Source organism: Stenella coeruleoalba (assembly GCF_951394435.1).
Source record: "Stenella coeruleoalba genome assembly, chromosome: 18".
Classification (NCBI taxonomy): domain Eukaryota; kingdom Metazoa; phylum Chordata; class Mammalia; order Artiodactyla; family Delphinidae; genus Stenella; species Stenella coeruleoalba.
In genome coordinates, this window is record NC_137164.1 from 55,773,864 (window position 1) to 55,845,952 (window position 72,089).

At 35.2% G+C, this 72,089-nt stretch overlaps 1 long non-coding RNA gene across 1 annotated transcript; it reads right to left on the bottom strand.

The window, feature by feature from the left end:
• Positions 1–30,970: 30,970 nt before the first annotated feature.
• On the bottom strand, positions 30,971–43,757 carry LOC307176732. The gene is made up of 3 exons (XR_013824874.1): positions 43,530–43,757; positions 42,425–42,515; positions 30,971–31,218 (listed from the first exon to the last, which is right to left on the bottom strand). It is a non-coding gene; the product is annotated as an uncharacterized lncRNA (long non-coding RNA).
• Positions 43,758–72,089: the final 28,332 nt, after the last annotated feature.

Below are 72,089 nucleotides of genomic sequence, written 5' to 3' on the forward strand. Positions count from 1 at the left end.
AAATGTTGACAAGGTGCAATGCAAAGTTAGAGAAGCCAAGAAAGAAGTGAATTGTGAAACAGTTGGCAATGCTGTCCTTTCCTATCAGTTCTGAGAAGACTGTTAGATTTTGACATGTAAACTTGCTTCCTAAGAGCATATAGGCCTTCTGGATCGTGCTATATACTATTTGATTCTTGCTAATCAGGCAGATGCCTAATTCCACCTTAGGGTGTATTAGTTATTGAAAGTCTGTTTCATGGGCACAGTCTATACCACTGTGACAACAGTCAGTGCATCTTGAAAATAATCCCTCTTGAAAATAGAAATAAATGTACAAACATATCTGGCTGAAATGTGCACAGTCTTCAATACTATCTATCAGTCTATTTAATTAAAATAGCTCAGGAAATCAGTAACCTACAAATGGTATATCTGGAAATTCAAAAGAAAATGGCCTGCATTTAATATTGATTACATGTCTGCATTCAATATTGATTACATGTCTGCATTCTCACATTTTCCTATATGTTAGGATTACCTAACTATGAAGGATGAACTAGAAACTGTAGATTACATTGACTATGTTTGTTCTGCACAGTGCTTAGCACACGGCAGTGGATAACAAGACACTTAGCATATGTTTTGATCAGATCTGATGACTCTGAAATATCCTTGTTTTTCTTCACATCATTTCATCTATAACAAAGCTAAAATTGCAATGGTCTTTATGAGTCTGTAATATTTATTTTGAAAGAGAATATTTCTATACCAAGAATAAAGATTTTAATATGGTTGTAAACTCAGTACACTTCATTAAATCTTATATTCCTCATGTAAACACTGGTGTTACTTAGTCTGTGGCAATCAACTACAGCACAATTTTACAATTATTTATAGAATTAAATAATTTTGCCATTATGCATATGATACTGTTCATATTTCATTTATGTATGCATATAAATATTCTAGGGAATTATATACATATCTGCTTAAAATAAAACTTATTAGTAAAACTTCTATATTGCCTACCATTTCAATAAACTGTGCCAAAATTTATAAATCAAATTAATATAACATGCATATTATTTCTAAATATTAATGATGTAAGGTCCTATTTTAATAAGTTTTCATACTTTATACAAATTTAATTTTGTAAACCAGTTAATATCCTAATTGCACTAGCCAACATGATATCTAAGTAATAATATAGCTAGTTCATGCAGTAAGCAGTAATCACCTGCCATTAATCATTTTGAGTGTCATTTTTATAAATCCAAATTTTCACTTTTGGAGTGAGTACTTTCAAACATACAACTACATAGCTATAATCAAATTATGAAATCATCGTAAAAATGAATTTAATCATTAGATAAAATGGGTTGAGTCAAAATTCTGTGCCTCCCATTTTAAAGATAGTATTCTTTAGTATTAACATTATTACTTCACCCATTTGACAGATTGCAAATCCAGGTAAAGAGAAGTAATGTAATTTGCCCACCACATAAAGGAAACATTCTGATTCAACCATCACCAGCAATGCTGAAGACTCCAGTTGCTGGGATTCATTTCAATTTTGCTATGTCAGATAAGAATGCTTATTTCTGACCTCCCTTATTTACAGAACAAATGAACAATGTAGGAAGCAAATAAAAGAGACTTATTGTAACAGACATATACATATATGAATCAAGATGTCTGATACAAGTATATCCCGAAGCACTTAAAAGTTCGATCAAAATAATTTACTCAAGGGTATTGGCAATTCTGATTCTGTGGATAAGAATGGACTGCTTACACTGTAGACACCAATCGCCCCTTTGAACCAAGCGAGGATATAAATCAGCAAGCAAAGTTTTCAAAGCTTATTCCAAACAGAACTTTACACCCAACAAAGCTGTAACAAGCAAGAACATTACATGGATCAGCCTACTGTGCTTCAAGCAGAGGAGGTAGCTTTGTTCATCCATGTCTTTTGCCAGAGCTGAACACATAGGCTATTAAAAATGACAGTGTTATATAGGTAAGAAGGACACATCATCTAGACATATGTGCATGCAAATATTTATGTAATTTCCAAACAATGTTGATATAGATATTCATTATAAATAATTACAAATGAATCTAATTTGTTACATTGTTATTTAAACTTTTTAAATAAATGTGAATTTTATGAAAAAGAACAGAATGTAGAAGCTGGAATATTTCTCAAGGAAATAATATCCCATTTTTAGAATTTGGAAGCAATATTTCAAAGTAATAATTGACACTGACATAATGGCATTGCATGTATACATATAGCATGAATTTGAAGCCAGTTCACTCACTTAACACTTTCTCACAAGCATCCTAATAGAAATCATCTATTAAGTCATATGTATATATATATATGATGATTATTTAACAGACTGAAGATGCAGGAAAAAGGAATATGTGTCAGTTTGAGGTCTTATTAAACTTTGAGACAAAGTCTTTGGTTTTCAGACTAAAGTCATTTATAAGAAAGAGAAATTCACATATCAGAATTTGGTTTGGTGACAGTATAACATGGCATTGTCTTTAATACTGGATCACAAAAATGGATATCTGTTCTTATGTTTTACAACCCCATAATTCCCCTTTTTTAGAAAAATCTCTGCTTCACAAATATTTAAATTGATTCATTGTTTTTGACTATAGTCTCCCTACTGAAAACCATCAATTGAACTGCCAGATAAAAACTTATGTTAATTGAATTTGCCATATTTACAATTTTGATTACTAAAATAACATTACACTACATTTATCTTCAAGGGATACTGCATCAAAACAAATAAATAACAGAGTACGATGCAGATGTACTGTTAAAAGTTTCTAAATATAAAATGATGCTGATGATTTATTAAATTATGAATCACAATTTGAAATGATGGACCACAAAAATAGTTATTTTAATTTTTGCAGATATTATTTGGAACTTTAATATATGAGAGATAATCCTCATTCAGAGTGTTGACTTCTACTGGAATGTTTGTGAGAGAATGTTAGATGAACTGGCTTCAAATTTGTTCTATATGTATACATGCAATGCTATTCACCTAATAGCATTCAATTACTTTGAAATATTTCTTCCAAATTCTAAAAGTGAGCTATTGTTGCCTTCAGAAATATTCAGTCTCCAACATTGTTCTTTTTCATAAAATTCACATTTATTTTAAATGTTTAAATAATGTAACAAATTAGATAAATTTGTAATTGTTTAAAATGAATTGATCAGCTTAAAGTTGGAATGATGTAGTAATCAAACCATTCCATCTGACAGATAAAAGCAGAATTTTAATTCTAGCAATAAAGTTATCTGTGACCTTTTTTTAAGACATTTTTTACTCTCTCTGCAGCTCAGAAAACAAAATAATCACATTCTACTCAATGATATCTAAAACATCTAAAACATTTAAAATTTGACTTTGCCATTGTTTAAAATGTATTTACCAGAAGCACAAAATTTTCACCCACTAGAATTGATTACACTAAACAATAAAAAGCTGCACTAAAGAGCTACATGGGTTGAGGTCAATTTTTCAAGTAAAATTGGCTCTTGGTCTTTCATAAACCTCTAAAGAATAGGAAATACAGGCTCATTTATGAGGAAAGATTTTCTCTACTTACCCAAATGTAAGCAGAGAAACTGCCCTTGAATGGCTTTGTTTATGCATTTTACTGAGTATTGAAATACTATTTTATGATACTCAGAAGCAGTACTACCTAAAGGTACAGAATTTTTTAGTTTATAGATTATACATGTGTGACCTTACTTTTATGAAGAGTGATATCATGTGCTTAATTTTCATTATCAGTGGTAGTAAAAAAGAGAACACCTTTTAAATAAAATTATATTTAAATATTTTCCTCATTCTGTGAATAAAACTTTTCTTCAGTTAAATTTAATAATAGAATTTATGCAAAAATGGGAAATATTTATAACATGGAGAAAAAATAGTACTTAGGTGAAAGCCAGCTGTTTGGTTTGACTATTGTGTGTGCCAGAAAAGCTAACTCTAAAGTAGATTAAAAACTTAAAGCATGGGCTTCCGTAGCGGCGCAGTGGTTGAGAGTCCGCCTGCCGATGCAGGGGACGCGGGTTCGTGCCCCGGTCCGGGAGGATCCCTCATGCCGCGGAGCGGCTGGGCCCGTGAGCCACGGCCGCTGAGCCTGCGCGTCCGGAGCCTGTGCTCTGCAACGGGAGAGGCCACGGCAGTGAGATGCCCGCGTACCGCAAAAAAAAAAACTTAAAGCATAATGTTAAACAATTTAATCTAGTTGATTGAAATATCTTCAGGAAGTCATGGTAGCATATAGGCCTTTAAAGTTATTTCTTAGCAAGATTCAAAGAGCATAAAGCACAAAGTAAAATTAATAAGTTTGACCACATTAAAATAAATAAATTCTCTAAGAATTTAAACGAAGTTTAAAGACAAGCCACACATTGTGGAAAAAAAGGTATATACAATCCATATAACTGAATGATGTCTGTAAGGAACTCTTAAAAATTATAAGCTATAAAAAAGATGCAGAATTTCTCTAATCATCAGGTAAATGTGAATTTAAAATAATTTGATGAAATTGTTCACTCAATATTTTTGCAAACATTTAAAAATCTGAAAATAATTTTAATTTTACTGGAGTTTTTTAAAAAATCTATTTTACAAGGCAATGATTTAATTTTGCTTATATTCAACTGTATACCCACTTATGCAGACATTTATTGATAATCACCATTTTGATTTTAATTAGTAATTACACCTCTGTCGTATCCCTTGGTCTCGCTCACTCATACACACACAAGCACACACATGCATGTACACATGCACAGACATGCACTTACACACAGAGAAATATCTTTTCAGATTTTCTAATCCATTGGTACATTGTTGCTATTCTCTCAACTCTACCACTTGTCCATTTTGTACTACATTTTTTGGGGGGGGGAATTTTTTATTCTCACAGGGCCAGCTTTATAATCTTCAAAATTTTTCAAAATGTTATGCTTATGAAAGAATAGTATAACCAAATTGTTAAGATTTGTGAACGATCTTACAGGAAATGTGACGAAAACTGCATGGACAGTGTTTCAGCATTTGTCTCGTTATCTGCAGCCTCACTAAGCTATAATTTAGCTACCTCAAAAATAAATAAAATCACATCAATAACAGAGTCCCCTTTAGCAATTAAGCTAATTCCCTTTATTTCTTTACTACAAAATCTTTGAAAGAGAAGTCCATAAATATTTTTTTTCTGTTCTATTTCTCTCTGGAACCACTCCAATAATCTGGTTGTACAAAGAAGTCGATTGAATGATATCTTATCAAAGGTAACAATCACCTGGAAATTATTATGTCTCATGATTAATTCTTACTTTTTGTATAGTTTCACCTATGAGCAGTATTTGTTATAGTTGATCACTCTTCGCTTCCTGAAACCGTATGTTTTTTCTAAAAGTTTCCAGGACATCATACTCTTTTTCTACCCCACTGTTTACCTCTTCCCAGTTTCCTTTGTTAGATTCTCCTCATATCAGTGCCCTCAAAATACTAAGGTATCTTAGAGCACACTTTTAGGATGTCTCCTTTTGTCTATCTTATCCAATCTCAAGGCTTTAAACACCATCCATAAGTTAACATTCTTCACTTTATATTTCTTCTAAATTCTTCCCTTGAACTCCAGACTCATCTATCAAAGAGCCTACTAGAATCTGTATTTGAATGTCTAATAAGCATCTCAGCTTAAATCTCTTTAATTCCTGATACAATGACCCCTGTGCCCAGAGAGATTCTCCTTCAATTTCATTCAACTCAAAAAATGGCAAATTCATATTTCTAGTTGTACAGATCTAGTCTATTTCTCTTCATCCCCATTGCAAATAATAACACTGACAAGTTTATTTTTATGGTCAGTTGGTTTGTGTCAGATAGCAGAAGATACCAATCTTTGAATCAGTGGAGGTCAGGAAATCTGATTATATTTTTTATATTTGTTTTTCTTGAAGATTCTCATATCTCCAGGCATCTGGAACACTAATGATTTATTTAATATTTTCCCAATTATTTAAAATAACCAATGCTTTTTATCTTGCACTTTGCATTCATTTTTGTTGGTCTTTTTCCCTGATGTTGTAAATTAAAAAAAAAAAATCTCCTTATAAAAGGAAAGTACTTAGCCTTTTATAATGTTCTTTTGTAACCTGTGGAAGCCATTTTTAAACATATGGAGATTATTGGACATGGACATTTGTCATTTGTGTGCACTACAGAAATATAAAATATAAACAAGTGAATACTGATACCGGATTAATCACAAAGAGCTCTAATTATTCTTTATAATACTTGTATAGTGAACATAAATAAAAGTTGAAATGGGAATGGAGATAGAATGGGAAGGGATGATTTCTGGCTTGTCTGTAGCTTTATGCCTCCTTTAAGTACTGGTGTGAGTTCTAAGAAATAAAGTTTCTCCTTGCTCTTAAGAAAATATTAGGGAATTTTCATAAAATGTACACAAAGGAGTCAAGTCCGTATCAAAGAAAATCTTCATATGTTGACCAAAGGTGATAATGTACATTAAAGTTAACCCTAACGCAACCCACAATAACTCTGGACATGTATTAAGAGAACATCACATAATGAAGTAGGGAAAACCCATCTATAAACTCCTGTAAGATTGTCTTGGTTGTTTGAAAGTTTAGTATTTCCCTCTATCGTGTGAATACAAAATATTTCCAGATAAACACATTGGTTATATCTTTGCTTATTTCTTGAAAAAAAAAAAAGGAATTTAGATTATAAAGTCTCTGAAACTTAAAAGACCTTCTATTTGCTTACAGAGATTAAAAAGCATTTAAGTAAATCTAAATAAAGGAATTCAACAATTTCCTACAATACATAAATTTAGCTCTAAATGCTATAAACAAGCTATCCCTTTAAAAAGTTTCAGACATTTACCTGAGCTGTAACCTTGAAAACAAATTTTTAAAAGGTTAGCAACGAGATAAAATCACTGTAATTCATAAAATAAGAAGCAAAGAAAGTCAGGTTAATAGCAAGCTGGCAAGGAGGTGAGGAAACATAACGTGATTCTAATATGTTTATGCTACATCTGAAGAGTTTAAAGCTATATACTAATTTGCATATAAATACAAATCACATAATAAGTTCAGGAAATATTTCTAATCAAGGCAAATCTCTGAGCAACTTTAATTTTTAATCATTTTTGTTTAAAAACACTTTTCTCTCTGATTTTATCACAGTATAAAAATTAAATGATTGAAGTCTGGGTCTACTTCTGCCCTCTGTTACAATGATCTATTTTTTTTTTTATTCTTATGCAAGTACCTCCCTGTCTTGATTATTGTAACTTTATAATCAGGTACTGGTGCTCCAACTTTGTTCTTTTTCAAGATTGCATTGGATAATCTACATCTTTCTCATTTCTGTATAAATTTTATAATTTGTCCATCATTTTCTACAACAAAGCCAACTAGAATCACAATACAGTTCCATTCAATCTGTAGAATAATTTTGGAGAACTGTCAACTTAACAATTTAGTCTTATATTCATAAACATGTTTATTTCCTTTTTTATTTAGGTCTTTTAAATTTTTGCTTAGCAAAATTTTATAGATTTTAGTATACCATTTATGTATCTTCTGTTGAATTTATTATTTTTTACATTTTCATGTTGTGGATAAACAAAATTAAGTGACACTCAGCAAACACCTTTTGGCGAAACTATTAAATATTTGCCAGGTTAATAATAGCCAGTATATGCTCCACTGCATTCCCTGGACGGGGCTCAGCACAGTCCTTACACTATATGTATTTTTACTGCAGGCCTCAAGCTATCACCATTCTCACCCTCTGACACTCTGCGAGCTCTTTTGCTGGTGGGTCATGCCCCTCTCCCAGGAATAACCTTGCTTTGCTTATGCCTGAGTGAAAAATAAACATGTAACATTTTTATAAATGCTTCTTTGATGTGGTGTGTTTTGACATCCAGTACCTTATAAAGGGGAGGAGGTCGTGCTCTAAGCCACAGTCCCAGCAAAGAGCTGGGTGATACTGTAACCTACATTATTGTAAATAAAATTATTCTTTTAAATTTCATTTTCCATTTGTTTGTCAAGTGTATATAAAAAATGGAATTAACTTTTGTATGGAACACCTTAACTTTGCTAAATCACATAATGTTCTAGTTGTTTCGTAGGTCTCTTAGGATTTTCTCTGTAAAGAATCATGTCTCGTGGGAAGACGGTTTTATTTCCTTCTTTCCAAATTTTCAGAATAAGCAGCCTTTCAGATTGGTTTCTTTCATTTAGTAATATGCATTTAAGGAGTGTGTACGTTATTCATGGCTTAATAGCTCATTTCCTTTCAGCCTGAAAAATATTCTATTGTCTGGATATATCATAGTTTATTCAGTTTATCTATTCAATAACTTAAGGACACGTAGTAGAATTTTTATAATTCATATACATATATTTTGGGGTTTTTTTTTAACATCTTTATAGGAGTATAATTGCTTTACAATGTTGTGTTAGTTTCTGCTGTATAACAAAGTGAATCAACTTTGTATATATATATATGTGTATATATATATATATACACATATATACACATATATCTATATCTATATCTATATACATATATATACACATATATCCCCATATCCTCTCAATTTGCGTCTCCCCCCAGCCAATACCACCTCTCTAAGTGGGCACAGAGCACCGAACTGAGCTCCCTGTGTTATGCAGCTGTTTCCCACTAGCTATCTATTTTACATTTGGTAGTATATATATGTTCATGCCACTCTCTCACTTCGTCCCAGCTTACCGTTCCCACTCCCCGTGTCCTCAACTCCATTTATCATGTCTGCGTCTTTATTCCTGTCCTGCCCCTAGGTTCATCAGAACTTTTTTTCTTTTTAGATTTCATATATATGGTTAGCATACAGTATTTGTTTTTCTCTTTCTGACTTACTTCACTCTGAATGACAGACTCTAGGTCCACCCACCTCACTACAAATAACTCAATTTCGATTCTTTTTATGGCTGAATAATATTCCATTGTATATATGTGCCACATCTTCTTTATCCATTCATCTATTGATGGACACTTAGGTTGCTTCCATGTCCTGGCTATTGTAGGTAGAGCTGCAATGAACATTGTGGGACAAGACTCTTTTTGAATTATGGTTTTCTCAGGGTATATGCCCAGTAGTGAGATTGCTGGGTCATAGTTCTATTTTTAGTTTTTTGAGGAACCTCCATACTGTTCTCCATAGTGGCTGTATCAATTTACATTCCCACCAGCAGTGCAAGAGTGTTCCCTTTTCACCACACCCTCTCCAGCATTTATTGTTTATAAACTTTTTGATGATGGCCATTCTAACTGGTGTGAGGTGATACCTTTTTGTGGTTTTGATTTGCATTTCTCTAATGATTAGTGATGTTGAGCATCCTTTCATGTGTTTGTTGGCAATCTGTATATCTTCTTGGGAAATGTCTATTTAGGTCTTCTGCCCATTTTTGCATTTTTTTTTTTGATATTGAGCTGCATGAGCTGCTTGTATATTTTGGAGATTAATCCTTTGTCAGTTGCTTCATTTGCAAATATTTCCTCCCATTCTGAGGGTTGTCTGTCTTGTTTATGGTTTACTTTGCTATGCAAAAGATTTTAAGTTTCATTAGGTTCCATTTGATCATTTTTGTATTTATTTTCATTTCTCTAGGAGATGGGTCAAAAAGGATATTGCTGTGATTTATGTCACAGCATAGGCAGAGTGTGCTGCCTATGTTTTCCACTAAGAGTTTTATAGTGGCTGGCCTTACATTTATGCCTTTAATACATTTTGAGTTTATTTTTGTGTATGGTGTTAGGAAGTGTAATTTCATTCTTTTTGTTGCTGTCCAGTTTTCCAGCACCATTTATTGAAGAGGCTGTCTTTTTCTCCACTGTATATTCTTGCTTCCTTTATCAAAGATAAGGAACCATATGTGTATGGGTTTATCTCTGGGCTTTCTATCCTCTTCCGCTGACCTATTATTTCTATTTTTGTGTCTACCATATTGTCTGGATTACTGTAGCTTGGTAGTATAGTCTGAAGTCAGGGAGTCTGACTCCTCCAGCTCCTTGTTTCTTTCTCAGGATTGGCTTGGCTATTCGGGGTGTTTTGTGTTTCCACACAAATTGTAAAATTTTTTGTCCTAGTTCTGTGAAAAATGCCATTGGTAATTTGATAGAGATTGCATTGAATCTGTAGATTGCTTTGGGTAGTATAGTCATTTTCACAATGTTGATTCTTCCAATCCAAGAACATGGTATATCTCTCCATCTATTTGTATCACTTTTAATTTCTTTCACCAGTGTCTTATAGTTCTCTGCATAGAGGTCTTTTGTCTCCTTAGGTAGGTTTATTCCTAGGTATTTTATTCTTTTTGTTGCAATGGTAAATGGGAGTGTTCCCTTAATTTCACTTTCAGATTTTTCATCATTAGTGTATAGGAATGCAAGAGATTTCTGTGCATTAATTTTGTATCCTGCTACTTTACCAGATTCATTGATTAGCTCTAGTAGTTTTCTGGTAGCATCTTTAGGATTATCTATGTATAGTATCATGTCATCTGCAAATAGTGACAGTTTTACTTCTTCTTTTCCAATTTGGATTCCTTTTATTTCTTTTTCTCCTCTGATTGCTGTGGCTAAAACTTCCAAAACTATGTTGAATAATAGCACTGAGAGTGTGAAACCTTGTCTTGTTCCTGATCTTAGAGGAAATGCTTTCAGTTTTTCACCACTGAGAACGATGTTGACTGTGGGTTTGTCATACACAGCCTTTATTATGTTAAGGTAGGTTCCCTCTATGACTACTTTCTGGAGGGCCTTTATCATAAATGGGTTTTGAATTTTGTCAAAAGATTTTTCTGCATCTATTGAGATTATCAAATGGGTTTTATCCTTCATTTTGTTAATATGGTGTCTCACGTTGATTGATTTGTGTATATTGAAGAATCCTTGCATCCTGGAATAAATCCCACTTGATCATGATGTATGATCCTTTTGATGTGTTGTTGGATTCTGTTTGCTAGTATTTTGTTAAAGATTTTTGCATCTATATTCATCAGTGACATTGACCTGTAGTTTTTTTTTTGTGACATCTTTGGTTTTGGTATCAGGATGATGGTGGCCTCGTAGAAGGAGTTAGGGAGTGTTCCTCCCTCTGTTATATTTTGGAAGACTTTGAGAAGTATAGGTGTTAGCTCTTCTCTAAATGTTTGATAGAGTTCACCTGTGAAGCCAGCTGGACCTGGACTTTTGTTTTTTGGAAGACTTTTAATCACAGTTTCAATTTCAGTGCTTGTGACTGGTCTGTTCATAATTTCTATTTCTTCCTGTTTCAGTCTTGGAAGGTGGTGCTTTTCTAAGAATTTGTCCATTTCTTCCAGGTTGTCCATTTTATTGGCATATAGTTGCTTGTAGTAAACTCTCATGATCCTTTGTATTTCTGCAGTGTCAGTCATTACTTCTTTTTCATTTCTAATTCTATTTATTGATTTGAGTCTTCTCCCTTTTTTCTTGGTGAGTCTAATGGTTTATCAATTTGATTTATCTTCTCAAAGAACAAGCTTTTAGTTTTATTGATCTTTGCTATTGTTTCCTTCCTTTCTTTTTCATTTATTTCTGATCTGATCTTTATGATTTCTCTCCTTCTGCTAACTTTGGGATTTGTTTGTTCTTCTTTCTCTAATTGCTTTAGGTGTAAGTTTAGGTTGTTTATTTGAGATGTTGCTTGTTTCTTGAGGTAGGATGATATTGCTATAAAATTCCCTCTTAGAACTGATTTTGCTGCTTTCCATAGGTTTTGGGTCATCGTGTTTTCATTGTCATTTGTTTCCAGTTATTTTTTGATTTCCTCTTTGATTTCTTCAGTGATCTCTTGGTTATTTAGTAGTGTATTATTTAGTCTCCATATGTTGTAATTTTTACAATTTTTTTTCCTGATAGTTGATATCTAGTCTCATAGCTTTGTGGTCAGATAAGATACTTGATAAGATTTCAATTTTCTTAAATTTACCAAGGCTTGATTTGTGAACCAAGATATGATCTATCCTTGAGAATGTTCCATGAGCACTTGAGAAGAAAGTGTATTCTGTAGTTTTTGGATGGAATGTCCTATAAATATCAATTCAGTCCACCTTGTTTAATGTATCATTTAAAGCATGTGTTTCCTTATTTTTTTTTCGTTTTGGATGATCTGTCCACTGGTGAAAGTGGGGTGTTAAAGTTTCCTACTATTATTGTGTTATGTCGATCTCCCCTTTTATGGCTGTTAGCATTTGCCTTATTTATTGAGGTGCTCCTATGTTGGGTGCATAAATATTTACAGTTGTTATATCTTCTTCTTGGATTGATCCCTTAATCATTAATGTAGTGTCCTTCTTTGTCTCTTGTAACATTCTTTGTTTTAAAGTCGACTTTGTCTGATATGAGAATTGCTACTCCAATTTTATTTTGATTTCCATTTGCATGGAATATCTTTTTCCATCTCCTCACTTTCAGTCTGTATGTGTCCCTAGGTCCGAATTTGGTCTCTTGTAGAGAGCATATATATGTGTCTTGTTTTTGTATCCATTCAGCAAGCCTGTTTCTTTTGGGTGGAGCCTTTAATCTATTTACATTTAAGGTAATTATCAATATGCATGTTCCTATTACCATTTTCTTAATTGTTTTGGGTTTGTTTTTGTATGTCTTTTCCTTGTCTTGTGTTTCCTGCCTAGTGAAGTTCCTTTAGCATTTGTTGTAAAGCTGGTTGGGTGGTGCTGAATTCTCTTAACTTTTGCTTGTCTGTATAGGTTTTAATTTCTCTGTTTAATCTGACTGAGATCCTTGATGGGTTGAGTAACCTTGGTTGTAGATTTTTCCCTTTCATTACTTTAAGTATGTCCTGCCACTCCCATCTGGCTTGCAGAGTTTCTGCTGAAAGATCAGCTGCTAACTTTTTGGAGATTCCCTTGTATGTCATTTGTTGTTATTCTCTTGCTTTTTTCACTCTTTTTTATTTGTATTTAATTTTTGACAGTTTGATTAATATGTGTCTTGGCGTATTTCTCCTTGGATTTATCCTGTATGGGACTCTCTGTGCTTCCTGGACTTGATTAACTATTTCCTTTCCCATATTAGGGAAGTTTTCAACTATAATCTCTTCAAATATTTTCTCAGTCCCTTTCTTTTTCTCCTCTTCTTCTGGGACCCCTATAATTCAAATGTTGGTGCATTTATTGTTGTCCCAGAGGTCTCTGAGACTGTCCTCAATTCTTTTCATTCTTTTTTCTTTATTCTGCTCTGTGTAGTTATTTTCACTATTTTATCTTCCAGGTCACTTATCTGTTCTTCTGCCTCAGTTATTCTGCTATTGATTCCTTCTAGAGAATTTTTAATTTCATTTATTGTGTTGTTCATCATTGTTTGTTTGCTCTTTATTTCTTATAGGTCCTTGTTAAACATTTCTTGTATTTTCTCCATCCTATTTCCAACATTTTGGATCATCTTTACTATCATTATTCTGAAATCTTTTCATGTAGACTGCCTATTTCTTTTTCATTTGTTTGCTCTGGTGGGTTTTTACCTTGTTCCTTCATCTTCTGCATATTTCTCTGTCTTCTTATTTTGTTTAACTTACTCAGTTTGGGGTCTCCTTTTTGCAGGCTGCAGGTTCATAGTTCCCGTTGTTTTTGGTGTCTGCCCCCTGTGCATGAGGTTGGTTCAGTGGCTTTTGTAGGCTTCCTGTTGGAGGGGACTGGTGCCTGTGTTCTGGTGAGGGGGCTGGATCTTGCCTTTCTGTTAAGCAGGGCCGCATCTAGTGGTGTGTTTTGGGGTGTCTGTGAACTTAGTATGACTTTAGGCAGCCTCTCTGCTAATGGCTGGAGTTGTGTTACTGTCTTGCTAGTTGTTTGGTATGGGGCGTCCAGCACTGGAGCTTGATGGCTGTTGGGTGGAGCAGGGTCTTAGTGCTGAGATGGAGATCTCTGGGAGAGCGCTCGCTGATTGTTATTACATGGAGCCAGGAGGTCTCTGGTGGCCCAATTTCCTTGACTCAGCTCTCCCACCTCAGAGGCTCAGGCCTGACACCCAGCCAGAGCACCAAGACCCTATAAGCCACACAGCTCAGAAGGAAAGGAAGAAAAAAAAAGGAAAAAAATAATAATAAAATATAACAATAAAAAATGAGAGCAACAAAACCCATAAACAAATCCACCAATGATAACAAGCACTAAAAACTAAACTAAGATAAACATAAAAATCAGAGACAAATCAGTCGTAGACAGCAAACACCAAGTCTACATTTGCTCTCCAAGTCCACTGCCTCAATTTTTAGGATATTCGTTGTTTATTCAGGTATTCCACAGATGCAGTGTTCGTCAAGTTAATTGTGGGGATTTAATTCGCTGCTCCTGAGCCTGCACGGAGAAATTTCCCATTCTCTTCTTTGTTTGCACAGCTTCTGGGGTTCAGCTTTGGTTTTGGCCCTGCCTCTGTGTGTAGGTCATCCTCAGGCATCTGTTCCCCAGCCAGAAAAGAGGAGGTTAAAGCTGAGGCTGATTAGGGCCCTCCTGCTCACTCAGGTCAGGGAGACAGAGGGGTATGGTAGTCATAATTGGAATATGGGTGAGCCTGTGACAGCAGAGGCCAACATGACATTGCAATAGACTGAGGCATGCCGTGTGTTCTCCCAGGGAAGTCATCCCTGGATATTGGGCTCCTGGCAGTGGCATGCTGCATAGACTCCTGGGGGTGGGGTGGGGGTGGGTAGTGACCTGTGCTTGCTCACAGGAATCTTGGTGGCAGTGGCAGCAGCAATAGTGTTTCATTCCCATTTCTGGAGTCTGAGCTGAGAGCCGTGGCTCACATCCATCTCTGGAGCTTGCTTAGGTGGTGTTCTGCCTTCTGTGGGCTCATGGGGACGGAATCCCCCCTCCTCGTACACCCCGAAACAATGGTCTCTTGCCTCTTCGGCAGGTCCAGACTTTTTCCCAGACTCCCTCCGGGCTAGCTCTGGCACCCTAGCCCCCTTCAGGCTGTATTCATGAAGCCGACCCCAGTCCTCTCCCTGGGATCTGACCTCCAAAGCCCGAGCCTCAGCTCCCAGCCCCCACCCATTCCAGCGGGTGAGCAGACAAGCCTCTCGGGCTGGTGAGTGCTGGTCAGCACCGATCCTCTGTGAGGGAATCTTTCTGCTTTGTCCTCCGCACCCCTGTGGCTGCGCTCTCCTCCGTGGCTCCGAAGCTTACCCCCTCTGCCACCCGCAGTTTCTGCCAGTGAAGGCGCTTCCTAGTGTGTAGAAACTTTTCCTCCTTCACAGCTTCCTCCCACTGGTGCAGGTCCTGTTCCTATTCTTTTGTCTTTTTTCTTTTGTTCTACCCAGGTACATGGGGATTTTCTTGCCTTTTGCAAAGTCTGAGGTCTCCCAGCATTCAGTAGGCGTTCTCTAGGAGTTATTCCACATGTAGACATATTTTTGATGTATTTGTGGGGAGGAAGGTGATCTCCACTTATTACTCCTCTGCCATCTTGAAGATCTCCCCATATATATTTTTAAAAACAGTCCCCATTTATCATGTTTCTAACTTACAGATCTGTCCTTAAAACTGAAGGACATTTCTGAATTGTGTAAATCTATTATTTTTAAAGAAATTGGACCTACTTAAAAATACTATGAAACCTAATGATACTATGGTTTTATTTACAATATTATTATTCTTTCAAAAGTAAAATGTCAAGGGCTTCCCTGGTGGCACAGTGGTTGAGAGTCCGCCACCGATGCAGGGGACACGAGTTCGTGCCCTGGTCTGGGAAGATCCCACATGCCGCGGAGTGGCTGGGCCCGTGAGTCATGGTTGCTGAGCCTGTGCATCCAGAGCCTGTGCTCTGCAATGGGAGAGGCCACAGCAGTGAGAGGCCCACGTACCACACACACACAAAAAAAGTAAAATGTCAAAAGTAATGTTTTGAAATGATTTTCTTTTGAGAATAGCCAAATTCTAAGTGTGCAACTAAGCAATTATATAATGTCATGACATATAGTTGTATTTTATCATTGGCAGGTAATTTTTTCATATTTTTGGCTTTCTATAGAATCTTATATGACTGTTTTCCAAATATGAGTGAAATTAGAATCTTCTACAAGCTTACTTCAAAAACAATACTAAAAAGTTATGTCACTGTGTTCTCTTACATTTTAGATCTGCTGAGGGTAGAACATTTAATCTTCAGAAATAGCACTTGTTTTCACAAATGAGTATTACTGTATTTTGATTTATCTCTAATAAGAGTAAAAATTATAGACAAACATTTAATATATAGCTTGCTCACATGATATTATTACTAATATCAAAATTGTCTACAGAGACACTATTCTGAGAAGTATACACAATAAAAAGTTTAGATTTCATCAGTAAAGCTTTGTTACAGCTACATAATACTATGCCAAGTTCATAGTTAACATTTTATTTTAGTTGTTTTGCACCTTGTTGATCTAGAAACTGATATTTCAGCATTCTAGAGCAAGGTTACTTTACAGTTTATAACACAATCTAATACTTATCACATTATATATCTACGTCATTTCTATCTTTACAAAAACAGTGTTTATTACTGAATAGTAAAGCTTTTCGAGTGTAGAGAATATCATGAGATTTGCTGGATAAATTAACTGCCTTGCAAATGGCATAAGAAATGTCACATTTTATGAATCAGAGTTAACAAGATCTAAAAAATGGTATGCCACAATTTTCACAGTGCATTACAGGAATATTCTATCTGAGTATATTGCAGCCATTTATGATTAACTTTCAAAGCATCAGCAAAGAATCTTTCTCTAGCAAGTTTTAGAGGTGATTTCACCAAGATTACTCTAAATATTGTGAATATACAAGAGGTTTCTATATAATATGCATGAGTGAATACTGAGAAAATGTCAAGGAATGCATTTTGTCTGAAATATACCAATTTCTTAATTTTTATAACATTCTTATCTTTAGTTTCCCAATGAGGTATTTATTGTTCATATTTATTTTGAAAGGCAGTGACATTTGCCTGAAGTGCTTTAAATATATTTCTGTATATTGAAAATTTTATGCATCTTCAATATTCCTTCCATAAATGTGAGTCACATAAAATCTATTAGAATTCTGTTTATACAAATTAGCATTTTGAAGGAGGTTTTTACATTGTTTTTGATGATCTTATTCTTGAAAGACCATGTCTGAATGAAAAATGTATCATGCAATTTCACCATAAAATCATTTTTTCCTTTAGTTTTATTAATTTATTCAATTAAAGGAAATTAATAACAGGGACAAAACCTGTATTATATGAAAACAGTTATTCCCTACATGATAAAAGTTAGTTTATATTAGAACTTAAGAGTTCACATATAAAAATATGGGCCAGGGCTTCCCTGGTGGCGCAGTGGTTGAGAATCTGCCTGCTAATGCAGGGGACACGGGTTCAAGCCCTGGTCTGGGAGGACCCCACATGCCGCGGAGCAACTAGGCCCGTGAGCCACAACTACTGAGCCTGCGCGTCTGGAGCCTGTGCTCCGCAACAAGAGAGGCCACGATAGTCAGAGGCCCATGCACCGCGATGAAGAGTGGCCCCCGCTTGCCACAACTAGAGAAAGTCTTCACACAGAAATGAAGACATAACACAGCAAAAATAAATAATTAATAAACTCCTACACCCAACATCTTCTTAAAAAATATATATATAGGGCTTCCCTGGTGGCGCAGTGGTTGGGAGTCTGCCTGCCGATGCAGGGGACGCCGGTTCGTGCCCCGGTCCGGGAGGATCCCACGTGCCGCAGAGCGGCTGGGCCTGTGGGCCGTGGCCGCTTGGCCTGCACGTCCGGAGCCTGTGCTCCGTGGCAGGAGAGGCCACAGTGGTGGGAGGCCCGCGTACCACAAAGAACAAAAAAAAAAAAAAAAATATATATATATATATATATATATGCCATAACCCATAACCCATAATTATTTTTACAAAACCATCAATGTTTTTAGGAGAGAAAGAAGATAATAGAAATAAGAAAGCAGATAATAATATAAATTGATGTCAGAGGAGCTTAGGAAAGAGCATAATTTATATAGTTAATATATAACTTAGCTAATTTGCTGTTTTGTCTCCCTGCACTGCTGTAGTTATAATGTATTCTAGATTATCGAGATCTTCATCCTCCATTCTTGCTGAAGATACAACAAGATAATAAAATCTGTGTATGCTTGGTAGCTAAGTTGTTAAAATGATAAAAGTGCTACAGTGATAAAAATGATAAAAGTTAAGGAAATAATTATGATTATTACAGCATCCCATGCACATGCAAAAGACTATGTTTATCTCTATATTTAAAAATCATGACCTGTTTCATTATATCATCTTAAAAAATCTCCTTAGAAATGGAAATGCATTGGCTCATTACTGAAGCTAAACAAAGCCCATATCTAATAAGCTAGTAAGTTAAAATAAGTCTTTATTCAAAATGGAAATCACTAAAGATTATTGCACTGTTTTTAGATGCTACCAGATAATGGTTATAAATGTTCACTAAGAAATTGTATACACTGATTAAATAATCTAGACTGTGAGGTGTCTATTCACAATTCCCTACATGAGTAATTTAGGGGGCATTGTGAATGCTGCGTTTAACAATCTGTAGTATTTGTTTTAAGACCTCTCCAAATGTTTGTAATTTAGCTTCACCCATGCCTCTTCCTAGTAGAGGGTGGAGAGTATTAATATTAAGGCAATTACCAAAATTTCCTAGATCTTACAGGACAGATTATAGAACAGCCACGACACTACAAAATCTTACTGAGTTAGGTCTGGGAGCTTTTGTGGCATGTCTCATGTGCTGTGATCCATATCTCTTTCTTTAGCTGAACTCATCTCAGCCATGTGCTGTGTCACTGTTTATGAGTGTTTCAACAGGATTTGTGACACCTTGATATAGATATTGATAAATAAACAGTATTGATGTTTCAAAACCTGGAATTGTATACTGTGAATTAGTGAGATGAAAGCCCATTTTCCCCATCTCTAAAAATCTTGGACCATGATAAAAGTGGATTTCTAGTTTATGCTGTAGAATAAATTAGAATATCAGGAAATGCCCTAATAACTAGCAACTATCTTTATTTTTATTTTTTCTCTACTTCCCTTTTTTCTGTCTTTCCCTCCTTCCCTCCCTCTCTCTCTCCCCGTTTCCTTCCTTCCTTCCTTCCTTTTTTCCTTCCTTCCTTCCTTCTTTTTTATTTTTAAATAGTGCTCTTTCTGTGTATGCTGTGATCAGAAAGTCATGCTCCCTCTGGCTTCAACCTTCCTCAATTTCCTTTTCTAAACTGAACAGATTTTCCCAAAAAGGCATATTTTGAATTAAATAGTTTATTATGTCACATTTTACTAACATCAGAGGATAAAATGTTGTCATGAAAACCACATCCTTTTATGTTAAGAACGTAAGTCAAATCAAAAACATGTTGAAGAAAAAAGATTCAGTAATCTAGTTGTCAGGTAAAATGAGGGCTAAGAACTGACATTTCAGTTTAACAATGTTTAGATTATTAACAACACAATGTGTGTGTGTGTGTGTGTGTGTGTGTGTGTGTTTTAATATAAAAGAATAACTTCAGGAGGGGGGGAGAGAGAGAGATTTTGAGATTGAATTCCTAGAGGGATATGAATAGACAGGAGTGGATGGGTTACTCCAAAATGATAGGATGACCTTAAGCAAAAAGAGAGATGGCTTATCCTTAATTACAGGAATAGAAGAATATGATTAATGATGCTGACAGATTAGTGGATTAGTTTTTCTCAATAAAAAGAGAATGCTAGTCAGTAAAAGAGAAAATGTGACCACCCAAAGCAGTGAAGAATGTGGGAGTATTTAACTAACTTGGGGAGAAAGGAGACAGTATACATCTTCTAGAAGAATAGGGTAATAAATAGACTGTGAGACACTGATACGTTCTCTGGGTGGCATTTAGGGCCTACTTGAGATGAGTGGGATGGATTTGAAGTGAGATCAGTTAATTATTTTGCATCTTTTATCCCTATGCAGGGATATCCTGTAAAGTAAATTATTTGGAGTAGATATAAAGGGCATTGGAGAACGTGTTAAATGACTAGGTTATTCTGTGCAGAACAGACGAGATATGAAGGCTACTCATTACATTTAAGTATGTGTGCCTAAAACTCATATCATTTCTCCAGCTGATGCGTTTAAGAAGACACAAAAGAAAACTATATAAAAATAGCCATTCTTAGATTCTTTATTGGTTCTGTATGTGCTTATAGAGGTCAGTGAAGTCTTCTTTCCTATGGAGTTAAGGATATTTCAGGTGTCTTTGAGCTTGTAGATGGACAGTGTATGAAATGATTATCTATATTTTTGCCTCCATGAAATGAGAAGATATGCTCTGTTTGTGATAGTTGCTTCTGTTACTATGAATTTTTAGTGAGACTTATACCTTACTAGCAACACTCTATTTTGTATGTGTATTAGGATGTAGATGGCTGAAAAAATGCAAGGCTTAAAATGTACATACTTTTATTTAGCTATACACTGTTATATTTTTATAATCTCATATTTCACACTTGAGATTGTCATCTCTTCTGCCCTCTGCTGATGGGATTTGCTCATATAAATTTCAAAGCCTGCTCTCTTTTGTGTATCAGTTTAAGTTAGGAAAGGATTTTTAGTTTACATTAAAGCTAAATCATGCAACTCTTTTTCATTTATTTAGTTTTTTTACATAAAATTGAGGAGTCTAGTGTGTCACAATTATAAAGAAAACCATAATTGGGTTAAATATATTTTCTACTCATATCTAGCAAATATCAAAATCATTATGAATGAATTTACACTGATGTTTTCAAATTATTTTCATAGTTTTGTTATCAGACATATGATTTAAAATCTGGATACAATAATAAAAAGAAAAGAATTGATTAAAGCAACAGTCTGTGTTTGTCACGTAGGCTGTATAAATTGTAATTTATAGTCTATTGGCTTTCACATTCTCAACCTTGAACTGAGAAAAGAAGCAAAATGAAAAATGAAGTGTTTCATGCACACTATTTTTTTCCAGATAGCATACACCTTCAGTGATTTATACAATAAGAGGTGTTCTGTTCAGTGTGTACTTTATGTTTGCTCTCTTGTTTTCAGTTATTTTTCAGTTCTGTACCTTCTTTAGGTCTCATTTTTTCTGGTAACTTGCTAGAGTTCTATTTTTTTTTTTTTTTTTTTTGCCATTAAAAAAGTAAAGAAATTTTTACTCCATAAAAAAATCACATTTTTCTTACAAGGAAAATGCCTCTGGCAATAAAATAAGTATATTTTGAAGCTGTTTTTAAAAATTTTTGTTATGTTGAGAAGGCTTTGTTTCAGTATGCTCAAATGTATTGAAGTTACATAAATTTTCTCTAAAGTTGAAAATAAAACTAAATGTATAATAAATTCCTGTCAAGGTTACAGGAGTAGTCCTTTAACATGCAAATATGGTTTTAAATCCCAGCTCTGCAACTATCTAAGTCTTTATTCTTTGGCAAGTTATTTTTCTTTTCTGTCCCTCAACTTTCTCCATGATAAAACAGAGATGATAGTCTACTTCAGTGAGTTAACATAAAGATTTCATGAAATAATACAGGTAAATTACATGTAATATATTGTGATACATTATGAGCATTTAAAAAATATATTCACTGTAATAACAAAAAGAATAAATGCTAAACTAGATAATCTTAAGAAAGCAAGACATAATTAGACATATATGGCTTAAAATTTATACACATACCCATATTGCCAGTTCAATTATAGCTGAATGGGTTTTTATCTGAAATTAATTCTTTAGGAAACTATAACAAAAATTATACCAGCCAGAGTATTATCTTAATAAAATATCCAGCAAGTTCAGGATTAGCCTTTCCTTAAGCAGAGAGGTTGACTTTACAATTCAACTACCAAGAGAGATTATTTTCTGATGACATGGAAAAGTATGAAATGTCACAAATTTATTTAGTTAAGAGATACATTCAAGAAGTTATTAGGTGTTAGGCATGATGTTATATAGTGGATATATATCACTGAATGAAACACAGTCTGTCCCCTCATAAAGTTTACTTTGAAGGAACTCAAGATGGGAAGACAAATAAAAAGTAAGTAAATCAACAAAAATGAATGTCATTAAAACTATTATAATTGCCTTGTTTTAAAATGGCAGATGCTGAGATAGAGATTAATAGGGTGGGAGAGAGCAGGGTTTCTTAAAGTAGTCAAAGTAGACAGAGGTCAGAGGAAAAATAATATATTAAATGGGAGTCAAGGAATGAGGAAAAGCCAGGCTTATATAGAGAAAATGGGAACAGTAAATGCAAAAGTCTAAAATGGATGAGTTTGGGTGCTTTGGGAACCCAAAGTAAACCAATTTTCTGCAGCATATTAAAGAAGAGAGTCATTTTAAATGATGTTGGAAAAAAATGAGAGGAAATCATGGCATGCATTACAGAACATGTTAAGGAATTTGCATTTTATTTTCAGGGCTATGGAAAGTCATTGATTAGTTTTAATCAACAATTTAATAAGATTAGATTTATAATTTATAAGGATCCCTTTGTTATGTGGAGGACTGTTTTAAGGTCTGTACTGTGCTTTGAAAATACTTTGATATTGACCAAGTGGTTTGTGAGAGAGAGAGAGAGAGAGAGAGAGTGTGTGTGTGTGTGTGTGTGAACTAACATTATACTACAAAACAAGGGGAAGGTATTTGTAAGTTTAACACTTATAGTGCCTAAATCAATAATTTCCGCTCCTAAAGGGGCTAGTTAACAGCTTAAGGACCCTAATCAGGAGTCTTCACTGTGGAAACTATTCTGCCTAGCCCTCTACATGAAGCTATTTAAGTCTACAGTGGGGTAGTTATTTTTAACATTCATTTTTTAACTTTTAAAGAAATTTTAAGAAAATAGTACACCACTTTCTCATTTAAAAATTACATTTCAGATATTTTGGCAGAAATTTAAGTATTGATAAAGTAGTAATTTTCACTCTATTATGGTGGCATTTTAAAATTAAGCCATTGCCATTTCTAAATTAAACTACTTTTAAAAAATACTGCCAAGAAAATCTAAATATAAGTCATTTGATACTCTCCATCATCTACTTAAAAATACCTACAAAAAAGTTCTTTGACAGAAATTTTAAAGATTTTTCTTTATCCATTATTCAATATTTCCATTTATTTTCCCACAGAATTCTATCTAAAAATGTACTGCGTATTCTTACAGGGATAAAGGTGCTCTAATAGCATTTAGTGGGCAGAGCCCAGGGATGCTAAATGTCTTGAAATGATTGAAGCATCCTCAACAAAGAACTGTCTCACCCCAAAATTCCAGTAGCATTGTGAAATACAAGTGGCATGCTGTGTTTTTAAGTAATTCTATCCCTTCTCTCCTGTAATAAGAACTCCTCTCTCTATTGTAGTGACCCAAGGTTTCCACTAACTTTTCTGAGGGCTGCAACTATCCTTAATCACTTCAGGCACAATCATATAGAAGTCTAGGCTTTCCATCTGGATTTATTCAGTGTTAGAACTTTAGGAAGAATGGCTCCTATAGACTTAGCACTACACCAAGTACTATAATATAAGCATGATCAACACAGGGTCCTTACTAGCAGGTTCTCACACTATAGTGGAAACAACAGAGATTTCGTCCAGTAATGATACCAATGTGATAAGCACAACAAAACAGTTTATAATAAGTTTAAAACCTGATGGCCTTTATGCATTCCGCTCTAGACCCCATACATGTAAATGTAAGATCTACTCTAGATCTCAAGAAACAGGAAACCAGCAGGAGATGTGTGTCGATTGGTACTCAAGAGTTACCAATATTTCAAAATTGTAAGTACCACAAAAATATCTGGATATGTGTCTTCTTTTAAAAATAAAGCAAACACAGAGCAACAGCAAAACAGGTCCAGATTTATGTCTTGGCAACAACTAACCGGAGATGAGTTTCAGATCCCTACTTTAGATAGTATCTGAGCTTCCAATTTGCCACAGACCTCCTAAATACAGCTTCATTCACTTGTGTTACCTGCCTCACTCCTATAGGGGTTTGAATTTATACCTGATCTAGATCTTCAGCAATGACAAAAATTTTCTTTGATATCAATCAACACTTTTGATTGATATATTTCTCCATAATTGCAGATAATCTTTACATTTTAGATTGCTTTCATATTATTATTTCTATATTGTTATCATGTAATCATTTATTAAGCATTTACTTTATGCTATATATTATGTTTCATATACTGTAAATGATTTAATATATGTAAGCAATTCATTGTAAGGCAGTACTACCTGCCTGATTTCATAGTTTTGAAAACTGAGACTTAAAGGAATTGGCCCATTTGTCTGAGATCATCGAAGGTGTGATTGAGCAGATATTCTACTGCATATCTGTCTCACTACAAAACCTACATCTTACCAACCAACCTGCTTTAATTATAATATATGATTTAACTTGGTATTTTAGATATTATAAACAACTTGCAAATCAAAACATCTTTAGGTGACTCAAGATAGCTAAAATTAATTTCTTGATATAATAAAGAGCCCGAATCTCAATACTAAACTTACTTTATAAAAGTTATTCTATTTGTAATAATTTTAAACCTTTGTGTCCTTCAAAAGACAATAAATCTAGCATTTTATGATTTCCCCTTAGAGGAGAACAAAATTTGTCACTCCAAAATGTTTCTGGTATGCAGATAATTTCTAACTGAAAACAATCAAGACCCAAAAGACTCAGGAAGAAACTTTGACCTTCCCCCACACTGCCTGAACACTTAAGATAGAGGGCCTATTACAGGAGTAGATTTATCAACAAGGTATCAGCAGAGATAACTACAAAGAATATGGGCTAGGTGTGGTGGGGGAGAATCTTAAAGATCAGAGTCCATTCTGTGTCCCACTGCCTCTGTATGGCCAAGCAAATATTTGTTTGCCAAATATTTGCTTTTACATCTCCATGTGAATTGCCTTCCTCCCATTTGAAGTCCCGAATCACTAACCTCAACATCCTCTTTTCACTTTAGCTGAAGACAGCATTTAAGGTGAGGGCTTCAGTTATTTTGGTGGTTTAGTTTTCTGTCCCATGTACACATGTCATTAAACTTTTGCTTGATTTTCTCCTGTTAATCTGTCTCATGTCAATTTAACTCTTAGAACAGCCAGAAGAACCTAAGAGGGTAGAGGGAAATTTCTTTCTCCTTGACACTCTATTAGATATAATGATACCACTTTTTCCCTTTCTTCATTCAACAATTATTGAACCCCTACAGTTCATTAGGTACTGTACTAGGAGCTGGGTTAAGAGCATTGAACACAATTCTCAGAGAAATTAAGTTCCAGTTGAGGAAATAGAAAATGATGAAAAATACCACCTAAATACAGAATGAAATGCCAGGTTTCATAAGAGCTATGAAGTAAGTAAAGGATGGTCGTGATGTGGTCTGGTCTGTGTCAGAAAGTGTTGTTTGGGCAGGAGTCTCAGATAAGATGACGTTTGAAAAGAGACCCAAATGAAACAAAGTCACAAATGGCATGAAATCCTAAGAAAAGGCATTTTAAGTAGTGGGAATAGACTTCTCTGAAATGGGAACATGTTTAAAACACTGGAACAAAAGTCAGAAGTGCATGTTTCAGTGTGGCTGGAGGGGCAGAATAATAATAAGCAGTCAGATCAGCCAGGTTGCCTGTGGGCAAAATGTATGTTATTGGTTCAGGATGAGATATTTTCCACTCTTAATGTTTTCTCTTAAGAGAGATCCTGGTTCCCTACTGCCTTCTCTGTTCTGTATCCCATGAGCCAAATAGGAGTGGAGTTTTCTGATTTATTTCTTTAGAAGATGATTCTGTGCATGCACTAGTTATATCTCTCTCTCTGTCTTTTTCTTTCTTGGGAAAGAGTCTATCTTCAGTCAGCCTGACTTTTCCATGTCTCTGTTCATGGAAAAAAAGGGGAAAGTTCTGCTCAAGGGGGATGTGGATGGGGTAGGATGTTGTCGTCTTAGACAGCAAGATCAAATATCAATGATAAGATTCTGATTACCTTTTTAATGTATGTATGATGACAAATCAATGCAGGTTTCATTTTTAAGTGATCAGCTGAACCCAAATTATTGGAAGTCTAAAAAAATTCCAAGAAAGGAACTCAGGAGTGTGCTAAGGTAAAAAGCTCCAAATGTGAAAAGATGGCTACACTTTGATCTAGCTACCACATAATATTTTGTTAAAGGATTTAAAAGGTACTTTTTTTAAGATAAGGCTATTACTACCTTTCTACCAGTGGGTTGGAGCGTTTGGCAGAAGCTCTGCTAAAACAAGTACAAGTGATGATTTTCTCTTCTTAAGAGCTATAAAGCAAGAGCTCTCTTTAGAGAAAGATACCAATTCAGAGGTATAAAATACCCTCTTTATGCTATATAAGAGTCCATCTCTCTGAGTTACTTAAAAGAGAAGATACTGAACAAAGATCCAAACTGTGAAGGAGTTTATTATCACATGAACTTGACTCAATTCAATATAGCTTCACCACTGGTTCCATCTCAGCCAGCATTCTAAGCAAGAGGAAGATAAGTCTCTTGTCTATTATGTTTTCAACAATAAACCCAGAATCTAGTACTATGTCTGGAATATTTAACACATTGTTTCTAGATGAATCAATATTATTGTGTGTTTGTGTGAGAAGAAATCTGGTCTAGCATCTGCTTCATTGTCCTAGTATGATGTATGTATAATGATCTGCATACGGAAATGAGTGGCTATTGTGCTTTGCTTCCTGAGTTTTATGTTTAAACTGTAAATTTTATATATATATATTTTATAATTTTATATATTTAACATATTTTAGAGGGATTTGTGGATATATTAATTTTTGATAAACAGCAATCTCCAAACACATTTAGAACATAAATTTTGGAAGAATGTCTCCCTTAGTGCTGCCTGAAGACATCTGACTTGTAGGCAATAGAAAGCTATTTCCCAAAGCACCTTTAACCCAGACTCCCTATCTAAAAACACAAAAGCAGATATGTGTTAACAGTAATTCACAAAAAAGTCAATTAAAATGTTTTAAAAGAACAAGCAAATGAAATGTCTTAGAATAAAAATATATGTAAATCAGGTTTGAAAGCAACAGACCATTTTGTAAGTTGTAGTCTATTTCAGCCAGCCTTTTTATAGTAGCAAATTCACTACACCAACGCTATCCAATACTTTCAAATTTAATTTGTACATGTTATCAATACATAAAACCTACTTTGGAGACCTAGAAGAAATGAAACTTCTTTCCTGCAGCTTTTCCTGCTTCCCCATTTGTTCATATCATTTTTTATGCTGCTTGTTTCTATCTATTTGTTCATGCTTTATTATATATTTAAAAAATTTAACCCACAATATAATGAATGATTTTTCTCCTTAAACCCTCTCCCATTCCCATATGATACTATAAGCTCACACAGGTAATTGCCAGAGTCCTACTCACTACGCTATTCTTTTTATTATCGTTCACAATCCCAGAACTTTTATAGAAGCCAAAATAAGTTGATTGTATTTAATGATCTGTGATAAAAGAAAACAGGAAAAAAATTAAATAATGCTAGTATTGATGCTAATAAAAATAATAACTAAACATTTACATGACTAATAAGAGTTGCAATCAGATTTGTAATATTAACAAATTCAAAATAATTAAATGCTCTATGTGTTAGCCATAATACTGGGCATTTACATAATTATTTTAGATCAAAATATTCAATATAAATCTACCAGGGTTTTAATCAATCACAGTGTTTTACTGGCTTGGCAAAAGAAAGCTTTCAATACATTTACTGCAGTGATTTTGGTCCAGGTTCTGACACTATCATACAATTCTACGTTTTTTGGTCATGGTTTCTTTATCTATTGCCTCCTCTCATGTGTTCTCTTTGCTTTATCCTCCTTCCACATCCTATCACTGAAAAAATCTCAGGAAGTGTCAAATTACTGACTCTAATTTTTCATAGTAAAATATGAAGCCCACATTTCACTGCTTAAGGCACATTGATGTAAAAAACTGACTAATAAATATAATTTTTGACCAATCCCTGTTAATGATGATTTATCAGACTAGAAATTGGAATCTACTACATTTTTTAATAGGAGAGGTCATAATATATGAGTTAATCACTGGATACCTCAAAATACTCACAGAATTATATTTTGAGAATATTAAAATCATAAGGGTTATTTAATCCTGCCATTTTCTTAAAGAAGAAAGAGATACTGGAGACAGCTTTGGGTTGTCAAATTATAGATTTTTAGAGTTTTAAACATTATATAGAATTTTAATATAATCCTTTTACTCTGTGGAGAAGGAAACTGGAGTCTGGACTTGTTAAACATCTTGTACGTTGTTCTTCAAGTAGTGTATGAGCTGGGCCTAGAACCTTCAGTCTAGGCCCAGGTTCTTCTGGTTTCTGACTTTTCTTATTATAAAGAGGTTGTTCTGAGAACAATTCTTTTATTGTATTTTTTAAAAAGACAAATACATATTATAAAATATTTTCTCAAAAATGGAAAATACATAGAATTCTCAAAAACTTTTCATTCATATATTACTTAGTCTGTGCTTGATATTTTTTCCAACAGTATTTTGTTTCAATAAGACAAACTACATTTTCCTATCACTTGGGAGAGACAAATTTTTGGCACTTTCCTCAGGATGGGTCATCAGATACAAGAAACTTTCTATATTGACTTCTTTGAGTCTAGAATTCACATCTTGCTCTATTTTACCCTGAATTTATGTTGGCACATCGGGCCAATCTCAGGCTGGCAGTAATGGAGATTTGCAGAATATGGAGTATTTGATGGTTGGTATGAAGCCATTAATTAAACCAGGAACATTCCATTTTAAAGAGGATTAGTGTGAGTAGTTCTACAACAGGTGATTCTTTTAAACATTTTTATTCTTTTAAATGACCTAGCTTACATCATTAAAAGTAGTCTGTGTGCTTAGGTGAGATTTTTAAAATGTATTTATGTGTCCCAATTTGGGGGATATTAAACTTTAAACCCCTGCAAAGAAGAACAAGCCTCAGACGTAAGGGCAAATATGCAAAGGGCTGCTCATATTTATAGTAATTTTGACATAAGACCGATGTTATACCCCACAAACATGGTCACATAAATTATTTGGAGGTGATGACATAAGCATAATAAATCATGCTATAAATCACCATTTTCCACACTGTATTTGAAATATTGTTACTGTGAAGGAAAATTCATGATATCTCTTGTCTCATGAATGATATCTAATGAATAAGGGAATGATTTAAAATGCTTGATCTTAAGAGTTTCTAAAATCAACACTTAATTTTCTTATATAAAGTTAAATCTTGTAGCATCTACAAAAACTTCAAAAAGTTCCTTAAATGTTTACTCAATGTAAAATGAATGGATGTCTAACTCCCCTACTGAGATTATGGTATGCTATGCTATGATTTTTGGATAATCCCGCAAACTCTTAACAAGTAAATCTAATTTAAGGGGGATACACTCACTCAACAATTTTTTTGGAACACCCACCTGAACCAGAAATTACGCTACAGCCACAGACATACTGGAAAACAATACAGACTTTGTCTTCCCTACGGTCATTGGAGTTTACTGCAGAGAAGGCTGCCTCAGTAGTATCTTAATAACTACCAACCTAGACCATCCCTGAAATGCTTCTTTTAACTAAATCTTCTATCTTTCTATAGTGTGATTATCTAAGCAGTTGAGCTTGATATATTTCTACTGTTAAATGTATTAACATCTTTATAATGTTTGTTACTGTTCTTTGCATATCTCTAGGGAAATTTCTAAAATTCAAGTAGGCAGGGAGTCGATAAATTACAAAAATTTTTATACAAGGTGATTTATAATAAAAGGGTGTTTTTAGTCCTTTGCAATAACAAAACAGAATACTGCTGGCATTTCTAGAAATGGAGAAGCCAAACAACTACTAGGGTTGCTATAATGTAGGGAGAACAAGAAAGGAGCAGTAGAAGGGGCACATTAAACCAAGGTGACATAAAGCCTCTTACATGTGGTGTCCAGAGACCATTTTCTATAAGACAAAAGGAAGGACTTTATGGTCCCAGACAGTATTTAAACCCAGGTACAGAGATGGACATTTGTAATTGGCAAAAAGTAAAGGAAAAATATGGATTTTCTTTAGCCTAGTTGAAGAAATAGTGATTCAATAAACTAACACATCAATATGGTCTATAATTCTAAGATATATGCCATTAATAGAGTTGAAAGATACTAAGATGGATAGTTGAGACTTGATGGGAAATGTTTTAGATAAAAGAAAAGCTGGCAACAAAGCTTATCTTTGAGTCTTTTCTAATGTAAGTAAAACCTTTAACCCATAAACTCATGTGTGACTTCTAGGGACCATAGACAATGTCACTCATCATAACTCAAGGTCTCTACATTCACTCTGTACCACTTGGTTACTAAGTTACCAAGAGGAACAGATGTATGAGAAAGGAAAGTGGCATTTGTTACCACAAACTGTTACTTGAGATTTATGCAAATAGAGAGGATATTAGGACCATTGTATTTAAACATACTGAAAAAGATTGTTTATTAAAAAACTTAGGGCTTCCCTGGTGGCTCAGTGGTTAAGAATCCGCCTGCCAATGCAAGGGTCACGGGTTCGAGCCCTGGTCCAGGAAGATCCCACATGCCGCAGAGCAACTAAGCCCGTGTGCCACAACTATTGAGCCTGTGCTCTAGAGCCTGCGAGGCACAACTACTGAGCCCGCGTGCCATAACTACTAAAGCCCGTGTGCCTAGTGCCTGTGCTCTGCAACAAGAGAAGCCACTGCAGTGAGAAGCCCGTGCACTGCAACGAAGAGTAGCCCCCGCTCGCCGCAACCAGAGAAAAGCCCACACGCGGCAACGAAGACCTGACGCAGCCAAAAATAAATAAATAAATTTTAAAAAAATTATTTAAAAAAAAGTTTAAATGAAAAGTTACCCAGAAAGAAGCTTTGCTTCTTTTTCTTTCTCATTGTTTTTATTTTCCTTTTCTGTCCTATTCCAGTTTCCTGCAGGAAATGCAGAGAAAAGACTCAGACAGCACTGTTTCTCAGATACACATGCATCAACAATATAATTTTCTTATTAGATTATAAAATAAATACTAGGCAACATATATAGTATTTGGGAGAAATATTCTATGGCTTGAAATACACAAAACATAACCACAAAATTTTAAACCGATATAGCAGAATAAACAGAATTAATGATTATAGAATAAATACTGCTTCAACCAGGTTCACTTAGGAAACATAAAGGGAATGGATTAGCATTTTGTTAATTTAATAGGATAATTAAATTGGTGAATTTTAATCTTGTACTTTTTGTTTTATTTCAGTCATTAGTAATTAACCATAATAATGCAGGAGAAATTGTGTAATTTAGGTTTTTCTCCCTCCTAAAATGATAGAAATTTAGGACACAAAGATCTATGGCCAAGAGCATAATACCTCCCCCAATGGGACTGCCAGATAAAATAAAGAACACTCAGCTGAATTTGATTTCAGATAAACAACTATTGACTATTTTAGTCAATAACAACAGATAAACAACTAAATGACTATTTTAGTATAAGTAAGTCCTAAATATTGTATGGAATACTTATAATAGAAAAACTATTTGACATTCACCTCAAATGTAAATTTAACTGGGCACCCTGTACTTTTATTTACTAAACTCTGGCATCCTTATCCTGTAATCTCTATGGCCTTATTTTATGTTTCAAATGCATGCTTTTCTATTTACATCAAGCTAAAATAAATATACTCGTTCAGAATTTATAAACGTTTTCATAGCTGAATCTTCCAATATCCCTAAATACCACGAGGAGAAGGAATCAGAGGTTTTATCCCTAGCATGCGAAAGGGGGTGAAATTATGCCTGAGGTGTGAGTATCGGGAATAGTGGGAGTATAAACAATGTAGTGAACATCATCAGATAGAGAAATAAATGACAAGGTAAGGCTTTGTACATAGACCCTGTGACATCTTTTCTGTGACCTTAATCAACAGAAAAAAATACTTCCTGCACCCAGCCATTTTCTCTCAATAGAATCACAAATTCTTTATTTATAATGAAACCACATTGACCCCAAGCCCTAATGTATGAAAATGAAAATGCGCATGCCATCAATGTGGCTATTAAGTAAAGGATTTTCCCCTCAGTGGAATTCATTTTTTTGTTTGTTTGTTATGAATGAACAAATAGGTCTTTGTGAACTGAATTGGCACAGCCAGAGATTACTGCTAAACCTTTGTGTTTGCAGTACATCTATTGTGAAGACTAGAAGTTATAATTTGTTTGCGTGTCTTTTTCATTTCGATTTCTTCCCCCCTTTTCAGGTTACTTTGCCACTAACAAGAACAATAATGCCAGAGGAAAAGATAACTTGAATGAGACTGCATGATTGCGTTTCCAACTAAAATGAGTCGAAAATGAAAACACTTTAAATGAACTGCCTCAAATAAACATTTAATTTAGGATAAGATGGCAACCGCATATATACCACCATATCAAGTATTGAAAGAGCATTTATTGAATAGCTGAAAGACTCATTTGTGGGAAAATAAATGTAGCTCTAAAAGTGAGCTGCTTAGAGTAAATATGTAAAACCACATTTAAGTGGCATGCAATTAACATGAATTTATACTAAAAAATGAAAAATATGATGAGATTTTGGGGAATTACATATCTGAACAAGAAACTGTTTCATTTTTCATCAAACACGAGCTTAACTGTACACTGGATGCTCTTTAATGAGCTGTAGATTTCAAACAAACTAGATGGTTTTTCCATTCGTATATTAGGAAAAGTAGATGCACTATTTTCTCAATCCCTTCTACGTCTTTCTTTAAATATCCTTTCCTTATCTCCTTTACATGTTTAAATACCAGTCTCTCCAGCCCTAATGATTTTGTCCTACTTTATTCTCTACTTTCTTCTTAATAATTCCTGCTTTTTATACTTTCTTCCCTCTAAGTTCTTATGCTTTCTGGCATTAATATTTGCTCTGTCCCTTGTCCATTATTTTATAACAATCTCACTTCACTCCATCCTTATATTTATTTCTAGCCACATAATTTACTTTCACATAATATCTGGGCATTATAAATATTTGTGTAGCTACTAAAACTGTGACCCTAACAGGGAGATAGAAAATTTCATATTTTTAATACATACAGAAATGATATTGCTATTAGAGTACTTTGTAAATCATAAAATATTTAATAAAATTATACTTGTTTTTATTAGAAGTATTATTGGAATTGTTGATGTCATATCACACATGACTAGAATAATCATCTAATAGTTATACCACGTAATGAACTATATTTACATAACTATATATTATATACAACTGTAACAATATGTAAAAGTATTTTAATCATATAAGTATAGGTCAATCAAATTAAAATATATAACTGTTCCCAATAAAGTAAATAGCAAATGCACTGGTAAATGATAAGCAATTTCTTTTTCTCTTAATATTGCTATTTTTATCAAGTAGGGAGGTAGCGAGTCTCAATGGATATGTTTATAGAATAAAAATGGAAGCTGTTCTGATTGCTTCTAGAGCCAAAGACATTAACAAAATAGAAATTATAAATGATTTGTAGCTACTGCCAAATGTTTTGTTGGCTAATATCAGTTATATTATTTTCTGCTCATTCAGCATTCAGAAGATCAATTAAATTTAAAGAAATGAGATTAAAAGTGATAAAGTAGGGGAAGGGTAAGCTGGGACGAAGTGAGAGAGTAACATTGACATATGTACACTACCAAATGTAAAATAGATAGGAAGCAGGTGCATAGCACAGGGAGATCAGCTCGGTGCTTTGCAACCACCTAGAGGGGTGGGAAAAGGAGGGTGGGAGGGAGACGCAAGAGGGAGGGGATATGGGGATATACGTAGGCATATAGCTGATTCACTTTGTTATACAGCAGAAACTAACACATTGTAAAGCAATTACACTCCAATAAAGATGTTAAAAAAAAAAAGTGATAAACTGGTTTTAGTTTTCTGATCCAATGTTAAAAAGAGAGGTCTTCAGTTACTTTATGCCTAGTTTAATCATCAGTCAGGATACTATTTGCTTTATTCTTGCATCTTCCTACATAAATTTTGAATATTTTTAATCTATTGATCACAGTTTCTAAATCTTTTAAATTTTCTTTAGACTCATGGTCTATTTTTCCAATGGTTTTTAATGGAATGTAAATTACACACTAAAATTTTTTCATTCCTGAAGATAAAATATAAATAAAACTTTAAATATGAAGCCTAGATCAAAAGCCTATTCTGTCATTTAACTCACTGATTTAGTTTTCATTCTTTCTAAACTTTAATCATCTATATATCAAGCAATAAAAATATAAACAGGGTTCCAGGGAAGGCATCCTGGACCTCTCAAAGCCAAATCCCATGACTAGAGGCTCTTGGCTCTATGAACCTCTCAACAATCTTCTTTCCTCCCATTTCTATGGCTGAGATCACTAACTGGTAAGAATATAGCTTCTTGTGATAACTCTTTATCTCCCCCATACGTTTAAAATTTCTCTGATGGAAGATGGCAGAGTAGAAGGACATGCGCTCACTCCCTCTTGCAACAGCACCAGAATCACAACTAACTGCTGAACAATCATCTACAGGAAGACACTGGAACTCACCAAAAAAGATACCCCACATCCAAAGACAAAGAAGAAGTCTCAATGAGATGGTAGGAGGGGCACATCCACAATAAAATCAAATTCCATAACTGCTGGGTGTGTGACTCACAAACTGGAGAACAATTATACTACAGAAATCCACCCACTGGAGTGAAGGTTTGGAGCCCCACATCAGGCTTCCCAACCTGGGGCTCCAGCAAGAGAAGGAGGAATTCCCAGAGAGTCAGATTTTGAAGGCTAGCGGGATTTGATTGCAGGACTTTTCCAGAAGTGGGGGAAAGAGACACTCCACACTTGGAGAGCACACACAAAGTAGTGTGCACATCAGGACCCAGGGGGGAAGGAACAGTGATCCCACAGGAGACTGAACCAGACCTACCTGCCAGTGTTGGAGGGTCTCCTGCAGAGGCGGGGGGTAGCTGTGGCTCACCACAGGGACAGGGACACTGGCGGCAGAAGTTCTAGGAAGTATTCCTTGGCGTGAGCCGTCCTGGAGTCCACCATTAGCCCCACCAAAGAGCCTGTACGCTTCAGTGCTGGGTTGCCTCAGGCCAAAACAACCAACAGCGAGGGAACTCACAGCCCCACCCATCAGCAGACAAGGGGATTAAAGTTTTACTGAGCTCTGCTCACCAGAGCAACAGCCAGCTCTAACCACCACCAGTCCCTCCCATCAGGAAGCTTGCACAAACAATCCTCTTAGATAGCCTCATCCACCAGAGGGCAGACAGCAGAAGCAAGAAGAACTACAATCCTGCAGCCTGTGGAACAAAAACCACATTCACAGAAAGATAGACAAGATGAAAAGGCAGAAGGCTATGTACCAGATGAAGGAACAAAATAAAACTCCAGAAAAACAACTAAATGAAGTGGAGATAGGCAACCTTCCAATAAAGAATTCAGAATAATGATAGTGAAGATGACCCAAGACCTCAGAAAAAGAATGGAGGCAAAGCTTGAGAAGATGCAAGAAATGTTGATCAAAGACCTAGAAGAATTAAAGAACAAACACCTGGAAGAATTAAAGAACAAACAAACAGAGATGAACAGTACAATATTATTATTACAATATTATATTATTATTATTATTATTATTCAATTATATATTGAAATGCCTAACATTTCAATAAACTGTGCCAAAATTTATAAATTAAATTAATATAATATGCATATTATTTCTAAATATTAATGATGTAAGTGCTTATTTTAATAAAATAAGTTTTATACAAATTTAATTTTGTAAACCAGTTAATATCCTAACTGTACTAGCCAACATGATATCTAAATAATAATGTAGCTAGTTCATGCAGTAAGCAGTAATCACCTTAAAAGCTTTTGCAAAACAAAGGAAACCATAAACAAGACGAAAAGACAACCCTCAGAATGGGAGGAAATATTTGCAAATGAATCAACGGATAAAGGATTAATCTCCAAAATATATAAACAGCTCATGCAGCTCAATATTAAAGAAACAAACAACCCAATCCAAAAATGGGCAGAAGACCTAAATAGACATTTCTCCAGAGAAGACATACAGATGGCCAAGAAGCACATGAAAAGCTGCTCAACATCACTAATTATTAGAGAAATGCAAATCAAAACTGCAATGAGATATCACCTCACACCACTTAGAATGGGCATCATCAGAAAATCTACAGACAACAAATGCTGGAGAGGGTGTGGAGAAAAAGGAACCTTCTTGCACTGTTGGCTGGAATGTATATTGATGCAGCCACTATGGAGAACAGTACGGAGGTTCCTTAAAAAACTAAAAATACAACTACCATATGACCCAGCAATCCCACTACTGGGCGTATACCCAGAGAAAACCATAATTCAAAAAGACACATGCACCCCAATGTTCATTGCAGCTCTATTTATAATAACCAGGTCATGGAAGCAACCTAAATGCCCATCGACAGATGAATGGATAAAGAAGATGTGGTACATATATACAACAGAATATTACTCAGCCATAAAAAGGAACGAAATTGGGTCATTTGTTGAGATGTGGATGGATGTAGAGACTGTCAGACAGATTGAAGTAAGTCAGAAAAAGAAAAACAAATATTGTATATTAACGCATGTATGTGGAACCTAGAAAAATGGTACAGGTGAACCGGTTTGCAAGGCAGAAATAGAGACACAGATGTAGGGAACAAACATATGGACACCAAGGGGGGAAAGTAGGAGGGGGGTGGTGGTGGTGGTGGGATGAATTGGGAGATTGGGATTGACATGTATACACTAATATGTATAAAATAGATAACTAATAAGATCCTGCTGTATAAAAAATATATATATAAACAAATATGATGGACTGAGGATGTATTAATGGTAATCAGATTATCAAAGTACCACACTTTAAATTGCACGTCATTTCAAACCATTATGTGACCTTTCTAATCTAATTACTTAATTTTTGCCCAGCTAAGTGTTGTTATTGAGTTGGAGAAAATTTCTTTTCATTTAAATCCATTAAAAAATCTCCTGGTTGGGCTTCCCTGGTGGTGCAGTGGTTGAGAGTCCGCCTGCCGATGCAGGGGACACGGGTTCGTGCCCCGGTCTGGGAAGATCCCACATGCCGCGGAGCGGCTGGGCCTGTGAGCCATGGCCACTGAGCCTGCGCGTCCGGAGCCTGTGCTCCGCAACGGAAGAGGCCACAACAGTGAGAGGCCCGCGTACCGCAAAAAAAAAAAAAAAAAAAAAAAAAACTCCTGGTTTATATAAAACCCCTGATAGCAGACAGAACATCCTTTTCCCTGTTACAAGTGTTTGGAAGCTGTGTTGGGGCTCCTTACATGTTTCCTTTTATTCCATTTGGACTTGTTTTAACAGCACATTTAAACATATAACCACATCAATTTCAAAGGATAGATTTTCTTTGAAAGGCATGTTAATACATTAGAGACCTGCTCCCTGACTACCTTAATAACAAATCGCTGTAATCTTCAACAAATATTTAGTTACATTTAAGGGGAAAATCCACAGACTATATTAGGAAGATCATGCCACCGACTTCTAAAGTTGTAGTAAATCTATGTGAGAGATACCATAGCCATTTGATCTGATGATCTGGAGTCTGGAGAGATAAATAATCAAAGATATACTTCAGTAGATCAGTCCTTAGTCTATCCAGATCTTCTGTCTATATCTAATAGCATCAATAACCATATTGTGGAAGGATTGCGATTGTTATGGTCTGAATGTTATGGTCTGAATGTGACCCCCTCCAAAATTCATATGTTGAAATTCTAACTCCTAAAGATGGTGGCATTAGAAAGCAGGGTCTTTGGGGAGTGATTAGGTCATGAGGATGGAGCCTTCATGAATAAGATTAGCCTTCTTAAATGGTACAAATGAACCTATTTACAAAACAGAAGTTGAGTCCCAGATGTAGAACCAAACTTGTGGTTACAAAGGGGGAAAGTGGTGGTGGTGGGGGGGAATGAATTGGGAGATTGGGATTGACATACACACACTACTATTTATAGAATAAATAACTAATTAAGAACCTATACTGAATAGCACAGGGAACTCTATTCAATACTCGGTAATGACCAATATGGAAATAGAATCTAAAAAAGAGTGGATATATGTGTAAGTATAACTGACTCACTTTGCTGTACAGCAGAAACTAACACAACACTGTAAATCAAGTATACTCCAATAAAAAAATTAATTTAAAAAAAGATTAGTTTTCTTATAAGAGACCTCCCAGAGATCCCTCACCGCTTCCACCCTGTGAGGCACAGTGAGAAGGCACAGGCTATGACCCAGGAAGAGGCCTCTCACTGGAATGAGACCATGCTGGCATCTTGATTTTGGACTTCAAGCTTCCAAAACTGTGAGAAGTAAATATCTGTGTTTATAAGCTACTCAATGTGGTATATAGTTAATAGCAGCCACATGGACTAAGACAGTGATCAAGTCACACTTTTCATTTTGAAAATGCTTGCTCTGAAATAGAAAACTTGAAAATGCTCACTTCTCAAAGAGTACATATACACTCCATGGCTTTACCCTTCCTTGCTCTTTCTGCATTTCCTAATACAGATACTCACAAAAGGTGAAATAGCTGATGTCATCATTAATATAACTAAAACAATAGTACTTTACAATATAAAATGGCAGATACATTTCTAGCCTTGGGTTTTATTTTTCCAACCAGTATATTCTAGGCCAGGTTCTCTGGCCAATTGGAAGACATGTCCCTGACGTACACATTCTCCTCTCTCCACTCCTGTGGTCAGTCTCTACATGCTTTTTGATGCTTCCTGTGGTGTTGATACTCTCAATAGCACTTGCATTACCTGTGACACTGACAGGTGACATGATCTAAATCAAGCTTCTCTGCTTGTAGGCAGGTAAGAAAACAGCTCAGGCAAAATCTTGGAGCATAATAATCTATAAATTGAAGCAGATTTTGAGTCACAAGCTAAGTGCTATTCTCAGTGCTGTCTTGTTAAAAGAGATTCCTTAGCCTATGTTTCCCTTATGGATCAAGTGTTCAGAAATAAACAGCTGGGACCCAAGGCATCTGCATGGCAGGACGAAGCTTTGTCTCTCACAGCAAAGAGCTTCCAGACCCCTGCCAGCTTGGCACAGCTCTCCAGACTAAAGACTTTCCTTAAGCACTTACTCACAGAAATCATGCTTTGATATGTTATTTTATCTGTTACTTTTTATCCAAAAAACCCCAGAAAATTACCCCTACATTTTTACACCTGGAAAAAGGATATTACTGTGAATTTTATTTTTTTTTAGAGTACAAGTATGATACTGCAGTTGGCACAGATAATAATTAGAAACAAGATCTAAAACCTCACAGGCTGGTTAAGTATGGGCTAACAGAATTAGCCTGTGCCCCTTCAGGATTGTGTACCTTCAATGAAAACCAAGTATCAGGACTAAGAATTAAACTCCCAGGAGCCTCTGGAAGGCAAAATCTGTACTTCTCAGTGACCTCGTAACTCTTAGGCTGTTCATGTCCAAACTGGGACATATACAGACATTGCTTTGGATGTGATGGCAAATCTCACCTACGTCAACCTCAAAATCTGAGAGTAGAAATGGATTAGAAACCACTAACATATAAAGAGATTAGACTCTAGTCAGTAGACTCTTATAGCTGCTGTAGTGCCATCCTCAAACCAGACTGTGGCCAAAAGTGAGACTCTATCTAGGACTAAGATTCTCCAGGTATGGCTTCAGAGGGACTCTTGAGCCCAAATAACCAACGGGCCTTGATAGATCTCTTTTTAAGGCACTTCGCCAATAGAATATATCAGACCGTTATCTACAGATGACTGGATATATTTCAAAACTTTAAGCTGTTATCACATCTTAGGAAGAATAGAGCTGAATATATGAACTACCTACTGGACGAATAAGCAGCCATTTGACCTACTTTAAAGTTACATTTCCACCAATGAATTCTAACGCATGAGATATGGTGAGTGAGTCTATGTTGAATTTACTCACGGCTTACTTTCATGGAAACATTTTAACTTTCCAGAATATTTGGTTTTATAACTAGGTCTGTGACCTGCTGAAAGTTCTATTGCTTTTTGCAGCAGGAGACAGTGATCATAATATAATAAATTTAAATCAACTGTGTATTTGTGTGCTAAATCACCTGCATACAAACCATCCATAATTCTTTTTGAATACTACCTTCAAATATATTCAGGATCCCAATATTTACTACCACTTCCAGTGCTACCAGCCTCGTCAGAGACACAGTTGCCTCTTGCCTGTATTACTCTAATAGCCACCCAGCTGGTCTCTGGTTCCAATTTTGCCATCCTTCCTCTTCAATTCTCAACACAGCAACAATATTAATTCCTTTAAATCTTAAACCAGATTTCAAATGCTCTAATGATTCTTATTTTTACTTACAGTACTTACAGTTTAAGCCCAGGAGTTTACAACTAATTGTCTACACAGTTCTATGCAGTCTGGGTTTGGACTCATTTCCACTTCTTTAAGTCTTTTTTTTTTCCTGCTCTAGCCACACTGTCTTCTTGCTGTTTTAAATATTCTCTCCTTAGATGCTTTGACCTCACAGTTCCCTTGCCTAGAATCTTCTTTCCTCAGATAGTTGTAGGATTAACTGCCTAACTTCCATCAAATTTTGCCCAAATATTACTTTTTCTATGAGACATGCTGATCCTCCTCTCTTTTTCATCCATTTTTATCCCTATTAAATTTCTCTATTCTTTTCCATAGAAGATTTCAATATCTAACACATTGTATATTAGCTTTTGATTTTGATCATTTATCACTTATTGTCTATATTCACCTACTATAATGTAAGCTATAACTAGGCAGAAATTTTCACCTCTTCTCTGATGAATTTTAAGAACTTAGAACAGTGTTTCATACATATTAGGCTTTCAAATAATTATTTGCTAAAATAATGAATAAATGTATGACATCAGATTCTACATTATTTACAGACATAAGAACAGACGCCATAAGAAACTTTCTGATTTATAACTTCAATAGTTGAGAAATCTCTCTCCATCGTGTGTGTCTTTATGTGTGTGTGAGATATATTTACATGGCTAGGTCTGAATTGTGTCCCCGCCTCCATTTACATGTTAAAGCCGTAACCCCCAGTGTGATTGTATTTGGAGATGGGGCTTTTAGGAAGCAATTAAAATTAAATGAGGTACAAGAGTGGGCCCTAATCTGATAGGATTGGTGACCCTATAAGAAGAGGAAGATAAAAAGATATCTCTCCACCATGTGAGGACACAGCAAGAAGGCAGCCATCTGCAAGCTGTGAAGAGAGATCTCACTAAAAATCGAACTCTGCCAGACCCTGACCTTAAATTTTCTAGCTTTCAGGACTGTGAGAAAATAATTTTCTGTTATTAAAACCATGCAATCTGTGGTGTTTTGTTATGGCAGTCAGTCTGAGTGATTCACACATATATGCATATTGTGTGTTTGTGTCAATTTTGAGATATTGTCATCACCTGCTCTTAATTTGGTAGCCTTCTTCTCCAGCACTTAAATGTTTCCTAGGAGCTCGAGGACTTCTATTTGAAGTAGTGTAGTGTACCAAATTTAGTCTATCATAAGTTAATTTTCCATCATCATTTTAATTAGGCTGTTTTGAGTCTGGAAAAATCCATTATACTACCCAATAGAAACTTGTAAACTCTCCAAAGAAACTCATACAAATGAAAATAACACATTAGGGAGAATAGAATGGTTGCCTTGAGGAAAGAAGAGATGGAGGATATGATACTAAAAGGGAACAGATATATAAAATAAGAAAGGCATCTGCACATACCAATAATATTAATATGCTATTTTCAATTGATTATGTCAATCTTCTTCACCTGAGGTTAAACAATGTATTTTCATTCAGCATGTTATTAAATGTAAAGGGCTTGAATCATTTTAAGAAAATTTTAAAAAGACTTACTGGTGTAAGGATAAACAGTCACCCTGAGCAATACTGTGAGAATGGCTTAATTCGTACCTGCATTTCCTCACTTAAGGTACCAGTACCATGTATTTGTGCTTCCTTACCTATTGAGAGTGATCGTCATAGAAATATCCTTACATTGCTTGACTCTTCTCTGGACCCACTCACAACTGCTACTTTAATTCTGGTTGGTAACTGTGGAACCAAATATAGAGGCAGGAAGAAATAAAGAGAAAACGCATGTTATTACTATTTTTCATTACACGACTTGTCCACCCACCCCTCCTACTCCAGCCTCTCATGCTAAATGTTGGAAACATGCACAAAAGTGAAAAGAAGAGAGAGCCCTGTTTTCATTTTCTGGTCTCTCTTGCCTTACACCCATCCTGTTCTCTGTTTTGATCCTATCAACTCTCCTGAGTGCCAATTTTTAAAGAGGTAACGAGGGCAAAATGTAGAAACTGTTTAGTGTAAGAAAAGGAACAAAGAGCAGAGCAGAGTAGGCTTCTTCCAGTCCTGGCTGTCAGTCAACACAATTCATAGTCTCCTTAACCCCTAATATTAGCTTGGGCAATTAATGCAGGGCTTGTAATAAATGATTCAAAAACCTCAGTGGCAGACGGCGGGGAAGATGGCGGAAGAGTAAAACGCGAACCTTCCTCCCCACAGATACACCAGAAATACATCTACACGTGGAACAGCTCCTACAGGACACCTACTGAACGCTGGCAGAAGACCTCAGACCTCCCAAAAGGCAAGAAACTCCCCCACGTACCTGGGTAGGGCAAAAAAAAAAGAGAAAAAACAGAGACAAAAGAATAGGTACGGGACCTGAACCAATGGGAGGGAGCTGTGAAGGAGGAAAACTTTCCACACACTTGGAAGCCCCTTCGCAGGCGGAGACTGCGGGTGGCAGAGGGGGGAAGCTTCGGGGCCGCGGAGGAGAGCGCAGCAACAGGGGTGCGGAGGGAAAAGTGGAGAGATTTCCGCACAGAGAGTGCCGACCGGCACTCACCTGCCCGAGAGGCTTGTCTGCTCACCCGCCGGGGCGGGCGTGGCTGCGAGCTGAGGCTCAGGCTTCAGTCGGAGCGCACGGAGAGGACTGGCGACAGTGAACACAGCCTGAAGGGGCTAGTGCGCCACGGCTAGCCAGGAGGGAGTCCGGTAAAAAGTCTGGAGCTGCCGAAGAGACAAGAGACTTTTTCTTACCCCTTTGTTTCCTGGTGTGCGAGGAGAGGGGATTAAGAGCGCTGCTTAAAGGAGCCCCAGAGACGGGCATGAGCCGCGGCTATCAGCGCGGACCCCAGAGACGGCCATGAGACGCTAAGGCTGCTGCTGCCGCCACCAAGAAGCCTGTGTGCGTGCACAGGTCACTATCCACACCTCCCTTCCGGGAAGCCTGTGCAGCCCGCCACTGCCAGGGTCCCTGGATCCAGGGACAACTTCCACGGGAGAACGCACAGTGCGCGTCAGGCTGGTGCAACGTCACGCCGGCGCAACGTCACGCCGGCTTCTGCCGCCGCAGGCTCGCCCCGCACTCCGTGCCCCTCCCTCCCCGCGGCCTGAGTGAGCCAGAGCCCCCGAATCAGCGGCTCCTTTAACCCCGTCCTGTCTGAGCGAAGAACAGATGCCCTCCAGCGACCTACACGCAGAGGTAGGGCCAAATCCAAAGCTGAGCCCCGGGAGCTGTGAGAAAAAAAGAAGAGAAAGGGAAATCCCTCCCAGCAGCCTCAGGAGCAGCGGATTAAATCTCCACAATCAAGTTGATGTGCCCTGCATCTGTGGAATACCCGAATAGACAACGAATCATCCCAAATTGAGGAGGTGGACTTTGAGAACAAGATTTATCATTTTTTCCCCTTTTCCTCTTTTTGTGAGGGTGTATGTGTATGCTTCTGTTTGAGATTTTGTCTGTATAGCTTTGCTTTCACCATTTGTCCTAGGGTTTATCCGTCCGTTTTTTTTTTACTTAAAATTTTTTTTTCTTAATAATTATTTTTTATTTTAATAGCTTTATTTTATTTTACCTTACTTTATTTTATTTTATCTTCTTTCTTTCTTTCTATTTTTTCTCCCTTTTATTCTGAGCCGTGTGGATGAAAGGCTCTTGGTGCTCCAGCCAGGAGTCAGTGCTGTGCCTGTGAGGTGGGAGAGCCAACTACAGGACACTGGTCCACAAGAAACCTCCCAGCTCCATGTAATATCAAATGGCGAAAATATCCCAGGGATCTCCATCTCAACACCAACACCCAGCTTCACTCAACGACCAGCAACCTACAGTGCTGGACACCCTATGCCAACCAACTAGCAAGACAGGAACACAACCTCACCCATTAGCAGAGAGGTTGCCTAAAATCATAAGTCCACAGATACCCCAAAACATACCACCAGACGTGGACCTGCCCACCAGAAAGACAAGATCCAGCCTCATTCACCAGAACACAGGCACTAGTCCCCTCCACCAGGAAGCCTACACAACGCACTGAACCATCTTTAGCTACTGGGGACAGACACCAAAAACAACAGGAATGACGAACCTGCAGCCTGCAAAAAGGAGACCCCAAACACAGTAAGATAAGCAAAATGAGAAGACAGAAAAACACACAGCAGATGAAGGAGCAAGATAAAAACCCACCAGGCCTAACAAATGAACAGGAAATAGGCAGTTTACCTGAAAGAGAATTCAGAATAATGATAGTAAAGATGATCCAAAATCTTGGAAATAGAATAGAGAAAATGCAAGAAACATTTAACAAGGACCTAGAAGAACTAAAGATGAAACAAGCAATGATGAACAACACAATAAATGAAATTAAAAATACTCTAGAAGGGATCAATAGCAGAATAACTGAGGCAGAAGAATGGATAAGTGACCTGGAAGATAAAATAGTGGAAATAACTACTGCAGAGCAGAATAAAGAAAAAAGAATGAAAAGAACGGAGGACAGTCTCAGAGACCTCTGGACAACATTAAATGCACCAACATTCGAATCATAGGGGTTTGAGAAGAAGAAAAGAAAAAGAAAGGAACTGAGAAAATATTTGAAGAGATTATAGTTGAAAACTTCCCTAATATGGGAAAGGAAATAGTTAATCAAGTCCAGGAAGCACAGAGAGTCCCATACAGAATAAATCCAAGGAGAAATACGCCAAGACACATATTAATCAAACTGTCAAAAATTAAATACAAAGAAAACATATTAAAAGCAGCAAGGGAGGGCTTCCCTGGTGGTGCAGTGGTTGAGAGTCTGCCTGCCGATGCAGGGGACACGGGTTCGTGCCCTGATCTGGGAAGATACCACATGCCACGGAGCGGCTGGGCCTGTGAGCCATGGCCGCTGAGCCTACGCATCCGGAGCCTATGCTCCACAAAGGGAGAGGCCACAACAGTGAGAAGCCCGTGTACCACAAAAAAAAAAAAAAAAGCAGCAAGGGAAAAATAACATGCAAGGGAATCCCCATAAGGTTAACAGCTGATCTTTCAGCAGAAACTCTGCAAGCCAGAAGGGAGTGGCAGGACATATTTAAAGTGATGAAGGAGAAAAACCTACAACCAAGAGTACTCTACCCAGCAAGGATCTCATTCAGATTTGATGCAAAAATTAAAACCTTTAAGGACAAGCAAAAGCTGAGAGAGTTCAGCACCACCATACCAGCTTTACAACAAATGCTAAAGGAACTTCTCTAGGCAAGAAACACAAGAGAAGGAAAAGACCTACAATAACAAACCCAAAACAATTAAGAAAATGGAAATAGGAACATACATATCGATAATTACTTTAAATGCAAATGGATTAAATACTCCCACCAAAAGATACAGACTGGCTGAATGAATACAAAAACAAGACCCATATATATGGTGTCTACAAGAGACCCACTTCAGACCTAGAGACACATACAGACTGAAAGTGAGGGGATGGAAAAACATATTCCATGCAAATGAAACCAAAAGAAAGCTGGAGTAGCAATTCTCATATGAGACAAAATAGACTTTAAAATAAAGACTATTAGAAGAGACAAAAAAGGAAACTACATAATGATCAAGGGATCGATCCAAGAAGAAGATATAACAATTGTAAATATTTATGCACCCAACATAGGAGCACCTCAATACATAAGGCAAATACTAACATCCATAAAAGGGGAAATCGACAGTAACACATTCATAGTAGGGGACTTTAACACCCAACTTTCACCAATGGACAGATCATCCAAAATGAAAATAAGTAAGGAAACACAAGCTTTAAATGATACATTAAACAAGATGGACTTAATTGATATTTATAGGACATTCCATCCAAAAACAACACAATACATATTTTTCTCAAATGCTCATGGAACATTCTCCAGGATAGATCATATCTTGGGTCATAAATCAAGCCTTGGTAAATTTAAGAAAACTGAAATTGTATCAAGTATCTTTTCCGACCACAACACTATGAGACTAGGTATAAATTACAGGAAAAGATCTGTAAAAAATACAAACACATGGAGGCTAAACAATACACTACTTAATAACGAAGTGATCACTGAAGAAATCAAAGAGGAAATCAAAAAATACCTAGAAACAAATGACAATGGAGACACGATGACCCAAAACCTATGGGATGCAGCAAAAGCAGTTCTAAGAGGGAAGTTAATAGCAATACAACTCTACGTTAAGAAACAGGAAACATCTCAAATAAACAAACTAACCTTCCACCTAAAGCAATTAGAGAAAGAAGAACAAAAAATCCCCGAAGTTAGCAGAAGGAAAGAAATGATAAAAATCAGATCAGAAATAAATGAAAAAGAAATGAAGGAAACGATAGCAAAGATCAATAAAACTGAAAGCTCGTTCTTTGAGAAGATAAACAAAATTGATAAAGCATTAGCCAGACTCATCAAGAAAAAAAGGGAGAAGACTCAAATCAATAGAATCAGAAATGAAAAAGGAGAAGTAACAACTGACACTGCAGAATTACAAAAGATCATGAGAGATTACTACAAGCAACTCTATGCCAATAAAATGGACAACCTGGAAGAAATGGACAAATTCTTAGAAATGCACAACCTGCCAAGACTGAATCAAGAAGAAATAGAAATTATGAACAGACCAATCACAAGCACTGAAATTGAAACTGTGATTAAAAATCTTTCAACAAACAAAAGCCCAGGACCACATGGCTTCACAGGCGAATTCTATCAAACATTTAGAGAAGAGCTAACACCTATCCTTCTCAAACTCTTCCAGAATATAGCAGAGGGAGTAACACTCCCAAACCCATTCTACAAGGCCATCATCACCCTGATACCAAAACCAGACAAGGATGTCACAAAGAAAGAAAACTACAGGCAATATCACTGATGAACATAGATGCAAAAATCCTCAACAAAATACTAGCAAACAGAATCCTACAGCACATTAAGAGGATCATACACCATGATCAAGTAGGGTGTATTCCAGGAATGCAAGGATTCTTCAATATACGCAAATCAATCAACGTGATACACCATATTAACAAACTGAAGGAGAAAAAACATATGGTCATCTCAATAGATGCAGAGAAAGCTTTTGACAAAATTCAACATCCATTTATGATAAAAACCCTGCAGAAAGTAGGAATAGAGGGAACCTACCTCAACATAATAAAGGCCATATATGACAAACCCACAGCCAACATCATCCTCAATGGTGAAAAACTGAAAGCGTTTCCACTAAGATCAGGAACAAGACAAGGTTGCCCACTCTCACCACTCTTATTTAACATAGTTTTGGAAGTATTAGCCACAGCAGTCAGGGAAGAAAGAGAAATAAAAGGAGTCCAAAACGGAAAAGAAGAAGTAAAGCTGTCACTGTTTGCAGATGACATGATACTATACATAGAGAATCCTAAAGATGCTACCAGAAACCTACTAGAGCTAATCAATGAATCTGGTAAAGTAGCAGGATACAAAATTAATACACAGAAATCTCTTGCATTCCTATACACTAATGATGAAAAATCTGAAAGTGAAATCAAGAAAACACTCCCATTTACCATTGCAAAAAAAAGAATAAAATATCTAGGAATAAACCTACCTAAGGAGACAAAAGACCTGTATGCAGAAAATTATAAGACACTGATGAAAGAAATTAAAGATGATACAAATAGATGGAGAGATATACCATGTTTTTGGATTGGAAGAATCAACACTGTGAAAATGACTATACTACCCAAAGCAATCTACAGATCCAATGCAATCTTTATCAAACTACCACTGGCATTTTTCACAGAACTAGAACAAAAAATATCACAATTTGTATGGAAACACAAAAGACCCCGAATAGCCAAAGGAATCTTGAGAACAAAAAAATGGAGCTGGAGGAATCGGGCTCCCTGACTTGAGACTATAATACAAAGCTACAGTAATCAAGACAGTATGGTACTGGCACAAAAACAAAAATATAGATGAATGGAACAGGATAGAAAGCCCAGAGATAAACCCATACACATGTGGTCACCTTATCTTTCATAAAGGAGGCAGGAATGTATAGTGGAGAAAGGACAGACTCTTCAATAAGTGGTGCTGGTAAAACTGGACAGGTATATGTAAAAGTATGAGATTAGAACACTCTCTAATAGCATACACAAAAATAAGCTCAAAATGGATTAAAGACCTAAATGTAAGGCCAGAAACTATCAAACTCTTAGAGGAAAACATAGGCAGAACACTCTATGACATAAATCACAGCAAGATCCTTTTTGACCCACCTCCTAGAGAAATGGAAATAAAAACAAAAATAAACAAATGGAACCTAATGAAACTTCAAAGCTTTTGCACAGCAAAGGAAACCATAAACAAGACCAAAAGACAACCCTCAGAATGGGAGAAAATATTTGCAAATGAAGCAACTGACAAAGGATTAATCTCAAAAATTTACAAGCAGCTCATGCAGCTCAATAACAAAAATACAAACAACCCAATCCAAAAATGGGCAGAAGACCTAAATAGACATTTCTCCAAAGAAGATATACAGACTGCCAACAAACACATGAAAGAATGCTCAACATCATTAATCATTAGAGAAATGCCAATCAAAACTACAATGAGATATCATCTCACACCAGTCAGAATAGCCATCATCAAAAAGTCTAGAAAGAATAAATGCTGGAGAGGGTGTGGAGAAAAGGGAACACTCTTGCACTGCTGGTGGGAATGTGAATTGGTACAGCCACTATGGAGAACAGTATGGAGGTTCCTTAAAAAACTACAAATAGGACTACGATATGACCCAGCAATCCCACTACTGGGCATATACCCTGAGAAAACCATAATTCAAAAAGAGTCATGTACCAAAATGTTCATTGCAGCTCTATTTACAATAGCCCAGAGATGGAAACAACCTAAGTGTCCACCATCGGATGAATGGATAAAGAAGATGTGGCACATATATACAATGGAATATTACTCAGCCATAAACAGAAATGAAATTGAGTTATTTGTAATGAGGTGGATGGACCTAGAGTCTGTCATACAGAGTGAAGTAAGACAAAAAGAGAAAGACAAATACCATATGCTAACACATATATATGGAATCTAAGAAAAATAAAATGTCATGAAGAACTTAGGGGTAAGACAGGAATAAAGACACAGACCTACTAGAGAATGGACTTGAGGATATGGGGAGGGGGAAGTGTAAGCTGTGACAAAATAAGAGAGTGGCATGGACATATATACACTACCAAACGTAAAATAGATAGCTAGTGGGAAGCAGCCGCATAGCACAGGGAGATCAACTTGATGCTTTGTGACCACCTAGAGGGGTGGGATAGGGAGGGTGGGAGGGAGGGCGATGCAAGAGAGAAGAGATATGGGAACATATGTATATGTATAACTGCTTCTCTTTGTTATAAAGCAGAAACTAACACACCATTGTAAAGCAATTATACTCCAATAAAGATGTAAAAAAAAAAATCTCAGTGGCTTAATCCAATAAAAGTTCATTTCTCACTCACACAAAGTTTATTTCAAATGTTTTTGGTTGGGGAACTTGTGGCTCTACTCCAAGGAGTGATTCGGGAATCCAGACTCCTTCCAACTTTTGATGTCACCATCTTTGATATGTGAACCACAGTGACTCAAAGGAAAGTGAAAGACTCTAAGGGAGGTATATGGTGACCCACATTATTTAACTTTATATTCTATTATCCTGAGTTGGTCTCACGCGGATGTAAAGACACACTAACTGCCCATCAATACTCTATATGCAGGTCCACAAGTCTTAGGTGGCCTACAGGTCATCTATTTCTGCCACACACTCCATCAGTGAATAGGATTTCTCTTTATTTCAAGTGCCTATTTTTCCACAAAGTTCCCAGTCTCTTTCATCAACTTAGAATTTATACATAAGCTAATAGCGCCATGTAAAACAGTCCGTGATCTTGAATGTTTAAGTTGCATTGAAGAGATATATTGGTAGAGCTCCATGTTAGGCTCTGAACACACTTCTTCAAAGAATTATTGTTGAGTAAAATGGTTTGGTTTTATGTTTTTATGAGGACAATAAAATACATCAGGGACATTATGGACCAAATAGGATTTCGTGGAATGGAATTAGAACTAAATCACCTCATGTAACAACAATTATGGAAAATGTTTCCAATGTAAATTTATATTTAATATTAAATAAAGTATATAAATTGATTCCTGCACATAATAATATTTTGAAGGGGGATCTAAATAGAATTATGTAAGGACATGACAATTTTTTATTACAGAAGCAAAGTGATAGCTGTGAGAGCACAGAACTGCTACATACACATATATTCTTTCATAGGGTAATTTTTAAGATAATTTTTTGTTTATTAATTTCCTTTCGGAAGAACTGCATTATATTTTTTTCCCCTAGAGACTGTAGTATTTTATCTTGATGATCTCAGGTGATAGCACAGTGTTTGGCATTATCTGTGGAGTCCCGATACTTGCTAATTTGAGTTCCCCACTTGGAAAGAGGATTTTGTTTCTTTCTGCTATGCAGAAAACAGCTAAGAGCTGCTGGAGAAAGCTCACTGATTTTCATAGGTATAATAGAGAAAGGCGTTCTGGATCCATTTCTCTGATGAGGCACACAAACTTAACACCGGAAACTAACTCTGCAACCATTAAAATGGCAACAAAGATTATTTTAAATAGGTTCTCTAAAGAAGCAAAGATAAATTTGGTGGAGCCATTTAATTAAGGGAAAGTTTTAAATACAATTTTTTTTGTTGTGGTAATGTGGTAAAGGTACCATCCTCATAAATAATAATTGAGAATTCATTAGCATAAAAATCTATGAGCTATACTGCTTTTCATTTTTTAAAAAGATATTATGGCTTTGGTATTTTTATGTTTATCTCTTTTAATTTTTTATGATTATTCAATGATAATTGTTTGGGTTTTTTTGTTCTTTTTATAGAACGTATTTTGTTTCATGCTAATCCACACTTTAAAAAATTTTTCTACATTATACTAGATTATACTAGATATAATCTAGTATATACTAGACTATATATTTTCTACATTATACTAGATTTGCTTCTATTATATTGCTCATTATTTAGAGCTTGTTTTGTGCCAGGCATTGTAGACTGAAAGGAAAATGCACATGATTCCTGGCCTCAAGAATCCATGACAGAGGGAAAACAAAAAAATAAGTACAATATAAGGGCTTGAATACACATACAATAGTGGAATACACAAGTTATATTCCACATGAGGAAGACAAATAATGTTTGAAAGTGGGGGAGGAAGATGTTGTAAATGGAGAAAAACAACTGCAAAGAGACTACGTCATAATTTAGTTAAGTATGTTACATAGTACCTTTGTTTTTGTCATTGGTTATTTGTTATCCTTAGCCAACTGAATTAATTGGGAGGTCAACAAATGGACTTATTCATTTACAAAATCCTAGTGCAACAGTGTCTGATTTTGACTCATATTTGTTGGTCAGTAAAGGATTATGTGTCTGTTGAACTGGCAAAAATAAACTACCTGATATATTTTGATGTACCCCATGGTCTTCTAATGGATGTTTTTGGGACTATTGTGCATCGTGGTGATGACATATATTATAGAGAAGTCATATTTCTCTTTCTGAATTTATAGTTGTTGAGGACTTAATTATGAATCTAGTTTAATGCTTTTTATATTTAATCGTATTTAAATTTATAACCTGCACTTTGAGGTAGGTTCTATTGCTATCTAATTTTTAGAGATAAAACAGTGAACCTTAAAGAAATTAAATGACCTGCTCAAGGTGACACACAACAAATTGGGGCATAAAAAAGAGATCAGATACCATATTCTGATCTCTTAACTACAACATTTCTACCCTTTACTTTTTTCCCTTTCTAAAATCATTTTTCATTATGGTAGTGTTTTTGTTAAGGTTTTACTGTGCCAAAATTAATTGTTCTCTCAATTTGATCCAATAATTACTTCTATGCTAGTAAGTATGGCATGACTAATGACTCAAATTTATTATATGACCTCAAATGTTTGGTCAGTTTTTACACAAACTAAAATAAGTATTAATATATCAAGTTAGGTGTTTTTACATATATTATCCTATGTATTATGCCTAGGAAATGTATATATTCATTAGTATTATACCTATATCATTGTTAGGGAAATGGTAGAAAACTAGTTGTGACTTGCTTAATGGTAAAATAAGAAAATAATGTACAGTAGCTATAGAAAAAAAATAAATAAAAAGTATCACTTACTGTGATATTTACTTTATAATGGGACCCATGAGTATGAATATATCAAGAAATCTGAAAAAGATTAACACCAAGAATTACAGAGCTACCAAGAGTACGTAGATATAAATATGGATATATCTATACCTATATTCATATCTATATACACAGTTTTCACTAAAATTTTTGTGGAAATTTTCCTAAGATCTTCTCTCCAATGGACTAGTGTTTTCTTCCTGTCCATTCTTACTTGGGAAAATATCCTCACCTTCTGTAGTACACGTATATTAGAGTTACTAGCATTTACAGAGCTTAACTTGCTGTCTGATAATTCCATTTCAAATTCTCAAATTTGATAGTCTTATGATTAAATCATATGTACTTTCCAAGAATATCCAGTCATCAGAGAATAAAAGTCATGCAATACAAATATTGCTGCTGAGGAACCATCCCTCTATGTGGATGGAGCTGTTCCTGGAAAAACAGAACCTAGTCATAAAATAAGTTTTCATGATATCACATCCCTTGATTGCTCAGTGCATACATCTTTTTTCCCCTCAATATGAAATTCCACTGAAGAAAGATTTTATCAAAATATCATTATCTTCAGTAAAATCTCAAGAACATCTCCATTTTTGTGAGGCAGCTCAAATCTAACCAACTGATTTCATTCACAAGCTATGATATGAAGCCAGTCTTTTCTAAGTCCATGATACTAAGGTGACTTCCATATTTCTATTAGTGTACTCTCATTTTTATGCAAGTATTATGTTTTTATTCTGCAGAATATGGACACTTCCAATAATCCCAACATAATCATTAAAAATACTAAAATGTAGCTTCCATTTGGAACCAAAAATGTAAAGGAAATAAATTTCATATTGTAGATTGGTCAATGGTCTAAAATGTGTAATATTTTCTGTTTTAGATGGAAAACAATGTGCATGATAACATCAAGTATCAAGACCATCTATCTGACTTCCTTGGACTGTCATTTTGGCTGCCATAATATATTTCCCTGGCCCAGGGGTTTTTAAGACCACCTATGAGAAAATAATTGGGAATAAATTCTGTGTGTGTGTGTGTGTGTGTGTGTGTGTGTGTGTGTGCGCGCGCGTGTGTAGGGAGCATAGAGATTGCAACATGATTACTGTCTTTATCTTGTTTTGAATCAGTGAATCAGGTGTCAGAGTGCTTTGAATTTTGTTGGTTTGATAGTAATTTGTTTTCATTCCTTTTGTTTGTTTGTTTAGGTTTTTTTTCCCATTCTTGGCTAACTAAAATTGTGTTTACTTACAAGCCAGTTTTATCTAGAGTTAGGGGGCAATTTGCTAAAAGCCAATAAAATTTCAACTACATATAAAGACTACTGTCAATCCACCCAATTTCCAAGTTGTTAGAGAACAGAACCTGATTGGCTTCAGGTCAGATGCCGATCATCTTTTTTCCATCAGCTACTGTCAGGAAGACAGGTTAGGCATCAGCATTGTGGTTGCTAGGGACCTACCCTGTGAATAAGTTGGATGCTTACCATTGAAGAATGGATGGACAGAAATTTCAGTATGTAAATTCACTCAAAATTCCAATACTGTATCCACCAAACCAGTATAACTATTGATTAAATGTGCAAGTAAAAGATGTAACCCTGTGCATTTCCAATAAAGAATTTAGCAAGAAAATTACAACTCTTTATTTGATGTTACCATTTTCCACTTTTTCTTGCAAATAAGAAAAATCATTGGGAAGTTATTGAGCACTCTGAGATGTTACTGACAGTCTAACAAGGACTTTCAATATTCTTTGTGGAATCAAAATCAAATGGAGGAACCAAATTGATGGAGATGCTGACAATAAGACTGAATTGGAAAGAAATCATGGCTGTTTGGGGGATATCACAGGAGAAAAAGTGTGGTAGAAGATTCTGAGAAAACTATCAAAAATATCAGTGTGATGTATTCTGCATCCTTAGGACTTTTAAAGTTCAATCCTTGAAGTAAGCAAAACTATTTTTCTTCTTTCTTACTCTTCTATCCATCATTTTCTCTCCTCTATATTTTTTCTCTTGTCAAAAAGAAGTACTTTTCTTTATTGACGATATAGAGTTTAAACTACCCAGACCCAAAGTATCCATTGTGGAAAGCTTTATGTCTGACAGCTATATTTCAGCCCATGTAAAGAACAACAAAATAATGGCTTCACTCTCCCTTTGTTCTTACTTTGAAGGCAATGCACAATACAGTTTGAGCAATAACCCAGTACACTTGCTATCAGTCTGTGCAGTTACTTTGTGCCATCTTTCACTATCCTTTGGCTATCTTTCCATTTATATATCAGGAAAATAATATTAATTATATGTAATCTCCTACTTAATAAATTATAGTGTAATGATATAATGGAACTGTATAGGATTAGTAAAAATAATGAGAGAATTCTAGAGACACTAAAAAGAAAAAAAATCCAGGGTATACTGTACAATGAGAAAAAATTGTGTTGTAATTTTTGTTCATATACATTTATAGTAAGTTTTGCATATTAATATATACAGAATTATACATCAAATTTAAACACTATGTCTGTGTGATAAGATGGCATGATACTTTTATAGGTCTGTGTTATATGTGATTCTCTCTGTATTTATATGTAAATGAAGGCTTATATTGTAGTTATTTTACTATGAGTGGGTTATACTTTTTGAATACATAAAATAATTTTTAAAAACCTAATTGGTTATAGTTTTTGTAATAGTTGTGTAATCTTTTCTACAAAATACATTGATAAAAGTACAGAATGAGGGCTTCCCTGGTGGCGCAGTGGTTGAGAGTCCGCCTGCCGATGCAGGGGACACGGGTTCGTGCCCCGGTCTGGGAAGATCCCATATGCCGCGGAGCAGCTGGGCCCGTGAGCCATGGCCGCTGAGCCTGCGCGTACGGAGCCTGTGCTCCGCAGCGGGAGAGGCCACAGCAGTGAGAGGCCCGCGTACCGCAAAGAAAAAAAAAAAAAACGTACAGAATGATATTCCTATGTATGGGCAAGGAAAAAATACAAATAAATAAAAAGTAGATTTTTTTTTAGTGATTTGAAATTTTTATTATATTTTTATGCTCAAGTTTTAATATTATAGAATCACATATAACTCAATTTGAATGAAATTCTTAAACACATAGCTACATAATTAATTTACCACCATATGCTGAATTGCAGTATAAAATGTTTTAAAAGATACTATGAATAAAATACAACTGTAAGAGTGTAAAATAATCATAAAAATCATCTCTATGTGAATTGTGCTCCATTAATATTTTGATTCATCTTTCCAGAATAATAAACACTTTAGGCTGTCTATTTAGCTATTTCCCATTTTCCTTAGTGAGAACCCTACAATTTCACCTATTACCTTGTTACTTGGGAATACAGACTATGTCATTTGGAATAACACTGGTGATTTATCTAATCTGGCATTCTCTGTTCTAAAAATAAATTTTAAAGATCATTCTTCCCTCTGTGCTTATGAAGACAACATGGTTTAAAATTTACAAACAAGAGTAGAGATTTATCTTAGGCAAGAGTATACCAATTGTATGTGACATTTATCCTCTCCAGCCAGATGGCAGTGGGATGGAATTTGGGTCTTTCTTTTTCCTTTATTCACAAGCTAATTTAATGTTCAAATGATAAAACCCACAGCAAACCTGAGCAATTCCATTGTGTAATCAGACAGCTCTCTCGCTGAAAGGAAGAAAAGTTTCTAGGCAATATTATTGTTACATTATATTTTGTTTAATAGTTTTAATAACATAAATAACCATAACTTAAAAATAAATACATAACGCTCACTAGCAAATATTCCATGAGCTGTTATATAAAATTAATGTTGTTCCACTAAGGAGCTTTGAATTTGCTGGTCAGTTCCCTTCCCTTCTGCCCCTATCCTGAAGAAAAAATAGCCTTTGACTTCTGGATGTTTAGAAGTGTTCCAGCAATGATGGGACAAATGGTAGAGGCAGTCCTGACTTGGTAGTAATATCACTGAGAATCGAGAAACACAGTTACAATAAGGAAGGTGCCAACCTTAAAACTGAATTTGGCCCAGAATATATTAAAACCAGTGTGAGATTAGTTGACTGTCAGTGTAATTTTCTTGAGAAATGTATATTTCTTCTTTAATTATTTAGACAATTTAGATTGGTTATTGCAAAATAACTGCTCAGAAAAAAACAAAAATAAAACCAAAAAACACTGCAAATTCTTCTTTTAAAAAGCGGACATTTAGCAAAAATATAACAATTTAGAATAATGACAAATACCTATGTAGATGTTAATATTGCCAGGAATATATTAAATTTTTCAACCTTCAGTAACTTTATGAAATAAATGCTGGAATTATCTTCCCATTTTAAAGGGATGAAGAGTTTAAAAACTTCCTCGGAGACACATATCTAGTTAGCTGAAGAGTCAGGTTTGAATCAAACATTCTGGGTCTAAAGCCTGTATTCTCACCAGTTTTGTCATCTAGCTTTTCAATGAAGAAAGAGTATTCCTTTAAAGGAAAATACATTTTCAGAGGTGAAGGCATTATCATTAACTCCATTAATTGGGCTTTTGAGGAAACAAGAGGATACTTGAGAGCTAAATCGACCCTTGGATGCTAATGAAAAAGCATTAAGCTGTTTAGACTAGATCAAGTTCTGTTGATGCTGACAGGTAACATTGAGTCTATTGTGATATCTGGAATGTGAGAGCCATTTCAATACAAGCACATTCTAGAAAATTAGAAAGATACATTGGGGAAAGAGAAATAAGAGATAAATGAAGGTGAATATGATCTAATTTACTGTACTAGGAGAGGTTCTCAGACAGATTAGGGAATCTTCTGCCTGTGATTCTCTGCCTATAGACAACTCAGCATTTTAGATTGGATACTTGGAAGAGGTCTTACTCCTTTGGGGAAGTAGGTAAGTCAAATGTTGGTATATTATGGAAAAAGAAATTCCATTCAAATTCCTTTTAAGCTATTTACTTGATTGAATACATTTTGGCCTTGATAGGCCGTGATCAGGTCAGTGAGGCTGAGCACCAGAGAAACTAGAAGGATGTATGCCTGTACTAAACCCATAACTATTCATGTTATGGGAAGTATACCTTTCCCTCCCTCGTTTCTTCACCCCACGTAAAATGTCTATATCTTTTACCTCATCCTCTACACTCTACTGCCCCTGCCCCTCCTAATTTTTTCCCTTAATTTCATTCCTTCCCAATTGCATAAGACTCCTAAGATGAGCAATCTGAATATGTCTCAATTCTTATAATAGCTTCCTCCATGCCTTGGTACTCATTCCTATTGGGAAGGATTGAGGAAACTATTTACTGAGAAGAAAACCTCTTCAATTTCATTAATTGCCACATTATGTCAGCCTTCCCCACATAATTCGTGAGTTTGTATCCCTTTGAAATCCTAAAAGCTCCTAGGTTAATTACAGACTATGTCTCTCATAGCCCTAGTTCCACTAGATCTCAATGTCTTATATAACATCTGGATTAGATGCTTAAAGATAATGAACAAAAATAGGGAATATAGTAGGATAAACATTAAAGAATGACTTTAATTTTAAACGTATCAAGATTGAGCTGTTTATGAGACATCTGTGCAGAGGGTGTCCCATAAGTACTTAGAGAAATGCAGTTAGAGCTCAAAAGAGAGAGAATGGCAAGAAAAATATAAATCAGAATCATCAGCCTAAAGATTTTGTCTCAAGCTGGAGGCTTTACATGATTATCTAAAGCTCACATTTTTTATTTCTTTCTTTTTTTTTGAGAGTCCAGTACATTTCACTCCTTGTCCCTATTCAAGTTACAAATAAATTGAGAAATAAAACAGCAGATTCAGCAGATGAAAGACCAAGAGATCATTTTGATGACTCATAAAGCTTGATTGGAAAACACAGCTTGATTTATGTATTAATGGGCCTGAGGTCTCCCTAATTATACTGGAGTCTACACAGGATACCCCATTCAAGGGAAATGCAGAGTCTGCAAAAATATACCTCTATTTTTTTTCTGTTGATTTAGTTTGAGTAAGAAGAAAAAAATGGACTGAATTCTCTGTGCCTAGGTATCTTCCTAAATTAGCTCATTTCAGAAATGTGGACCACTTGCTGTCATCCCATCTCCCAATATGGTAGTTAACTCCTTTATATTAGTTGGAAAAATGGATGGAGCAATGAACAAAGGAGAAAAACAGAAACTTGTGATAGACAATACAGATTTTAGAAACAGAAATCTCTGTAATCGGTCAGAAATGTGACCTAATTAACTAAATCTACTCGAAAATCACACATTACTCAAGATTGAAAGTTTCTCAAATTATTTGCAGTCAAATTGTCCAATATGGCCTATTATAAATTCTGCAATGAAATCAGGTGACACTGTGAGAAGTATTGAACTAAAAAAATGCCATTCAGAGTCATGCTATATATTAAGACATTTCCTTGAGTAAAGATAAATGTCCAAAACCAAAACTGTCTTGCAGGTTAAAGCTCAAAAATATTAAATGACAAGTAGTTAAACCTGACCTAAATCTATCTTGCATTTGTCTGTCAAAAATCCAGAAATTTGAAGTCATCCCAATTTCTTATACAGATTAATTTCAGTTGAAAAGATTTGCAAATTTAGGTAGAGTTAGGGAATCATTCAATAGCTTTTGCCTTTGTGTTTCTCACCCAAGAGCTGTACTTCCTGTAAGAGCTCACAAATTGAATTAGTTTGGTGTTCTATCTTTTATTTCATTCACATCAAATAGTTCAAAGGGTTGATAGAATACACAAGTTTTTCCAGTGCTGGCTCCTCTAAATCATTTAAATCAGCCCCTAAATCATTTATTCCAGGCAAAATTATATCCACAGATCGTAGTATTACAAAAGACCTATTTCTTTTGGTTTCTAACTGAAAACTGGCCAGTTCTTTCCTGGGTCCATCTCTTTTGTGTAACTGGTCAAAAGCAGTCAACAGAGCCAACACACAACATTAGGTTTCAGTTTTCTAACCACTTCCCCCAGAGCTTCCAGTTAAGCAGATATGTGATATGCATCCTCAGTTACTACAGGTGGTAGTTTTACCAAAAATTTTGCCTCCCACTGCCAATTGTACTATTAAAATCTACAAGTTTGTTATTTCTATATCTTCCTGCTCAACTGAAAATTTTGACAGGAAAATAATGACTCTCTCTAGTAATGTCATTTTAAAGACTACTTTATCTATTATTAAATTACCTGTACCAACTTCCCTTTGGTTTGTATCAGTATTTTTGTGATATAATTCTATTCTCTGCTTTTTACTGTTTACCTCTCTGTGTCCTTATAATTTAAGTAGCTTTGCTATCGACAAAATATAGCTTTGGTTTTGAACTCAACTGACGTCATCTTTCATTTCAAGAATTTCAATACATTTCAATACATTTATATTGATTTACAAGTCTATGATTTTACTTTGTGTTTTCTATTTGTCCAGATTGTTCTATGTCTCCTTTTTTCATGGTACACCCAAATAACAAACTTTAAGAGGGGCTAATCTTATTCTAAAACTGTAATTAAAAGGGCAGGAACTGAGAAAACAAAACAAAAAAGCATTAGCATCTGCCTGTTTTCAAGAGAGAATTGGCCTTACTCTAACAGAGAAGCTATAATGTTCTCCTCTTTGACATAAACAATTTCAGAGAACAATGACAGTCTATAAAATCACTGTGATTATGATGCATAGGACAAAAGACAACTTTATAATAATGTCTGAGCACATACAGAACTGAAAAGAAGAATTCCAGATGTCCTAACGTTAAGTTTTTTGTTTCTTTAGGACTTAGAAAGTACTTGGGAAAATCCTTTCTCTATCTTTAAAACCTTAGCATTTTTAAGATTCCACATGTAAGTGTTTCAAAGAAATACGGAGGTGGAGTAAGAGGACAGATGCTGTTCAAGGCTACAAACTTGCAAAAAGTAGTAAAATAAGTCTTAGAGATCTAATGCACAGCATAGTGAATATAGACAACAATATTGTATTATAATAATCAAACTTGCTAAGAGTCTAGAACTTACTATTCTAACCGCTAAAAAGAAATGATAATTGTGTTACATGATAGAGATGCTAATTATCACTATAACACTTATATTACAATACATAAATGTATCAAATTAATATGTTATACAGCTTAAATTTACACCATGTTATATGTCAAATATATTTCAGTTTTAAAAAAACAGCATTTTTTGATCAATGAATCACTGGTTTTAGATGGAAGCCTCTAGGCTACTTTTTTAGCTCACTTTTGATATTTCTTTTCCTGTCATCTTTTAATTAATTTTGAATTTATCTTTCTACTCTGCTCATGATTCCTCCAGAAATTTGAATACCCATGTGTTTAAAAGTCTAAATTTGATGTATATTTTGTCTTACAATTAGCATTTTATTAAATATATACTACTATAATTGTTCAGCATATTAGGGCCAATTTACTTTAATCTTATTTAGATATTTGTTGTCATGTTTTAGGTATTCAATAATTAGATATATGTATTAGTGTAATTTTCTTTGTGTATTTATTGGGTTGGCCAAAAGTTTCATTTGAGTTTTTCCATAACATCTTACAGAAACTTTTGGTCAATCCAGTACATCTCAGAGCTTCAGTTGAAATTATAGTCCTTCTTTGTGAATCATAACTTTATGCTTCCTTTTTTTTTTTAATTTAAAAAAAATTTTTTTTTTATTTATTTATTTTGGCCATGCCACACAGCTTGCTCTTAGTTCTCCAACCAGAGACTGAAACTGTGTCCTTGGCAGTGAGAGCGGGGAGTCCTAACTACTAGACCACCAGAGAATTCCCAAACCTACATTTTTTTTTTTTTTTTTCGGACCGGGGCACGAACCCGTGTCCCCTGCATCGGTAGGCGGACTCTCAACCACTGTGCCACCAGGGAAGCCCCCTTCCTTTTAATGTGTAGCTTTTTGGTAGGAAATTCAGTTTTTATTAATTTCAAAGTATCTTACTTTTATCCTTATTTTTGTTTATTTGGATATTAAACTGTAGGTTGAAAGTGATTTTATCTGCACAGATTTTTATCAAATATCTTCTGGCTTGCTCTGTTGTTTTTATAAAATCACCTATTAGTTTAATTGATATTTCCCTTTAGTTAATCTGTTCTTTCTTTCTGAAGGCTTATATGATCTCCTAATTATCTTAGGTGTTCAGCACATTTACATAAATGTGTCTAGGAGTTAACTTCTTTTTACTGATTCTGCTTATTATTTGTTGTTCTTTCTGAATATGAGGATGGGTCTTGTTTACCATTTGAGGAAAATTCTCATATATTATCTCTTTAAATCCTATTGCTCATCCATTCTCTTTATTTGTGCATTCTGGAATGCTAGGGAAACATATGTTAAAAGTTTCACTTTATCCACTGGGGCCCTTATGCTTTTAATGTAAATATTTTTACTTTCTTTTTTCTAATGATCTATGTTCTACTTAATATTCTTTTCAGCAGTGTCTACTTTGCTTTTAATAATTTGCTATGCTGTTCATCTATAGTACTTTTTGGTTCTTTATTGATCAGTTTTGGTAACCTCTTATTATTTTGTCAAAATTTCAAACTCTTTTGACAGGGCTGATTCACCTTTTTGCTTGCCATTAATTGTAGGCTGGCTTGACTAGGACAGCTTCCACCTGAACTTCTTGTAAACTTCCTGCACTGTAACTTCATTGCTCCATCTCATGCCCAGTCCTCTGTCCCACGTACCAACCACACTCTTCCTTATTACTGCAGTATTTGACGCAGTTTGTTGTTGCACTGAGCCCCCCAGTGGCTTTTAGCGTCCCGCCTGCCACCCACTCCCACCCTCAACTCTGTCAACAATTACCTTCTCAAGGTCTCAGCTTATAAAACCTTTGTTGACCAAGAGAGACGCATCATTACTGATGGATATTTTTTCCTTAAGCATTTAGTAGTTTTTAATAGTGAATATTATTTTCCTTGTAACATTATTCTAAAAATAATTTGAGACATGTTGTATGAAAGTGAATTATGCTAGAGGGTTTTGATTTTAGGTTCCTTCTGCCTGTGCTCTGTGTGATCCAGCAACCTGAGACTTTAATTTTTTGAAATGGAATTTCTCAGGCGACACAAGAAGTGTGAATTTTGGCTTCTATCCCTTTAATAAATGATGACTTCTGGTTATTAATTCTCCAGAACATGAATACACGTTCTCATAAGCTCTGCTCCATACAGAGCACAAAGTCAAACATACCAGTCTCTTTTTCTGCAGTTCTGCAGGACTTTATAAATTCCCTTCCTTTGAGAATATGGACTAACTAACGGAGGTCCAGATTTTAGCTCTGAGTGACAACATGGCTCTTCACATTGCTAGGATTTGCTCCTGTCACCTAGATGGGGCCAAATGATATCTAGCTTCCAGGTCTTCAAAGACTGGCCATTACCATGCTGTAGGGTGTGTCTACTCTGCAACCTGTCTTACTTCACTAAAAGAGGAAACATGTTGTAAAATAATGTTTTAAAATGTATCAGAGTTTTTAGAGAGAGGTTGCTAAAGAAGTTTTCTCTATTTTCACATAGATACACAAATCCAGAGTTGACTGAAATGAGGAAGTAAGTTATTTTCCTATATCTGCCTGATGCCCTCATCTTTTTAAGTCTATTACTAACTTTTTGCATTAGAGGCTAGAATTTTTTATGACTAACGGTTATAGTAAGGTAGTTTTCAAAGAAGGAGGAAAAGTTATCAGAAGATCTCTTTATAATAATAGAGATAAAGTTCCTGAATTTACCTCTCTTGCTTTGTGTTTAGGTATTCTGAGATTCATTAAGATTAAAACTATTTTAATGATACCTTCTGTAGGAAATATTTTTAAAAAATCACATGATGTAAAAAGTGATAAGCTAAATTTTAGTTATATCTGATACAGTATGATTTTACCCCTTTGAATTTAAATTATTTGAGCTACAATATAATATATAATCATCTAGTTTAGATATATTGGTTTTCTGCACTGAATCTTTTTTATAATATTATATATTCTTTTCACAGGAGAGGTTTTCAGATTGCAATGCCATCTCTTATACTGAAGGTCTGCTAATTTATGAAGATAAATAGAATTGTTTAACCACTTCCAAAATCATGATCATGTGTGTGTGAATATATATAGTGATATATATGTCTCACCAATGTATATGAATGCATAAAGGCAATTCTTTTAGTTACTGAAAATATAGAAGTGACACTTAACAAAAGTCATGCTATTACACTACTGTTAACATATTTTACTGGATCTTAATGCCTTTAAGCTGGTCAGAATGCTCATGGATAATTCATAAATGCAGATTATACTACATAGAGTGTTTCCTATTTCATTTTAACTTCAAGTCTCTAAACAATTAATTGGGGAAAATGTGTGCAATAGATATTTTAAATTAAGCATTATTGCTTCTATTAATAAAGATTTCATACAAATTGACAAAAGAAACTGTAATCCTTTATGAGATAAACAAACAAAAAAGATCACATATCAAGTAAGCATAAGAACAATGTTCAACATTAATATAAACTGAATAAAGGCCAAGTGTTAAAAAAAATTGAGAATGTTCACCTATCAAATTTCGGTCATTTTTTAATGAAAATATTCAGAAATAGCCAGGTAAACATTGTCTTACATTTCAGGAAAAGATATAAATTTCTGCAACATTTAAAAAATAAATTAGGTAGTTTCTATTCAAAACTATTGAAGATTTTGTTACCAAACCAGGTTCCCTTGCCCAACAAGCTGCAAGACAAACGCTGAGACCCCGAGGTTTGCAGCAGAGAAAGGGTTTATTCACAAGGCAGCCAAGGGAGAAAAGGGAGAACAAGTCTCAAATTCTCCCCCTTGAAGGCAGGTGCTTGGAATATTTATGGGTGAAGCATATAGGGCAGTTGGAGGTGCAGGGGAAGGTGACTGGTGGTAGGAAAAAAAGTGAAGTAATTCCCACTCTGTGCAGGCATATTTGAGTTAAATGCTTCTTCATGGGATGCATTTTCACAAAATGGTGGCATTAGTATGATCTGAGCATAAAATTTTGGACTTCTAATGACAAAAGGTCACCTATCAGACAAGGAAGTCTATCCTGCACAGACCCTAATAAGCCACGTTAGTTCCATCCAGTTTCAGCAGTTTTGCTGTGCTGCAAGGGAGGGGTTTTTAACTAGCTGTTCTCTTACCTGTTGCTCTATAAGACAAGCTCAAGAATTTCTGTTAATCACCAGTTTCTGTTAAGCTTATGGGGTGTGGTTTCAGGATTTTTTTTTTTAACCTTATGGGTCATGGCTTCAGTTTCACATACGTTGACATAATTAAATGTTTATGTAATATTTTTTACAATGTTATTTTAAATTAAAAAATTTAAACATCCAATAACATAATAAACCTTAAATAAGTCCATACATACATCTTTATTATGAAATATTATTGTAATATGTCCTTAAGCATGCATGATTATTAACAGTAATGGCCTTAAAAATTCATGGAAACAGTATTAAATGAATAAATTGGGATAAACTATATATATGTTACAGGATTTAATTATATAATCATCACACACATACACATATGACAGGTAAGCCTATGAGAAAATACAGCATTATATGCCATTATGGCTATTTTTAGGTGAAGTGCTAAAAAGTGCTCTTTTATTTTCAAAGAATTTTTCTAATTTATTATCTATAATGTGCTAAAACATGGACTGAAGTAAATAAAATAATTCTTGTCTGCATCATGTACAATGAGACTAGAATATAACCTTTTTTTTTCTACAATGCTGATAAAGGCATTAAATTATTAGGAAACATACTTAATTCATGGATTGAGATAGGTTTTGACTACAGAATAACAATGGAATTTTAAAAAATGCATGCCTCTGTACATAATATAATATGACATCAACAAGCTCAGACTAAGGCATAGTAAGAGGAAGATAACTGATTTTAGTAAGACAAATACTTATAAGATGCTTCGTTTGTACATGACATTGAATTGGGAATATAAAGTCATAGTCATCTCAGATATTATAATTAAGAATTGGGATTGGCCAAACACAGAAATGAGTTTCCCACATGAATTAAAAACACATGTATTCATAAAAGGGCAAAGGTAAATACAGGCATTCAAGTGAAAGAGATGCTATGTTACATTGGTGAAATCTAGATGGGATATAGTAATAATTAATTTAAACAATTTTAAAACAATTTTATTACTTCCTGTAATATTTTAAAAGCAATTAAGTAGAGAGAAATTAAAAACTGTCCAACTGTGACTAATGAATGCTCTTAGTGGTAGAGTTATGATTGAACATCTATAGTTGAATTGCTGACATCTAAAATTATTGCATATATCTTCATATCATTAATTATTTTTAAATCAAATTATGCCTAGTTAATCAACTAGTTTAAAAATTCCTCTGCTGTACTCCTTCCACTTCTTATTCTTGATCCTCAGAGGTACTTTTAATTCATTTATCTGTATCTTTCATTTAGTTTTCAATTATTTAATTTTATTTATATGCCACATACAACTATTCATTGATTTCTGTTTTAATTCACATCACATTTTTTGACTAACTACATGGGAATAAGTGATCTAACTTTTAAAATATCTACCCCCTCCACATCTATTCACATATACCTGAATAATTTTATAATATTGTGAGACAGACCAGAGGTTAGAGCTTACTATATTTGGAGTATAAAAATATAATCAATAGCTGAGCCATACTCTACTAATTACACCTCTTTTCTTTGATAAACTATCTCTTATAGATAAAAATTGCTTCTTTTTGAAAATGTGTTTGACTGGTTTCTTTGTGCTTATCAGTATTTTTTTCCTCCAACTCTCTTGCAGAAGTGATATCACCTACTGAAATATTTTAATGCATTAGGTAAACAAAATGTGTGTGTGTGTGTGTGTGTGTGTGTTTACCTTCCCTCCTGAGCTATGACTCACCCCACTACCTAGCTGGCTGATATTTAGGCAGAGCTGATATTCTGAGATGTACCTTGAAATTTCCTTTGCCTCTCACCTGTGTTTGATCTTCACATTCCCAATCTTAATTCCTTCATTTCAGTGGAACCAATATCCAGTGACTTTCTGATAAAATGGGCCAAATAAGAACAATTTTTTGATACTCAAACATCTAGAAAAGTCTTCCTTCTTCTCTATGACTTTTCTACATATCTGTTTCATACTTTATTCTCTCTCCTTAAATTGCCCTATCCCTACTCTCAGATGATAACCTTGATTCATACATCACTAAGAAGATTGAAACAATCAGAAGGAAACCAGTCTATCAGCTTCTATCTATCAGCTTGAATCTCAGTTCATATACTGTTCATTCTCTCCCGTTAACTAAAGATGCATGTCCTTATTCCAAGCAGAGGTAAACTCTCCATAATTGCCTGATATGCCTTAGACCCCGTTCCATCTCAAATTCGTAAAGATATTGCTCCATCAGTTTTCCCATCTTTTTTTCATCATCATCATTTCTCTCTCTCTCTTCTGGATCATTTTCATCAGCATACAACCATACTATTATCTCCCATCTAAAAGAAAAATTGGCCTGATCTCTCTCTTCTTTCAACTACTATCTCATTTTTCTTCTTTTTTACAGCAAAACTTTATATTTTTTTAAAAGTTACTTATTTCAGCCTATTCTCTCTTAAACCATCTCCAGTTAGGTTTCTGCCCCTATCACTTCAAATTTACCATTTGATAAGCTTCCTTTATCAAGTTAACAATGATTTCTTGTGAAATACAATGGACTTATTTCAGCCTTCCTTTATTGGCTATCAGTGGCATTTGACATACTGGATAACACTCTTGTACTGAAACACTTTTTACACTTGGCTTCTGTGACGTTCTTCTAATCTAGTTTTCCTCCTACCTTTCTGGTCATTTCTTTAGCTGGTCAGTCTCTTTTAGCTGGTTCATCTCACCAATGTAAAAGTGTGCTTCTGGGTTTGGTTCTTCATTTTTTTTCTCTCCTTGCTCACTCCCTAGGCAATCCTATGTACTTCTCTCATCTTTAGCTACCACATACATGATGATGGGAAAATTGATGGAGCAATATTTTTAAGAAATGAGGTGGAATGGGGTCCAAAGCATATTAGGCAATTATGCAGAGTTTAGTTTTTGCTTGGAACAAGGACAACACACCTTTTTTCTCTCTATGCTCACTACCTATGCAATCGTATATATATTTTCTTGTCTTTAACTACCATGTACATGATGATGATGATAATCAGAACTTCTCTTCTGTGTTCCATATCTACATTTATGATGACCTTGACATATCCTCTTCAACGTTAATCAGGCATTTCACATGTAACATTTCTTTTTTTTTTTTTTTGCGGTACGCGGGCCTCTCACTGCTGTGGCCTCTCCCGCTGTGGAGCACAGGCTCCGGACGCGCAGGCTCAGCGGCCATGGCCCACGGGCCCAGCCGCTCCGCGCTATGTGGGATCTTTCCGGACCGGGGCACGAACCCGTGTCCCCTGCATCTGCAGGCGGACTCTCAACCACTGTGCCACCAGGGAAGCCCACGTGTAACATTTCTTAAATGGAGATTGTGATGGCTCAACAAACATGTGCAGCCTGTGATCTTTTCCATTACACTAAAGGGCAACTCTATTATTTCAGTTGTTCAAGTTAAAAATCTTGGCATTATTCTTAACAACTTTCTTGTTTTCATACTCTACATCCAGTCCATCAGCTAATTCCAAGAGCTTTACCTTCAACTAGCCAGAACTCACCCATTTCTCCTCACTCACATTGCCACCACTCAGTCCAATCCACCTTCTTCTCTTGCCTGGACTATTGCAGTAGCCTCTTAACTGATGTCCTTGCCACAGTATTTGTGCCAAAATTTATGTCTAAAATGCTCAAACTCTTCTGGTGGCTTTCCATTTCACTCAGAGTTTACCCAAAGCTTCAATATGATCTTCAATTCTGAACATAACCCCACTTCCACCCTTAGTTTTCTGATCTCTTGCCTTAATCCTCTCTTCTCTCAGAGATTAAAGCACACTGACTTCTTCCTATATCTTGAATACACTATGTTGTATGTGCAGTTCAAGTTCTAGACTTTTGTTTCCTGTAGGACTCCTTGGAATACACTTATCCAAGAAATTCTATTTCTAGATTACTCCCTATATTTCCTTACTCAGAAACCCACTTTCAGTGAAGACTTTATTTGTTGTCCTCAGCACTTATCAAGATCTAAAATTCTCCATTTTTACTTATTTATTTTGTCTCTACTATTAAATATAAACTACATTAAAGAAGGACTTGTTCTATTTTAGAACATATTTTCTCCTTAGTACTTATAACAATGCCTGAAGCATAACAGCTACTCAAAAATACTTGGACAATAGGATAAATAAGTGAGTAAATTGGCTTGATACTCTATATAAACAATTGTAGATTGGAAAATTTGACCCATCAAAATTTTGAAGAAAGTGCTTCACTATCTTCTAACTTACGGTATTGGTGTGATGAAATAAAATGTGTCTTTTTCTCCTCTATTCTTTAGATGACATAAGGGCTTTCTCCTAAAATTTCAATGATTTTAGGGCTTTAATCCTAATGTTCTAATGTTTACATGAGTGTGGGCTTTTCTTTGTTTATCCACAGCTTGCCACTTAGTGGTGGACAATTTCAATCAAGAAACAATTATCTTTTAATTCTGGTAAGTAAAATGCAATCCCTTGAAAATGTCTTCCCTGGCACTTACTCTACTCCCTCTTTTTGGACCTCTTAATAACTACATGGTACAATTTCAGCACTGTTTCTCTAATTTTCATATTTTTCTCTGCTATTTCCAATTCCTTGGTAGTTTTGTTCTTTAATATGATATATTTTTTCAACTTTATGTCCCAATACTTATCTTGATTCTTTTCATTACTGTCATCATATTTTTTTTATTACCAAAGACGTCTTTACATGTTCTCAGAATATTTTATTTTATACAGTTTTTAGAATAGATACATAGAATACCATTGTTTGTATTTTTGTTTGTTTGTTTTTGGATATTGAGTATAGCTTTTTTTTTTTTAAAGATCTTTTCTACTTTATACATTGTCTGTTTCTACAGTGGTCCTTCATTGTGTTAATTAGTCTTTCATATCAGAAGATTTCCTCAATTGTCTAGTGATTCCTGGTTATTTGTCCATAGTTGACTGTTAAGAACTCTAAAATTCACCAGAATCTGGGCTTTGGATGGGAAAATTTCTATAGACAAATCTGGCTGGGCCCCTGACTAAAAGTATCTGCAATTCATTATCTCTGATTAACTTCCTAAAGAGAAATCCTTCATTGTCCTTTCTGTGCTCAAGGATGAGGGTATCTAAACCTCCTAGGAGATGCAGAGCACACAGATGCTGGGCCTTCTCAACTTTCAGTGTGCAAGTTTCCACGCTTTTCTCTGTTTTTCAGAATGTGTTTGGTGCCATCAGCTGCGTTTGGTGCCTCCAACATAATGCCTGTTCAAACTCTCCAGAGCGTAAACCTCTAGCCTGGATGCACCAAAGAGGGAAAATTTAGCTTCAGATATACCCGCACTTTCAAGATTACCAGTGCCAAAATTCCTGTGGATTTCTGGGATGCTGCCCTGCAGATGGGTTTGTTCCCAGGCATTTCTTCCTAGGATTTGTGTCTCAGCTTTTGTCTCAGCTTTTCCTTATCTGATAAATCTGTTGCCACTTGTGCATTTATCGACAGCTTCCAGCATTTTGTTTATGTTGCTTTTCCTCCTGTATCTTTGACCTTGTGAATTTTGTCTCCCCATCCCCTCCCCCCTCTGCTTTTCAATCTTCTTTTTCTTACACTATTGGAATTTCAGGAGGCAGTAGGTAAAACCTATGTATTCATGGACTACATTTGTATCACTTATAATCGGGAGACAAAATGCTTCTATCCTGCCCCCACACCCAAAAGAAAGCAGTGGTCATACAAAAGAAAGTTAGAGAAGTTGAAAGTTATATTTTAAAAGTGAGTTTAAAGAATTAAAATTTCATATTAATATATAATGTTTATACTTGAACAAATTACCCTGTCCTCTTTTTCAGGCATTGTGGTAAATTTACATAAATGTTTTATACTATATTTAGTCAAGATAAAACAACAACAGCAGCAACAAAATCAATAAAACATACCAAAAAAAAAAAAAAACAAACCCAAAAACCAATAATGTGGGTTAGTGTTAATAATATACTATGAATAAAAAGAAGCTGATAGTTTAAAAAAAGAATTCTAGAAAATCTGTTACGGTATTACCTTAGATAGTGTGTCTTTCTGTAAATTGGCTTTAATTTTGGGAATCAATCCCATTAATGCATTAATGACTAGGCAGAATTCAAAATGTTAATTCAGTGCCAAATGTTCTGACTGTGTTAAATCTAAGTTGGCAAATTATTTTCTTTACATACTGGGAACAATTTCTAAAATTAAATATGAAGGTCCTTTGGTAACCGTGTAAGAGTTCTTACTCTAAACAAAATCTGAATGTCATTACCGATTATAAGAACTTGCTTTTCAATGGCATCATCAGGAAACATTATGTTCTTTTATTTCCATATCATGTAGGTGCCAAATTGAATTTTTGATGTAATAGTCCAGCTTATTATATGTGGCCGTATGCTACATTAATACCAATAAACCAATGAAAGAAATAAAGAAAGAAGGAAGATGGTAAAGAAGGAAGAAAGGAAAAAAGAAAAGTTCTAATTTAATATTTTCTATGGATTTTTACATGTCGTTATGATAGGACAGCTCATTTCAAAGTGCATTGGCATGACATCATTTTTATTGTGTCTTTAAACAAGACTCTATAGTTGGCAGAATAGACTATGTCCTAGTTTATAGAAAGATATATAAGGAAAACATAATAATATACGAGGAAAACATGGCTAAATTTGTATTAGATACAAACTTTTAAAAAACTAATTAGTTCAAGGTTTTTTCCAGTAATGTGTGCACAT